Consider the following 72089-nt stretch of genomic DNA (forward strand, 5'->3'; position numbering starts at 1 on the left):
TTTAATGCGATTTTTGTCTAGCCCACTTTATATACGTTTTAAACTTTTTTATTTTTCAAAATTTCAGATCTACATTCTGTTCATTCTCTTTCATTTTCTCTCGTTGCTTTTCAAAATTTAGCCCAAATTTCTAGGTTTTGTTCGATTTTCTTCGTAATTATCTTATAATTCTTATGATTGGATCTATTAGATGAGGAAAAATTGGAGGAAGTAGTAGATCAAGAAGGAGGTTCGTTGTTGCCGAAATCGAATCGAAGAATTTGCGCTCGCCTACAAATCTTCGCAAGAATTTTTAGAGATCACATCTCGGTTTGTTGTTTTTTAAAGAATTTTAAGTCTATTTTTATTTAAAATTGAAAATATTTGTTGTTTTGAAGAAATTAATGTTTGTGTTTTACCGAAGTATCGTTTTCACTTCGAAAATTCGATCAGTGACTTCACGATTTTAAATAGTAACTATATGAGTAATACAGTAACTATATGGTTTAAAGAGGTACTATGTAATTTTAATGGTTAATATATGTGTACAATAGTTACTATATTATTTTAATGGTTACTATATGTGTACAATAGTTATTATTTTGTTGAGTGATTCGAAATGTTTGTTGTTTTGTTGAAATTAGGGTTAGTGTTTCACATAGTTAGTATATAAATGATATAATCACCTTTAATTTATGTTGCAAAATATTATTTTTAATAGTCACTGGAATGTTCGTTGTGTTTATGTTAGTAGTAGTTTTTAGAGTAACTATATTTTTTTTAAAGTTACTATAACTTTAAAACAGTAACTATGTGTTTAAAATAGTCACTATATTTTTTAGAAAGTTATTATAAGTTTAAAACAGTAACTATGTGTTTAAGATAGTTATTATGTTATGAACAGTTTATAGTGACTTTTTGATAAATAATAGTTACTATACGATTACATTATGTACTATGTTATTTAGAGTATGTATTTGTCCGCTTCTTAGATAGTGACTATATGATTATAATGGTTACTATATTTGTACAATAGTTACTATATGTTAAGCTAGTTGTTGTGTGATTATAATGGTTACTATATTATTTATATAGTTACTATATTATTTACATAGTTACTATATGTTTGAAATAGATATTCTGTTTATTTTATCATGACTTGTTACCATATGTTTATTTTCTTTAATAGTTATTGTACGTTTTATATAGTTACTATATTTTTGAAATAGGTACTATGTTAGTTTATTATGTTATGTGCATGTTTTTATGTTATTCTATATTTTTAATGATATAGTTACTGTATTATGGATAGAGTTACTATATTATTATCACATCAACTATGTCTGCAACTCTGTGACTAAATGACCATCAATAATATTTATAGGTATTGTATCTTGTATTATAGTAACTATATGTTCGGTATAGTTTTTTTATGTATATTATAATGTTCTTTTTATGTTCTTTGTTGTCTTCTATGTTATTAGTAATAAGAGTTACTATGTTATGATCACAACAACTATATGATCATAACAATAACTATATCTACAACCTTGCTCGTATATGACTATCATTAATATTAAGAGTTACTATATCATGTATAATAGTAATTATATATTTTTAATGGTTATTATCTTATCATTATGTTCTTTTTATGATATTTCTTTGTACTCCATGTTATTATTAATAAAAGTGCCTATATTATTTTGACAGTAACTATATAACTATAACAATAACAATAACTATATATGCAATTCTGCAAGTATTTTACCATCGTTAATAGTAAGAGTTATAATATGATGCATAATAGAAACTACACGTTTTACATAGTTACTATGTTATTTTTTCATATTTAAATGTTAAATTATTAACTTAGTTTAAATATTATTGATTCAGAAATACAAAGATGATGCACCCAGAATTGAAATCGTGCAAAGAATAAATTCTGCAAGGAAAACAAAAGCAGGAGGAGAAGAAGAAAATCCTGACAACAATGGAAACCAAGAACGTGGTAGAGGAAGGACATGATGTGTTGGTGGGAAAAAAGAGACGTGGTCCACGTGGACGTGTCTATTAGTATTTTTTAGTTCAAAAAACACTTGAGTTTAACATGGTTTATTTAATAGATGCAAAGAATTAGAATGTCGTAGCTAAAACAACTAACCAAGTAGTTAATGTTTTCTTTATTATTGTTCAAGAGTTATAATTACTGTTACTTTTGATATAGTTACTCTTTTATATTTCAGTAATTATGTGATATATAATAGAAAAAATTACTATATGACCTCTAAACCATGTATATCATATTGTTTATTTTTATAATATAGTAATTGTTTTACAGCTAAAGTTATTTTTCTATATAATATAGTTAATCTTTGGATAGAATAATTGTTCTCATCGAAATTACTATATTATTATTATTTATTTCATAGTTACTATTATGAAAATATAGTTACTTTACAGAACCTATAGTTTCTATAATTTACTCTTTTGTCTGCAAGAATGAATATATAGTAGTAATTGTTTTACAGTTAAAATTACTTTTCTATATGATATAGTTACTCTTTGGATAGAATAGTTATTCTTATCATTATTATGTTCATAGTTATTATTCTGGAGATATAGTTACTTTACAGAACCTACAGTTTCTATAATTTACTCACTGTTAAAATTACCTAATTACCCTGGTCCATGGTAATCTTATGGTGGACCGGGTCCATGCAAGTGGAATTGTTTTTTTTTGCACGGATTTGCATATTCCTTTTTTCCTTTAAAATTAGCAAAAGGTCTTGCGCGTACTAGGTGCACAATAATTTATTGTACACCAAGATAATTTTTACCCATTTTTTTTGTAACTTTAACCTAGTTTTGATTAACTTTTATATTAGTAAAAAAAACGTTGATAGATAAACATTCTAAAGAGTTAAATTATTAATTTTATACATTATTAGTGATTTTGAAGAAATAAGTTTTATTAAAATGAAAAAACTTATCACTAAAAAATGGATAACTTTTACATATATAAGCTTAACTTTTAAACATTTTGAGTTAATTTTTACTGTGGTGTACAATTTGTACAACCCTTATAAATAAGAATTTATGTAAAACTAGTGTGTGGCCTGGGCTTTGCTCCGGGTTTTACTTTTTGTAAAAATATGTCCATTGTTAAAAGACTGTATTTTATATTTATATTGGAAAATATAACAAATATTGTAGCTAGTTGAGATGGTAGGAAATGAAACTTTAATCCATGAGGTTTGATGTTCGATCCTTGCTACATGCTTTTTTGGTTGTCAATAACATGCCATGATTCTTATTAGTGGTGACGTGTCATATAAGGAGGGGATACACGTGACACATATACGTTTTCCTAAACGCCTTTTAATATATTAGTATAGATTAACGCTGGACTCTTATTTATCCGAGAGCGGACCGGTGGAAAGATAACCGTTCTTTTTTAAATGATACTTCGTATAATTATTTAGACATGTTTGTTAATGAATAATTTCAAACATTAATACTCCCTTTGTTCTCGTATTAGTTTGTTTGACACATAGTTTAAGACTAATTAGCTGACTTATTATTTAACTATGTCATAGTTGATATTGTGTGTTTTTTTTAAATATAGTTAGTGAGAAATGTGTCACTTTTTGAGAGTGGTGGGGTGGGGGTGATTTTTTTAATGTTTTTTTTATATGTTAGTAATACAAGTGTCACTTAGGTAAGTGGGAAAAACATATAAAATTAGAAAAAACATGACATTATAAAAACAATGCAAGTATTTCGGGACGACTTTATAAGGAAAGCGGAGCGAGTATTCCGGACAGAGAGATTATCTTTCATTAAGTATAAGAATCAATTATAAAGTTGATACTTAAAAATATTTATTGAGACTAATCTAATAAGATCACACACAACTATGTTTTTTCTTATGTTAAATCACAAAAGAAAGTCAAAAGAGCTTGTGTGAGTAGTGTCAAAAACCAATTGTGTCATGTAAATAAGAACGGAGGAAGTACTATGAATTCCCCATTTTATTAAGTGTTATATTTTGTTTATCGCTAATCGACGCCCGCATATCCTAATATTGTCCGTGATTTTTACATGAAAATACGACTTTTCCCTAAAAAAATTCTACGCCATGTAATATATATAACGGTTTTTTTCATGAAATGCCCATGAGGTTTGCAAAAACGCACCAAATACCCTCGTGTCTTTCGAATCACATAATATACCCCTATTTTTTTTCCAAGTTTGCACCAAATACCCTAAACCGACATTCCGTTAGTCCTCTGTTAAGTCGTGTTTATAATTCACAATATTCTCCTATTTATAAACTTATTGCACAATATACACCTGTTTTGAAACTAAGTTGCACCAGATACCCAAATTGCAGGAATTTGAATTTAACGGCTAGTTTTTATACCTAGGGAGAAAAATATAGCCGTTATGTTATTGCTGCCTATAAATGCTACTAGTGTTCACCTCACTTGCATACTTTCCCCTCTCCTAATTAGCCATGAGCTCTCATTCAAAAACCGAATCTTGTTCCATCCCAAATTTAGCATATATTAGAGTTCCAAATAAAAATTGCTCGTGCGGGAGAAGATTTTCCATTAGAAGCTCGGAAACGACAAAAAAATCCGCAAAAGCTTTACTACAAGTGTGATCCTTGTGACAATTTCAAGTAGTGCAAAGGTTTTCTTGAGGAGAGAATTGATGAAGTTCAGAGCAAGGGAAACAGAGCTGATGAAAACAAGGGAATGCAAGAAGAAAGTAGGGGGATGCATGAAGAGTTGAAGCGATTGAAGAAGAAGATCAAGCAACAGAAACAGCAGATCTATTTTGCAATAAAAATAGGTGCATTAATGTTTGCATTTCTGATTTGGATAGCAATGAAATAAAGTTGTAACAAATTTCATGAAATAAAGAGAGACTTTGTTCAATAAATACCTGTTCAAGCATATTAACTTTACATAAATTGATCTCTAAGTGGACAAACACCACTGAAACTGCACAAAAACAGGTGTTCTAAGCATTTCACTGTTTCCAAATAATGATCTCTAACTGCACAACTGTTTCCAAAAACTGATTCTGACTAAACTTAATTGACTAAGTTAGTTTAACTTTATGCACTACAATTCACAAAATAATGTTCTGAGGTGATTAAGAAGCTGTCTTTGACCTCTTCCTTGTGTTTGGTGCCCCCTTTGATGTACTTGCTCCTGCTGCACCCCTATTTGAAGTGCTTGGTCCAATGGCATTTGTTCCTCCACTCTTGCATGTTCTTAAGTTGTGACCAAACTCTATACACTTTCCACATTTGACATTGGTGTTCCTCTTCCCCTTCTTTGGTTCATTTGCCCCTCACTTTCTCTTCTTAGCAGGTCTGACAACTGGTCTTTTGATGATTGGAGGCTGAATGGTAGGAAGGCCAAAGTCAGGCCACTGAGTTAGATCTTCCATGGGATGAATGTGTTCTGCATAGGTGAGCTTGTATGTAGCAGCCTTGAACCATGGGGAGATAAAATCATGGGGGTTCATCCTTTGGTCATATATCAACCTCAGTGCATGCTTGCAGGGGATTCCACAGATCTGCCGCTTCCCACAGGCACAGCTTCTTGTTGCAAGCCTAATTGGGAAGTTGACATATCCATCCCTAACCTCAAATGCACCCCCTTCACAGGCTGTTGCATAACATAACCTGGACTCAACTGTTCTTTCCTCCAACTCTTTTAATGCATATGCAGTGAGCTGACCATCCTCCATGTCAACTGCCTTGTCAAATCTAGCCCCCACCCTCTGCATACACCAACTTCTGATTGATGTACACCAACAGATATAACATTAAACACAACACAACAACAAACAACACAAAACAAGGGTATATTATGCATGACTGTGATTTGAGGAGTTATACCTTCCAATAATGAGATCACAGGCATGTCTCTGAATGGCTTTGTGCATGCATTGAATGACTCCAAAATATTTGTTGTGTTGTGATCACAACAAACAGTAGAACCAAACTTATTCCTAGACCACTGATCAATGCAGTTGTTCAAGTATGCAGTAGCATTTGCATTATACTCAGTGATCTTCACCATTGCCTTACCAAACACATACTCATTGTATGCATTAGCAGCTATCCAAAAGAGCTTGTTGTAACACCCTAATAATTCCTTGCTTTTTATAAAACATTTTCCAACTTAAAACACAGGAATTACCAAGATATTACCGCCACCGTGATAACGGCTAAGGCTATTTACCAGAATTACGCAGCGGAATTAACTAACTTTCAAAACACATTAAATAAATAGTTAATGGTTATTAAAACAAGTTGGAACCGTTGAGGCCCAAATCCAAAGTATTAAATCATTTAAAAATCCATCAACTGTAGATAGTATTAGTCATGACTATAAATAAAAATGGAGTTTATAAATACGGAAGAACTAAACTCTCAACTCGAATCCCATGATAACTTCTCCCGCAAGTTATCTCTACAAACATGCTTTATTAAAAATCTACTCCTCAACAACGCAAATGCAATTGATGGATCATCATAGGGTCATTAAGGCAAAGGCCATGACCAGAAGACATGAAGCACGGAGTCAGCAAAAGCTGAGTACGAACAAGCTAGAATAACATTCTATCCTAACATGCTTCACTCGACAAATTAAATAATCCACATGCAAAAGCCATATAATGAACAAATAAACATGGAGACAAGACTCGACACTTGACACGACTCTTGACTCACAGATTAATAAAAAGTAGCTTCGAACGGGTAAAGTAAAGTATCCTCAAAAGGAAAGAAAAGGGTGATGGGAGCCAACCATACACCAAAAATAAGTCGGGCTACTACCGACAATCGGGCCATACCGACAGGAATTCCAATGCACAACGGCATAAAAGAAGAATGAAACAACGTCTTGTATCATTCTAGGAGTACAAGTTTTCCGGCAAGACTCCCCCCATTGGTCATACTCAAGGTATATACATTCCAAGAGTTTTGAAGCTCTTTTGGGTTGCACTTTACGTTAATTAGTATATTATGTTCAAGGCGACTCAAGACTCTACTCAAGACACAACATACAAACAATTAAACAATTCAACAATGACACTTCATTATTTTAATTCTTTAGGACTTGTGATCAAACATAGACTCAAGTGAAATTACTCCCATTGTTCCTTCTCAAAAACACTGTTTGAGATAACCAGACATTGCCTATTAACAAGTTGGGGTGTGCCCTTAGCACAAATTGTCCTTAATTCAATTCACATAGACTCTCTAACATATTCTACCCCTTGGTAGAATATATATTGCTCACTGGCAATATTCAACTGGCTCAATATTTATGCTAGACATCCTGTACTATAGCATAATAATAATAACAACTTGCATACGCAATACTCATACATGCAAACCAACTTGAACAACATGCTTGACATAATTCAATGATTGTAAAAGTCCATAACTTGATAGTTCAATAGAATCTATGAAGCATAATTAAATTCGTAACATGCTCGTTCACATAGATTCAATAATAATAATAACATGCTCGTTCTCAAAATCAAACATGAATTCATAATAACATATTCATTCCCAATCATCAATTATGAATTCACAACAACATATAAGTTCACATGATTCGCATTCAATACACTTCATAAAGTCCTCAAGGGATGGGTGGTCACCCTAGTCTTGTACGTACCTGGAATACCTAAGTACGGGGGCCACTGTGCGAATCACGACTCACTAGAAATCAACTCCTATAAACACAAAAAGGAGAACTAAATTATTATCCATGATTACTAAATTTCCAGAAACTATTTAAGATTCTAAAACTCTTAGTTTAATTAGAAATCATTCATTAATCGTTAATTTAATAGTCTCAAATAGTCAACTCAAGTCCTAACATAAAAACATTGACTTTTTAGCTTTAAAACCATTAAAAACCAACTTTTTAAAGCTTATAAACAATCTGAAAATTTAAGTTGATTCCCATAATTTAAATTGTCATTAAATTATGTGAATCAATCACTTAGTCAATTGGAATCAAAACCCTAATAATAGTTTATCATAAAAACATGTTTTGACTTCAAAAATCAACACTTTATGAACTCATTAAATCTGAAAATAATAGTTTCAATCATCAAAACCAATCTCTTTAATTTAAATATGACAATAAACCAATACGGTGTTCATAACCGTTCTAAACAATTTAAATAACCCAAATATTTAAATAATCATAACAATTAAAACAATTTAAAACTGAAAATTAATGTTTTTGAAAATATAATTTGATTATCCCAATTTAACAACACACACACACACAACAATTAATTGTGTTGTGTGTGTGTGCGCCGAGCAACAACGCAACAACAACAACAAACAACAAACAACGCATCGCACGCACCGCAACAACGCGCGCAAGGGGTGACGAGAGGGCGAGTGCTGCCGGGCGGGCGAGACTGATGAGCGACATTTATGTCGCTCTTAGCTTAGGATTTTAGTTCATTTTGTTAGAATTTTATTACTATTTTCGCTTAGTTTTATCATTTTTAGTTCGTTTGTTGCGTTTTTGCATTAATCGTATCATTCTCCCGTCTTGAGTATATTCTAGCCGTTTTCGCTCTAAATATGTCTTTTATGCTCAATTTTATAGCATGGGGTCATTTGGAGTGTTAACGTGCTAAATAATGTGATTTTTGGCTTGGACGATGATTTAAATGGCTTTACGATTTGCGAAAATGTCAAACGAATTAAATATGTGATTTTCCGATTCAATAATGCGTTTTCCGATGTGCTATACGATTTTCTAGCGTGCTACACGATTTTAGAATATATCTTACGTTTTTATTGATATGCTATACGATTTTGTTCGACGTGTAGCGACGAAGCAAGGCTTGAGCGTATGAGCAGCCAGCCACACACGCAGCACTACCCATAGCTGTTGACCATGGCACCCATCGCAGCATCATCGTAGCAGCACCATTACGGCAATGCACGAGCACACTTGCAGCATGTCTTGTGCTCACCTCAAAGCCCTCTTGCACTCCCTTGGCAGCAGCCCTATAGCAGCCATGTGCAAGCAGACCAGCAATACAAGCAGCAACACACGCAAGAGCCAAGCATCAAGCAGCGCGCAGCAAGAGCTGCAGTTTGTGCGGGCGCACGGCCTTCCCTGTGCGGGCGCACGAAATATCAAAAACAGATCAGGAACTCTATAGCTTTTGGTGCGAACGAATGGTGCAGCTGTGCGGTCGCACGGTTCTGGTGCGGGCGCATTGACTTTCTCGTGTGGTCGCACAGCTAGGCGCAGCAATTTAAATACGAGAAGTCGCAAATCACTTTTCACGTAGAGTTAGTTTTTAGTTTTCCTTTTCAGATTTTAGCTTAGAATTCTAGAGAGAGAAATAGATTAGGGCTTAGATTAGAGATTAGAGATTAGGATTAGGATTCTTAGCTTCAAATTCTTAATTCTTAGTTAAATTCAATCATCATTTTCAGATTTCTTTTCTCTTTCTCTTGAGTTTTGTTCTTCATTTTTGTGCTTCAAGTTTGTTGCAAATTCTTCAATTCAAGGTATAATTCTTGATTTCTTTTTGATTTGTTCTTTAATTCTTTAATTTCTTTATTAATTTCGTTTATGCTTTGATTTCATGCTTGAATTCTAGAATTAGTTTCAAATTTTGAATGCTCTTAGTTTTTCTCCAATTTTTGTGGTTTGAATTTTCTGAAATTTGTTGTTTCAATTAGCTTCATTAGTTCAATTAGTTTTATGATTAGGATTAATATTAGTTTAATGTTGATGTTAATCATGGTAATTGAGTAGTTTAGTCTAGAGGTTAGGGATGAATCCTTGGCATTGAATTTGGGGAATTTTAGGGAAAAATCATGATTGATGTTGTGATTAAATGTGATTTAGTGATAGGATTTCCATGACTAGTTAAGTAGTAGTCGCGAATGCTATTTGATTGGATTAGATTGGAATGTATGATTAGGTTTGGCAAGACATTGTGAGCCTAATTTGTACAAGTGAATGATAGTTCCTATTATATGCAAGCTTATCTAGTTTAGGATTATGCGAAAGCTTTTCCATAGGCTAGGTTGCTTCGCGTGCTCTATCCGAGAGGTGGCGAGCACGTCTTTCGGTTTCATTCCCCTATTTGCTATGTCGTTGCATATTCATGAATGTTTTGACCTCGTTATTTCTTTGATTCGATTTCCATTTCCGATTCCCAAATCCTCTAGAATCTCTTTATTTGTTAGCTTTTCGTGTTTTTAGATTAAAACTCAAACTCAAATTTGATTCAAACTAGCTTGTGAACGCATAGATTGAATAGTCAAACATATCCATTCTTATGGGACGATCCCTATACTTGCCGCTATAGTCCATATAGCCGGTTAGTTTGGTGTTTTATAAATTTTGTTTGGTGAGGTGAATTTCTATTCAACGACGGGAAAACACCCTATCAAAATGGCGCCGTTGCCGGGGAATGGCATCATTGTTTGATTTTTCATTCTAGTTCTCTAGACTAGTTCATTTTTCATTTTCTTTTTTTTGAAAACCAAAAAAATGGCAAATTCTTTTGTTTCTCAAGTTGATGAGTCGATTTCACTTGATGATCTTCTCTTTCTCCATGACAATTTCCTAAGCTCTTTGAATTTTGAATCTCCAAAATCATTATTGGAGTGGCTTGCTTTCATAGAATATCTTGAAATTCAAGAAGAGCTAAGAATAGATTCTTGTTTGAATTCATTTGAGGTCATGCCCCAACAAGTTATCAAAAGATTTTTGGGACTTTCTAACCTATTGCTAGAGTCTATTAAGGAAGTATCATGGAGAAGAGAAGAGTTTGAGGCTATATTGCCACCTATGATGCATGACATTGAGGAGTTGAGTATTGGAGAGTTTGTTCCTACTCGTTCCTCTTTGAGTGAATGCCTCGATGATGGTGATGAAAATTTATTTGCTCCATTTTGCCTTGAAGTGCTTAAATCGATTCAAATTGAGGAAAAAAGTGAATGTGCCAACCAAAAGATTTTAAAGTGAATGAAGGATCTTATGTTGAGATTTCTTGTGCTTTATGTGATGTGAGTGAAGTTGTTTGTGAATATTTTGTTCCCACTCCCTTCCCTCATTCCCCTTTCCGAAAGAGAAAACTCAACATTTATCCTTCATTTCCCATTTCTTTTCCCTTTTTGTCAAGACTCCCACCGCTTGAGGATTCCTTTTCCTCTATTGATCCTAATGATTTTCCTTTAACAAAGGAGCAAAAATAAGGGAGTATTTCTTTTGTTTTTCATTTTGATTTTTCTTATTTTTGGTTCCCTACCCCTTGTAGGCATAGAGTTGCGCTTTACTTTGTGCTTGCTTCTCATTTGACTCTTGCCTACTTGTTACTATTGGATATGTTTGCCATTGCATATGACAAACTATTGCGATCGTTGTCGGGGTAATTACTAGAGGTAAGAAGCGTCAAGCTAATGACGTAAAAAGAGCGCTTCTCGGGAGGCAACCCGTGGGTGTTGGCCACTTGCCCATGTATACTAATTTTTCTTGATTTTTGAAGTTTTTGTTGCTCAAGCTTTCTTGATGTGGACATCTTTGCATCCATCTTTTCCATGTCCGGCTATTCTTATTTGTGAGTTCGTTCGTTATTACGGTTCTTTGCGGGACTTGCTCCCACGACATTTTCGGTAATATCATTCTAACTCTCTTGCATTTTTTGGGGTCGGGCATCATATATGCGGGGCATTGGTTGGATGGGTAGCTGTGCCCCTCCTAGTTTCGTTTTAGGCCTTGAGGATATGGCCTAATTCGAGCTTGGGGGGAGATTCTATTGTTTGCTACTTTGATCTCCGTGTGATGGATTGCTTGATTTTGTGAATATTTTGGATTTTGTGCATATTTCTTGATTAGTTTAATTGATTTTGTGAATATTTTCTTTATTTTTCTTTCTTTCTTTTTCTTGTTTTCCTTTTTCATTCTTTTTTCTTTCTTTTTCCTTTTCGATCTTTGTCAAGGCAAGTTTTTCTAGCTTTTAGGCATTATTCTTGATTTGGGCAAATAAAATTGGAACTTGTAGACTAGCTAGAATGCTTTTATTCCTAATTGGTAGATGTTTGCACGGTTTTTAATGTCTTGGGTCGAGTCTAGGATTTGGTGTTAAGAAAGTTGGTTGAACTTTGGGTAGCATGTATCTTGAACCCTTGGCTTGTGGTAAGATGGTGTCGATCTCTCTAGTGACTTGAAACCGTAGAGAGTGGTATTTGCTCCCATGTGAGGTTCATGTTCAAATTAGCCCAAATACATATACATATATTGAGTGTCATGGATCCTTAGCATTGACTTTCTTATCTCCCGAATTTGACTATTTCCTTCCCGAGACCGCGACCGAACTACTTTAGGGGACGATAAAGGCATTTCTTTCGGTGACTATTTTTTCTTTTTAGTTTAGGACTTTATTTTCTATTTTTCTCATATGTTTTTGTTTGCATTTGCCCCCTTGCTATCCAATTGAACCTTGACCCTTCATTTCTTATGAGCACATTACAAGCCTAATAGCCTTTGTTTTGTTTTCACCCTTAGAAGTGATAGTGAAGCTTAGAGTTATGATGCTTGTTGGTTTTGGAATGATTATGCATATTTGAGGAATGATGTTTATCGGTATGAATGGCAAAGTTTGAGAAATGTGTTGTATATAGTGAATAAATGATGCAAAAGCAAAAATGAGAAATAAAAGTTTTGAAAAAGTCGCCAAAAATAGAGAAAAACAAGGCATGAGAAAAGTTTCAATTGAAACGCAAAAAAAGGAGAAAATCAAATCAAGAAAAGTGCAAAAAGAGTTGTAGTTTAGAATTGTTGTTGAATAAGCTTGGGGGTGCCCCAATAAGTGGTATGAGTTTGTTTTTGGTTCGAATTTCTTGAGTTGAGTTCTTATTGCGCTTCACTTTAGGTATGAGCACCAAATCCCAAATTCGTTCCACACCTTTACCCCTAGCCTACGTTACACCCTAAAAGTCCTCTTGACCCTTTTGAGTTGAGTCATTGTCGGTGGAGGGAGGATTTGGTCAAGTTTATGGAATGGGATTGTCATGCTAAGATGTCGGGTAGCCTAATCTTGATTTCTCCGGCACCTTCGCGGCGTCTCGAGACGCAATTCTCAAGGGTGGATAGGATCTAGAGATTTGACGTGGTATGCTCGGTTGAAGGGGAATTGGCTAGTGTTTTCCCTTAGTTCTCTTTGCTTGGCACTTGAATCTTTCACTCGATTTAGGACATTGGTTAGCGTGCATTTTTTTATTTAGTTAGTAATATTAGCATTCTCTTGTGCTCGTTCCATAATAAAGGCCCTTATCTTGAGTTTTGTAGTTTCGTTTTTCATTTTCTTTCATTTTCTTTTCTTTTCTTTTCCTTTCTTTTCTTTTTCTTTCTTTTTCTTCCATTTTAGTTCTTGCCTTGATTCAAATTTTTGGAAGAGTTATGGGTGTTTCTCTTTGGAAACCCTTGTGAGATCCCACTCGCCCTCATGAGCGATTGTGGGGTTCAAAGAGCTTGTTGCATGCGCTTAAATGCAACCGTGATTCCTACGAAAGTGAGTTAGTGTGCATTCTGTAAGTTTGATTTTTAATAAATAAGCTCATTCTCCTCCCCGTTCTCATTCTAGCTTTGCTTGAGGACAAGCAAAGGGTTAGCTTGGGGGAGTTTGATGAGCGACATTTATGTCGCTCTTAGCTTAGGATTTTAGTTCATTTTGTTAGCGCGCATTTTATTACTATTTTCGCTTAGTTTTATCATTTTTAGTTCGTTTGTTGCGTTTTTGCATTAATCGTATCATTCTCTCGTCTTGAGTATATTCTAGCCGTTTTCGCTCTAAATATGTCTTTTATGCTCAATTTTATAGCATGGGGTCATTTGGAGTGTTAACGTGCTAAATAATGTGATTTTTGGCTTGGACGATGATTTAAATGGATTTACGATTTGCGAAAATGTCAAACGAATTAAATATGTGATTTTCCGATTCAATAATGCGTTTTTCGATTTTAATAATGTGCTATACGATTTTCTAGCGTGCTAGACGATTTTAGAATATATCTTACGATTTTATTGATATGCTATACGATTTTGTTCGACATGCAGCGACGAAGCAAGGCATGAGCGTATGAGCAGCCAGCCACACACGCAGCACTACCCATAGCTGCTGACCATGGCACCCATCGCAACATCATCGTAGCAGCACCATTACGGCAATGCACGAGCACACTTGCAGCATGTCTTGTGCTCACCTCAAAGCCCTCTTGCACTCCCTTGGCAGCAGCCCTATAGCAGCCATGTGCAAGCAGACCAGCAATACAAGCAGCAACACACGCAAGAGCCAAGCATCAAGCAGCGCGCATCAAGAGCTGCAGTCTGTGCGGGCGCACGAAATGCCAAAAATAGATCAGGAACTCTACAGCTTTTGGTGCGAACGAATGGTGCAGCTGTGCGGTCGCACGGTTCTGGTGCGGGCGCACAGACTTTCTCGTGTGGTCGCACAGCTAGGCGCAGCAATTTAAATACGAGAAGTCGCAAATCACTTTTCACGTTGAGTTAGTTTTTAGTTTTCGTTTTCAGATTTTAGCTTAGAATTCTAGAGAGAGAAATAGATTAGGGCTTAGAGTAGAGATTAGAATTAGGATTCTTAGCTTCAAATTCTTAATTCTTAGTTAAATTCAATCATCATTTTCAAATTTCTTTTCTCTTTCTCTTGAGTTTGTTCTTCATTTTTGTGCTTCAAGTTTGTTGCAAATTCTTCAATCCAAGGTATAATTCTTGATTTCTTTTTGATTTGTTCTTTAATTCTTTAATTTCTTTATTAATTTCGTTTATGCTTTGATTTCATGCTTGAATTCTAGAATTAGTTTCAAATTTTGAATGCTCTTAGTTTTTCCCCAATTTTTGTGGTTTGAATTTTCTGAATTTTGTTGTTTCAATTAGCTTCATTAGTTCAATTAGTTTTATGATTAGGATTAATATTAGTTTAATGTTGATGTTAATCATGGTAATTGAGTAGTTTAGTCTAGAGGTTAGGGATGAAGCCTTGACATTGAATTTGGGGAATTTTTGGGAAACTTCATGATTGATGTTGTGATTAAATGTGATTTAGTGATAGGATTTCCATTACTAGTTGAGTAGTAGTCGCGAATGCTATTTGATTGGATTATATTGGAATGTATGATTAGGTTTGTCAAGACATTGTGAGCCTAATTTGTACAAGTGAATGATAGTTCCTATTATATGCAAGCTTATCTAGTTTAGGATTATGCGAAAGCTCTTCCATAGGCTAGGTTTCTTCGCGTGCTCTATCCGAGAGGTGGCGAGCACGTCATTCGGTTTCATTCCCCTATTTGCTATGTCGTTGCATATTCATGAATGTTTTGACCTCGTTATTTCTTTGATTCGATTTCCATTGCCGATTCCCAAATCCTCTAAAATCTCTTTATTTGTTAGCTTTTCGTGTTTTTAGATTAAAACTCAAACTCAAATTTGATTCGAACTAGCTTGTGAACGCATAGATTGAATAGTCAAACATATCCATTCCTATGGGACGATCCCTATAATTGCCGCTATAGTCCATATAGCCGGTTAGTTAGGTGTTTTATAAATTTTGTTTGGTGAGGTGAATTTCTATTCAACGACGGAAAAACACCATATCAGAGACACACACGCGAAAAATAGCGAGGTTGCTCTGTGATGCGGGACGAGGCAAGGAGAGGGGCAGCATGGGCGCAGGCACGCAGGCACCTTGTGTGCTACGCTGCGGCTGCGAGGCTGGGCGCACACGAGGCTGGCGCGACGCGTGAGGCTGGGCGAGCAACACACGCATGGCAGCGTGCCTTGGGCTGCAAGCAAAGACAGGCGAAGGAGAGTGTGGGGCGCCGCAAGGAGAGAGAAAGAGAGGAAAGAGAGGGAGTGCTGTATTTTCTTGGGAGGATTTAATGAGAGGGTCTATTTATACTTTTTCTCTCCCTTGTGGGCTAGGTTATGGTAGTTTGAGTTGGGCTTCTTACCGGGCTCATTTAAGTTTACTCCTTGCAAGCTTTGTTGGGTTTGATTATGGCAAAACAAGTGGGCTTTAATTAAATTAAATTAGTTTTCGAAATACGACCCAACAAATCCCGATTAAATAAATTCGTTGAATCTATTTAATAAAAATATGGTTTTCGTAATTAATTAATAATTAAATTAATTAAAAATAGAATGCATTTAATTCTCATTAAATGGAATTAATTTATAAAAATACTTTATAAATACAACGAAATGCTTTCTAAATATAATAAAATATATCTATAATTATAGAAAAATACGATGTATTACAGTCTACCCTCCTTAAATTAAGTTTCGTCCCGAAACTTGGGCACGGAACTCACTACTTTAAAACTAGACTTGAGACTATTATGAGACTTTAGTATGTTTTTTTTGCAAAAAGTTTTTAGTTGCTGTACTCTTTAAGTAATTCAACATGACAATAAATAGTGAAACTTCACTGGAAACAACGAATCAAGCATATCTTAAAGGACAAATTAGGTAAATAAGGTAAAAAGCGCGAAATTCTACCGCACTCTACCCCCCTTAAAGAAAATGAGTTACGGCCCCGTAACTCAACTAACCTCGGGAAAAAGCTCGGGATATTTCTTTCTCATTTATTCCTCAGCTTCCCAGGTAGCTTCCTCAGCTTCCTAGGTAGCTTCCTCAGATTCTTGGTTAGACCACAACACTTTAACAATCTTAACATCCTTAGTCCGTGTACTACGCACTTTACTATCAAGGATTTTGACAGGTGTTTCCTCAAATGTCAAACTTTGGTCTAACTCTATGGTCTCCGGTTGCAGTACATGAAACTTGTCCGGGACATACTTTCTCAACTGAGATACATGAAACACATTATGCACTCTATGCAAGTCCATGGGCAAGGCTAATCTATATGCTACCTTCCCTATCTGTTCTAGGATCTCATATGGGCCTATATACTTTGGGCTAAGCTTTCCTTTCTTCCCAAATCTCATCAAACCTTTCATTGGTGAAACCTTAAGCAACACTTTGTCGCCTATTTGGAACTCTTCATCCCTACGCTTTAAGTCTGCGTAGTTCTTTTGGAGATCTTGCGCGGCTTGAATTTTGGATTGAATAGTCCTAACCTGATTCATAGTGTCCTCTATCATTTGGGGACCTAGTACGACGGTTTCACTAATGTCACTCCAACATAGTGGACTTCTGCATTTTCGCCCATACAAGGCTTCGATTGGTGCCATTCCAATACTGGCATGATAGCTATTGTTGTATGAAAACTCAATTAGATCTAGGCTATCTTCCCATCCACCTTGAAAATCAATCACACAAGCTTTTACAATATCCTCTAAGGTTTGAATAGTCCTTTCGGTTTGTCCATCCGTGGCTGGGTGGAACGCTGTACTCATTTTCAATGTGGTACCAAAGTTCTTCTGCACACTTTTCCAGAAATTCGAAAGGAACCTAGAATCTCTATCTGATACGATATCCTTAGGAACTCCATGTAATCTCACTACATGTTTGATGTAAGCTTTGGCAAGTTGTTCCATTTTCCAGGTTTCTTTCATTGGTATGAACACTGCCGACTTAGTCAACCTATCCACCACTACCCAAATGGTGTCATTTCCACTTTTCGACTTGGGTAAGCAAGTGACAAAGTCCATTGAGATACATTCCCACTTCCAACTCGGAATCTCTAAAGGTTGGACTATCCCTAGAGGTCTCCTATGCTCAATCTTAACTTTCTGACAAGTCAAACATCTTGCCACGAATTCAGCCACTTCATTCTTCATCCTTGGCCACCAATAGACCTTCTTCAGATCCTTATACAACTTGTCACCTCCCGGGTGAACAGAATATGGCGTATTGTGACCTTCTCTCATCAAATTTTCCTTTAATTCACTACAATTTTGAGGCACACACCATCGTCCTTTATACCTTAAGCTTCCATCCTCGTGGATCTTAAAATCAATATCTTTTCCTTGCAAAATCTTTTCCTTGATCTGCTCTAACTTAACATCACCAGCCTGATTCTCCCTGATTTCATCAAATACCGACGGCTGGATGGTTAAGGCATTCATCATACCCTCAAGGCATTCTCCACTCACTATCTCTAAATTCAATCGCTACATGTCCTTACACAACTCGTTAGCAACTACTAACGCATTCACACTATGGCTTGATTTCCTACTCAAGGCATCTACGACTACATTGGCTTTTCCCTCATGGTATTGAATGTCCAGATCATAGTCCTTGATTAACTCTAACCACCTTCGTTGGCGCATATTTAAATCCTTCTGTGTGAAAATGTACGTCAAACTCTTATGATCCGTGAATATCCTACATTTCACACCATACAGATAATGTCCCATATCTTCAATGCAAACACTATGGCGGCTAACTCTAAATCATGGGTAGGGTAATTGGATTCATATGGCTTCAACTGCCTCGATGCATACGCAATCACCTTTCCGTTCTTAATCAATACACACCCTAAACCATTCTTAGAGGCATCACTATATACATCGTAGGTACCGCTCTCATCTGGCAAAGTTAACACCGGCGCGGTTGTCAATCGCGTCTTTAAAGCTTGGGACGCCTCCTCACACTGGTCATTCCACTCAAACTTTGCTTCCTTCTTCATCAAGGTTGTCATTGGTTTGGCGATTCTAGAAAAGTCTTGCACAAAGCGTCTATAATAACCCGCTAAACCAAGAAAACTCCGAATATCGGTTACACTCTTAGGTGTAGGCCACTCACTAACTGCTTTTATCTTTGCAGGATCCACTGCAACTCCTTCCTTGGATACAAAATGTCCTAAGAACGCAACTTTCTCCAGCCAGAATTCACACTTCGAGAATTTGGCATACAACTGGTTGTCTCTTAGGGTACTCAACACTGATCTTAAGTGTTCCACATGATCCTCTTCACTCTTAGAGTATACCAGAATATCATCTATGAAAACCAATACAAACTTGTCCAAGAATGCATGGAATACTCGGTTCATTAAGTCCATAAAGATTGCAGGTGCATTGGTTAATCCGAAAGGCATAATTGTGAACTCATAATGACCATATCTAGTCCTAAATGCAGTCTTTGGTATATCGTGCTCTGCGATTCTCAACTGATGATAACCTGATCTCAAGTCAATCTTTGAAAACATTCCCGCTCCTTTCAACTGGTCAAATAGATCATCTATCCTAGGCAAAGGATACTTATTCTTGATTGTGACCTTATTGAGCTCCCTGTAGTCTATACAGAGCCTCATACTTTCGTCCTTCTTCTTCACAAACAAGACTGCCGCTCCCCAAGGCGATGCACTTGGTCTGATATAACCTTTCCCTAGTAATTCCTCAAGTTAACCTTTTAACTCACTCATTTCCGCTGGAGCCATCCGGTATGGGGCTTTCGAGATAGGTGCAGTTCCGGGTGTTAGGTCTATGGTAAAGTCGATTGGTCGATTGGGTGGAATTCCCGGGATCTCTTTCGGAAATACGTCCAGGAATTCACTCACCACTGCAATATCCCCTGGTTGCTCTTTCATCACATGGTCTAGGTCTCTTACGTTGCATAAGAAAACAGGGTTCCCTTTGTGTACTAGCTTCACGAGCTCCATTGCCGTGATAATTCCTACACTTCTAGGTTTCCCAAACCGGCGATACGACACAACCTTTCCTAGACTAGACTTCAAGTGAATCTTTTGCTTCTCACAGTTAATCTTAGCTTTGAACATTGCCAACCAGTCCATTCCCAAAATCACATCTAAATCCCCTAACTCAAACTCAATTAGGCTAAACAAGAATATGGTCTTGGCTATGGTTAAAGGTATATTTCTATGGATCTTAGTGCATTTCACAATCTCACCGGTTGGTATCACTATGGGTACTTTAATCTCTTCAGGTTCTTCCAATCCTAACTTCTCTAAGATACCCTTTGATATAAATGAATAAGTCGCACCAGAATCAAATAGTACTTTAACTAATATGGAGTTAATATAAAAAGTACCAGCTATGACGTCAGACGAGTTTTCGGCTTCCTACCTAGTGATCACATTCAGCTTTCCTTGGGTAACTCCCTTGTTATAGCCACCTCCACTGACATTTCCATTGGCATTTCGGTTCCCATTCTGCTGATAGTTTCCTCCGGGCTTTACATTACCCTGAACATTATTGCCATTGTTACCATTCTGGTAACCCTTTTAGTTTCCACCATTGTTCCCTCCATTCCGGTTTTGGTTATTCCGATTGTTGTTCTGGCGGTTGCCTTGGTTGGGTTTCCAATTCTTGGCCCAACACTCAAATTCTCTATGGCCTAGCTTCTCAAAAAACCTACAGACAACTTGGTTTCCATTACAGTCTCGACCTGGGTGATTAGTATGGCAACGTCTATACTCATAGACTCTCGTTCCATTCCCTGCAGACTGATTCTTATCTCCATTGTTATTGTGGAAGTTTTTTCTGTTTCCACCTTGATTTCCCCTGAACTGGAAATGGTTGTTTCCCTTGTTTTTCTTAAAGTTCCCCTGGTTCTGCTGGCCACCACCTTGGTTTTGGTTACCAACATCCTTCCTCTTTTCACCAATTCCATTCTTCCTTTGCTGCAGACCATACAAATGTGCAGCTTTTCCATACAGGGTGTCAAGAGATGTAAAAGTCTCTCCAGCAAGAATTAATTGCAAATCCATAGTCAATCCACTCTCAAATCTCTGAGCTCTAAGCTCCTCCGTTGCCACCACTTCAGGTGCAAATCTAGACAGCTCTATGAACTTGGAATAGTACTCGGTTGCAGACATCCCTTCCATTTTCAACTCGATGAACTCTTGGGCTTTCTGCTTCTTCAGATATGGTGGGTAAAACTTGTTTCTCAAGGCTACCTTGAATGATTCCCATTGAAATCCAGGTGTAGCTCTCAAAGCATCCTCACACCTCTGCCACCACAAATCAGCTTCTCCCCTAAGGTAATACACAACACTATTAACCCTAAGGTTTTCTGGGCAATTGACAACTAGGATAATCTTATCGAACTCCCTTAGCCAGTTCTCAAGTACAGTTGGGTCTATTTCCCCTTGATACAAAGAGGCTTACTCTGGCCACCTTCTTAAACATCTCACCAGTTGGATCAACTCCCTGGTTATTCCTATTATGTGCTAAGTTCTGCACTACTTCAGCTAGTTGCCTAACCACATCGGCAATCCCTTGGGTAGTCATTTCCCTTCTCCTGAATAAAACAAAAGACTAACTTTAACAACTGAGTTTGGACACTACCTTACTGAAACATTGTACTAACTAGCCATACAATTAGTACACATGCACGAAAATTTCGGACCCTAAGCAAGATAGGCGCCTATTATGGGCCGCTTTCTCTCTAAGTCTGCATCACAAAGTTCAAGTGGTGAAAATCGAACCACCTTGCAAGTACAATTTCATTGAAGAAATACATTAAATTCTTTTGCGATAATCGCTCAAAGAGAACATAAACTTAGAATTAGAGGTAAAAGAAAGAATTCTAAACTTTATTACTTCAATGAGAAAATAATACATCCTTTGGATCGTACTCAATTTATTCGAAAAACCACAAAACTGAACTACTAAAACCATAAATAGTAGTTTACTACGTTATTACGTCACTAAACTTTAAGCACTAGCTATTACATTAGAAAATTCTTTAAAATGCTACTCTACTATCCAACCTCCTTCACAAACTGGGGAAGAGTGCTCATGGCCTTCAAAGTCATCAAAGTCTTCCTCTGGATCAGACTCATACTCCATATCCTCATTGTTATGTTGTAGCTCACTGTTCACTTCCTCATTGCTAGTCTCAGGCTCAATCTCTGTGTCACTGGAGATCTCAATAGTAGGCTCAGGAATGATAGGATTAGGGTTCTCAATCTCAATCTCAACAACATCATCATCACTATCGTCATCCATCCGAATTTCTGTCTCATGATCTAATCCTGTAAGGTTGATGTTTTCTACAGTTTTACCATCATCAAAACATTCCTCCGCAAGCTCTATAATCGTGGTCATAATCTCCAAATCATATCTCCATCTACCATCTGGAGTACCATACCTGTAATAGTTAGGAATACCATTTTCCAAATGCATATCACGAAATCTATTCTTAAGCTCTATGTAGGGTTCCTAGAAGGTAAGCAATGAATAACCATTTCTGCCATAACATCTTTCTTCCTTAGTTCGGGCAGGTTCTGCACTGTAGCAAAATAGTTGCAAGCAAACTCGATCTTCTTCACATAAATGTGTGGGGTTTCACAGTCTAGGTTCTCTAGGTTTCCTAGATTTGCGTACTTTGAAAGCAACATCTTAAATCCTGAAAATTAGCAACTACAAAGTCTTATAAAGTGTTCCAAAAACAAAGTAAGTTCGTTGAGCCATACAATTTCAATGCACAAGTACATGCTTAATCATGAATCGTGATGCAATTAATCACATAAAGCAAAACAAAACATGATCAAACTTTAAATAAAAGATCACATAATCAAGACACAATTGCATAAACACTTGATTAAAAATGCATATTTAACTTAAATGCATACTTAGTCTAAATATGCCCTTCTTAATCTACCCTTTCCTCACTTAGAGTAAATAAAAATTTTCGAAATTAATTTAAGTAAATAACTTCAAATATACACGAAATTATTAAAATTAAAATCGAAAATTTAAAATAAGTAACCGAATAATTTGATTATTTTCGAAAATAATTAAAAGAAATAAATAATTAAATGATAAATAAATAAGTAAATAATTAATTATTTCGATTTTTTTTTTTTTTTTTTTTTGAAATTCGGAATATCCGAATTTTTTTTTTTTGAAAAATCCGAAAATATTTCGGAAATTCGAAAAAAAAAAATTCGAATTTATTAAACTCGAATAATTAAAATAAAATTAATAATTTTCAAATACTTGAAATAATTGGTATTTGGCTTTTCAAAATTTTTGAATACTCAAAACAACATTTTGACTTTAGGAAAATAGTTTTCGAAAAATCTTAAAGTTCCGCAATCGTAGTTTAAGGATTTACCACTTTGAACTATTAGTTAATGCAAAGCAGCTCTGAAACTAGAGCTCTGCAAATATCACTTTGTAATACCCTAATAATTCCTTTCTTTTTATAAAATATTTTCCAACTTAAAACACAGGAATTACCAAGATATTACCGCCACCGTGATAACGGCTAAGGCTATTTACCAGAATTACGCAGCGGAATTAACTAACTTTCAAAACATATTAAATAAATAGTTAATGGTTATTAAAACAAGTTGGAACCGTTGAGGCCCAAATCCAAAGTATTAAATCATTTAAAAATCCATTAAATGTAGATAGTATTAGTCATGACTATAAATAAAAATGGAGTTTATAAATACGGAAGAACTAAACTCTCAACTTGAATCCCATGATAACTTCTCCCGCAAGTTATCTCTACAAACATGCTTTATTAAAAATCTACTCCCCAACAACAAAATGCAATTGATGGATCGTCATAGGGTCATTAAGGCAAAGGCCATGACCAGAAGACATGAAGCACGATGTCAGCAAAAGCTGAGTACGAACAAGCTAGAATAACATTCTATCCTAACATGTTTCACTCGACAAATTAAATAATCCACATGCAAAAGCCATATAATAAACAAATAAACATGGAGACAAGACTCGACACTTGACACGACTCTTGACTCACAGATTAATAAAAAGTAGCTTTGAACGGGTAAAGTAAAGTATCCTCAAAAGGAAAGAAAAGGGTGATGGGAGCCAACCATACACCAAAAATAAGTCGGGCCATACCGACAGGAATTACAATGCACAACGACATAAAAGAAGAATGAAACAACGTCTTGTATCATTCTAGGAGTACAAGTTTTCCGGCAAGACTCCCCCCATTGTTCATACTCAAGGTATATACGTTCCAAGAGTTTTGAAGTTCTTTTCGGTTGCACTTTACGTTAATTAGTATATTATGTTCAAGGCGACTCAAGACTCTACTCAAGACACAACAATTAAACAATTAAACAATTCAACAATGACACTTCATTATTTTAATTCTTTAGGAATTGTGATCAAACATAGACTCAACATATTAACAAATTACTCTCATTGTTCCTTCTCAAAAACACTGTTTGAGATAACCCGACATTGCCTATTAACAAGCGGGGTGTGCCCTTTGCACGATTTGTCCTTAATTAAATTCACATAGACTCTCTAACATATTCTACCCGTTGGTAGAATATATATTTCTCACTGGCAATATTCGACTGGCTCAATATTTATGCTAGACATCCTGTACTATAGCATAATAATAATAACAACTTGCATGCGCAATACTCATACATGCAAACCAACTTGAACAACATGCTTGACATAATTCAATGATTGTAAAAGTCCATAACATGATAGTTTAATAGAATCTATAAAGCATAATTCAATTCATAACATGCTCGTTCACATAGATTCAATAATAATAATAACATGCTCGTTCTCAAAATCAAACATGAAATCATAATAACATATTCATTCCCAATCATCAATCATGAATTCACAACAACATATAAGTTCACATGATTCACATTAAATACACTTCATAAAGTCCTCAAGGGATGGGGGGTCACCCTAGTCTTGTACGTACCTGGAATACCTAAGTACGGGGGCCACTGTGCGAATCACGACTCACTAGAAATCAACTCCTATAAACACAAAAAGGAGAACTAAATTATTATCCATGATTACTAAATTTCCAGCAACTATTTAAGATTCTAAAACTCAGTTTAATTAGAAATCATTCATTAATCGTTAATTTAATAGTCTCAAATAGTCAACTCAAGTCCTAACATAAAAACATTGACTTTTTAGCTTTGAAACCATTAAAAACCAACTTTTTAAAGCTTATAAACAATCTAGAAATTTAAGTTGATTCCCATAATTTAAATTGTCATTAAATTATGTGAATCAATCGCTTAGTCAATTGGAATCAAAACCCTAATAATAGTTTATCATAAAAACATGTTTTGACTTCAAAAATCAACACTTTATGAACTCATTAAATCTGAAAATAATAGTTTCAATCATCAAAACCAATCTCTTTAATTTAAATACGACAATAAACCAATACGGTGTTCATAACCGTTCTAAACAATATAAATAACCCAAATATTTAAATAATCATAACAATTAAAACAATTTAAAATTGAAAATTAATGTTTTTGAAAATATAATTTGATTATCCCATTTTAACAACACACACACACACAACAATTAATTGTGTTGTGTGTGTGTGCGCCGAGCAACACCGCAACAACAACAACAAACAACAAACAACGCACCGCACGCACCACAACAGCGCGCGCAAGGGGCGACGAGAGGGCGAGTGCTGCGGGGCGGGCGAGACACACACGCGACACACATCGAGGCTGCTCTATGATGCGGGACGAGGCAAGGAGTGGGGCAGCAAGGGCGCAGGCACGCATGCACCTTGTGTGCTACGCTGCGGCTGCGAGGCTGGGCGCGACTCGTGAGGCTAGGCGAGCAACACACGCACGGCAGCGTGCCTTGGGCTGCAAGCAAAGACGGGCGTAGGAGAGTGTGGGGCGCCGCAAGGAGAGAGAAAGAGAGGAGAGAGAGGGAGTGCTAAATTTTCTTGGGAGGGTTTAATGAGAGGGTCTATTTATACTTTTTCTCTCCATTGTGGGCTAGGTTATGGTAGTTTGAGTTGGGCTTCTTACCGGGCTCATTTAAGTTTACTCCTTGCAAGATTTTTTGGGTTTGATCATGGCAAAACAAGTGGGCTTTAATTAAATTAATTTCGTTTTCGAAATATGACCCAACAAATCCCGATTAAATAAATTCGTTGAATCTATTTAATAAAAATACGGTTTTCGTAATAATTAATAATTAAATTAATTAAAAATAAAATGCATTTAATTCTCATTAAATGGAATTAATTTATAAAAATACTTTATAAATACAACGAAATGCTTTATAAATATAATAAAATATATTTATAATTATAGAAAAATACGAGGTATTACACTTGTGGAATGCAGATCCACTGAAGCCATTGTTCTTGCAGTTCATGTATAAGGGTTGGTAACAAACTCTCCTAGTTGCTCTAGGAAAAGTTTCTCTAACTGCCAACTCAACACCCTACACAGAACACAAACAACACAAACAAGTCCATTAATGTTAGTCGGGTACGTGTTCAAGTGTTCGACTCGGGAAAAAATAAACATAAAAAAAGAGTAAAGGTCAGTGCATACCTTCATCCTATCACCGATGAAGGTCAAATCATCTCTGTTGCAAACCTCCTGCTTAAACATTTGCCTTAAGCATCTCATGAAGTAGGTCCAACTGTCATAGCTCTCAGTGTTTACTATCCCATAGGCCAGAACAAATATTTCATTGTTCCCATCAATGCCAACTACTGTCAGTAGAATTCCCTTGTAGAAACCACTTAAATGAGCCCCATCTATTCCAATTATAGGCCTACAACCCCTTAGAAACCCTCTGATTTGTGCAACAAAATAGAAGAAGCAAGCTCTAAATTTAGGGTTCACATCCCCACTCCTGCCCCCCATGTTATCAGTGCATAACTCCCTGGGTTAGTTTGCTTATTCATCTCAACATATCTAGGCAGCAACTCATATGCTTCAGCCCAACCACCATGCAGCTTCTCCTTGGCCATACTCCTAACCTTGTACAACAACCTCTTCTTCACCCTTAACTGAAACCGCTCCTGTGCATACCTCCTCAATGTCTCCACCGGAATCTCAGGATTGGCCTCTATTTCCCCCAACATGTGCTTACACAACCACTCAGAGGTCACTACTGGGTTCTCTTCAAGTCTCCCACAAGTTCTGTGGGACCCACTAATCACCTTAATTGCCCAGCTAACATTGTCAAACAACCTACTGGCATGTATCCTCCAGTCACATGACTCCACTGCACACACTTCTGTGTACCTCCTATTGTCAGCCCTCTCAACACTAAGCCCAAACCCCAACTGTATGCAGTAACTTCTCAAAACTTCAAGATATGGGGCCTTATTGTTAGGTTATGATACATATGACAAAACATAAATCATGCGGAAAAACCATAAAGCCAGGAAACATATTATTTACATATAATCATTTAGCATAGTTTAGATGCATACACTTTGTAGCGTGCCCTCCCTAGCTGCGCCCGAACCGAACAAGAACAAGTCTTTAGGACTCCAAGTGTCGTCCCTCCGTAAATAGTCCACAGCACGTCCGGATCCGCCTTAAGCTTGACCAACTAGAATCGCCCTTAAGGTTACTAGGATTTTCGGCTAATATGTTGCAAGTGTTTGGATGATTTTTGCTTCAAAATCTTACCTTTAGAATACTTCAATTGTGTCTATAAATTATGACCCTAGGCACCTATTTATAGAGATATGGAAAAGGAATTATAATCCTACTAGGATGTGGATTTATTAATTAGAATCCTATTTGAACTCTAAATAATAAATTTAATCTATTAGGATTAGGATTTAATCAATACACGAATTCCGATAGGATTAGGATTCGTTACAAACACGAGCGTCGTATGGCCACGAGCATCGCACCACCCGCGCAGGCCTTGCGGCCCACACGAGCAGTCGCTGCTCGCAGCCCACGAGCACGCTCAGCGCGCGCGCGCCAAAGGCCTTACTGGGCCTGGCGAGGTTGTGGCAGCTCCGTGTTTGGGCGCTCGGCTTGCTGGGCGCGGGCCTGGCTTGTTGCTGGGCCTTCGTCTAGCAAGCCTCGTCCGATGCTAATTCGTACGATGCGCTTCCGATTAAAATTCCCGGTTCCGGAATTTATTTCTCATACGAACAATATTTAATATTTCCGATTGTGGAATTAATTTCCGTTTCGAACAAATATAAAATATTTCTGTTTCCGGAATTATTTTCCGATTCCGATAATATTTCCGATTCTGACAATATTTCCGTTTCCGACAATATTTCTGTAACGCCCCGACCTCTAATTCAATAATTGGAGCATAATTAGCAGCGGAATTAACCTAATTTGGTCGGGACATTACCTGCCGTAATTCCCTCTTGGAAATTACAATGCAACATCATACATATGCCATAAAAACCTCCAATTTAATATAATAATCCTTTATATTCCCAAAATACAAGTACATAACTTACTAGAAGTCTTTAATTAAACTACTAAAACATTAAGCATAAACTCGGTGATTAATATTAAAGTGAAATTCCTCGCCACTACTCGTTTCCATCGTTCCCCGCAGTACCTAAATCAGAAAACAAAACGGTGAGCCGAAGACTCAGTAACGACTACCCTAGCAACATAAATTCATTTCAATTCATTTTATTTAATAACACAGGGAGAATAGAATGGGTAAAACATTTAATAAAACATCATATTTAATTCATTCATAAACTTATAATGAAAACGTCATTCATAAACTCTTAATTAACATGCTAGTTATCGGCAAGTACGAACCGTTAAGGAATTCTCCACTGGGCCTGGGCCCATAAGAGCCTGGGCTCATCGTAACATGGGGCTTGGGCCCTGAGCCTGGGCTCATAAACCATGGGAGCCTGGGCTCGTAATCCATGGGTGGACAGGTGTCCGTGGTGCATGCATGACCGGTAGATAGGAAGATGGTAGTTTATATACCGCCAGACAAACCAGGTCTTTCACTTTCATTTTATCATGTTTTATGTATTTTTACTAAGCCTTGGCTTGTATTTCAGTTCGAAATAACATAACTCATTTAGCTCATAAAACATCATTTTGATCCTGGGATCAATAAAATATCAATTCTTTCATGGCATTGCATAAACATCATTTTATGAGAAAACTCAATCAAATCATATTATAATAAACAATTCAAACAAATCATATTTCATCCCACAATTCATAAAACACATCAAAACATTTAATTCATAAATTCAATCATAACGTCATAATTTCATAATACATTTATAAGGGGATTGCGGGTACTAGCAATAGCCGTTACCTAACTTCCACGATTTTGCTAAGGATTTTCGGTGGTTCGTTCGTCCTGAGCTCCGAGTCCAATTTCTTCCAAAATAATAAATTATGGAATTAGTACTAAATCGATAAATAATTTGAAATCAATATTTTATAAATCATAAATTTTATAAGTAACGAATTTATAAATAACGAATTTTAATAAAAAGTATAATTTCGAAATCTAACGAAAAATATTATTATTAATCGAATTTTTAATCGAAATATATATATATATATATTTATATTTCATAAAATCGGTTTTCATGAAAATATTATTTAAATTCCATTTTTTTAAACAAAACTAGTAACTTATTTTCGTAAAATTAACCTGAAAAATAGTAACTATTTATTAGTAAATAATTATATCTTGAAAATTATTAAAACATGCAAATTCATATTTTGAAAATCTGAAATTTACAACTTAGGTTTAACTCACCCAAAGGCCCAAACTGAAATGGCCCAACCTTACATTGGGTTGGAAGGAAATTGGAAAACAAGGTTTCAAAATTGAAAACCAAATTTTGGTTTTTTTCTGGGAAGGAAAACACGAGCAGGCAGGGAAGAAGGAGAGGAGGGAGGAGGGAGCTGGGTTCAGGTCCTGGGTGGCGCACCAGCACCGGAGCCGCGCCAGGAGGCGCCGGTGATGATGGTGGTTGTGCGGCTGTTCACGGTGGAGCAGTTTGGCGAGAGGAGGGGGTCGAACATTGGAGGGGAACACAGGGGAGTTTGTGGGTGGTTTTCGGCCAGTTCTGGGCAGAGGAGGGGAGTTCGACCGAGGAGAGAGCAGGAGGAGTACGGTGAGGAACGGTGGGTGTGGCGGTGGTTCTGGGTGGTCGGGCGATGCGGGTGGTTGATGGTGGTGGTCGCAGGGAACAGTGATGTTCACGGCGGTTTTTGGTGGTGATTGTTTTCAGTTTTGATAACTGATTTGGTTGGAAAAATTGAGACAAATTTTGGCTTGTTTATAGTGTTAAGTGGAGTGAAGATGAAGGATGTGTCCTTGGAGAGCAAGGCATGAATATGGACTGATTTTAGGGAAGAGGGGGAGGTAGGAGTTACGTGAGGGACAAAGGAAGAGGGAGCAAGATGCCAATTTTGCTTTTAGGGGCATTATGGTAATCTCATTTAGTTAGGCAAATTTCAGAAAATAAATTTATATTTTTAGGAAATTAATTGGAATAGAATTTTTAATTAAAACTAAGTTTCGAAATAACCTTTTATAAAAATTTCGTTAACGAAAAATAAATTTAGTTTTCGAATAAAAGAAGAACGTTTCGAAGTTAAAAATTTCGAAATAAATTACGAAATAACTATTATTTAAAAAGTAGCTTAAGATCGTAAAATTTAAAATTAAATCATAGAATCTGAAAAATAATAAATCGTGTAACAATATTAAAAATTCAAGCGAAATAAAACTTCGTTAATTAAAATAAAGTTCGAATTTAGGATTTAAAACGATTTTTAGCTAAATAAAAATAATTAAGCATAATTAATCGAGTTTTAGAAATTCGGGGTATTACATTCTTACCCCCTTATAAAAAGTTTCGTCCTCGAAACTTGAAAATTAGATTTATAAAATGATTCTTGAAAATTGAAAACACTTGAATAAAGGTACGATGTTTTTTTTTAAAGCCGAGATCTCACAATTTCCAATTCTGACAATGTCCAGCCTTCATTCCGCCATCATCTTTTAGGACTCCGCTTCAACTCGAGACCTAGAATCGAAAAGTAAAGAATACAAGAGGGGCAAAAATTATGTATTGATCCTTAATCGTCATTAAGGTCAATCACATTCCGTCGTCGTCTTTCATATCTCCACTTTACTCCACAAAACAGGATCGAGGAGCAAAGAACGTAAAAGGGGCAAACTTGTTAGCATAGACTAGGCTCCCATTTAACTCTGTGAGATCCTGTTTGAAAATATTTTCCACCAAAAATAGTAGTTTTTAATGCAAAATTATAATTCTGAAAATATATGTATATATAATGAAAATAAATATTTATCTATCAATTGCAATACTCAAATAGTTTGTAAAAGTTATTTATTAACACATTCTCGTACTCTGAGCTCAGGAGAACTTCCATCGAAGACGGCATTCGCGTATAACCATTAGATTACCAGTACAATCATGTCAGCATAAACATAATCCATATCATAGAGACATAGTTCATAAATTGAAAATTTCAAATTCAACATAAGCATAACATTCATAATCATTCGATCTAACACACGAGCATGGTTGACAATAACATAATCATTCATAGAAAACATAGTCATTCATACATCATATCGTTCATGGGCGAATAATTAGAGACATTTCACTTTCATTTGCTATTGGCTCCTTTGCTGCAGAAATCTTTGTCGTTGACTTTCATTATTCGATTCTTTTTTATTTCGATCTTCGGTCTTTCGTCTATGTTGAGTGACTTCGTTAACTGCGTTCGTTGCAGGGGTTCGAATTCAATCACGTGACTAGAAATATATCGTTAGACATACGACTTGGTTACTTATCCTTAGGTCGAAAAATCTCATATTTTGCGAAGAATGCTAAGCCATCAAGCATGCCTTTATCATAAACAATCTAGCTTCTAGAAAACTTAGTTCATACTACCTGGTTTTACAAACATGTCATTTTGTCAATTTCTATTCTCAACTCCATTTCATTCCTCAATCATTCATAACTCTTTTCGAATTTCATAACATTCATTAATATCATCAACCTGATAGACAAAATTCTTGATAACTTATTTCAATGCTTTATATGCAACCTCAATTTCATGTCCTCGCCATAAATCGTACTTTTCCTCACAACATTTTTGCAAAACCTTACATTCCCTAGTTCAACTTCCTTTATGGAGATTATCAAGCATCCCTTTTTCATAAATACACAAAAATAATCCCTATTAAAGAAGCGGAAAGGTAAACCAAGAGTACCATTAACCTAACTGACATACTAATTCCTGATTACTTATTTTGGTATAATCCTCAGAACTCCATGTGTAAACTCAATTTCATCTTTCTACCATAAATCATATTCTTGCATAACTTTTAAAAGTTCTAGCTTAGCTTCCTTAACATATCTGAATGCACACTTAGGTACCTATAATCACAAAACAATCATTATGAAGGGTGCGGGAAAGTAACCCATAAATCAATCTTAACTTGAATGCTCTAAACCTTGAATAACCTTAATTTAATTGGTGATTTGCCACTTATAAAATACAAACTCATGCTCTTTCGGTACTCTATCCTTTAACCTTATCGACAGACTAATTCTTGATAGCTTATTTTGGTAAAATCCTCAAGATCTTATTCATGTGTCAACTCAATTTGGTCCTTTATCATATCTCTTGTTGGGTCCATGACTTTTCTGTATAACTTCTTAGCTTCCTTAATAGAGGCATAAGGCATACCAATCATCTCCTAGATAATAGACTTTAGTACTTATAAACATTAATACATTCACCATGGGGAGGTAACCCTAGAATCACTTTTATTCATATCTTTAACTCTTTAAACTTCGAATAATCTTAACTTAATTAGTGATCAACCACAACCTTATGCTCGTTTGGTACTCCTAACGTTTATATTATCCTTAAAGATTTCACAACCATCAAAAATTCCTCAAAACCATTCATATCCACAAAATCTTTGAGTTCGAACCATGCTTAACTTAACTCCTTCTAAGAAAATAGTAATGCTTAAACTTTTCCTAGACTGTCTAGGGTAGGAAACTCATAACATGACATGTGACGATAAACATAAAATCAAGGGAAGTTCGATTCTAAAGCGAGAGAGAGCTAAATCAAAATAATATCAGCGTTGGCGTCGTCTTCACCTTTCATTATATAAGCGCTTACATATGTTAGTGGGGGGTGATGGATTATGATTATCCTTAGCATTGTTGTTGTTTCGTTCATGATTGGTCGAGGTTGATGTTCCGGCATTCGTTGGAGGTGGTTTAGGACAATCTTTAACGAAATGATCTTTTCCTCGACATCAATAACAAGTTTTCGTTTTAGCACGATATTCGCTTCCATTCGTTAGAGCATTTCGAAAGTCTCGAGTAGTTGATCCATATGATTAATCTAGTCTTCAAATTCCATCGAATCGGCTTGCGATCATAAATTGGTGGATTCAGAGGTGAAAAATTCTTACATAGTGACGCATTTTCGTTCGCATTAGTGACTTTCGTTTTCCGAGAATCTTTGACCACTTCAGTTGACAATGTACCTGCAGTTCTTAATCGTTCCATCATCTCCTTGGGGTCTACTATAGATTGCTGGTCATAGAAATCAACATAGGAAATCATTGTGAGCGATGTCATCGTGAATGTTGCGCTTTGTTGTGAGCTTCGTCCGTGGCACCGTTGGTAAGTTCGATAATCGCTATTTTGCATAACATATTCAATCAGAAAAACATACATAACAGGAGAAATGAATCCCTTTTATCCCGTGCGTTCCTACGCTCACACTCATTTCATTTTAACTTAACATGATCTTAACATATTCTTTTTAACTCATTCCTTAAAACTCTTTGCTTAAAGCCTGCAAAACCCGTAAGGTTTAGCACTTATGGTCCGGACCCCTGGCTCTGAATACCAAACTGTAACGCCCCGACCTCTAATTCAATAATTGGAGCATAATTAGCAGCGGAATTAACCTAATTTGGTCGGGACATTACCTGCCGTAATTCCCTCTTGGAAATTACAATGCAACATCATACATATGCCATAAAAACCTCCAATTTAATATAATAATCCTTTATATTCCCAAAATACAAGTACATAACTTACTAGAAGTCTTTAATTAAACTACTAAAACATTAAGCATAAACTCGGTGATTAATATTAAAGTGAAATTCCTCGCCACTACTCGTTTCCATCGTTCCCCGCAGTACCTAAATCAGAAAACAAAACGGTGAGCCGAAGACTCAGTAACGACTACCCTAGCAACATAAATTCATTTCAATTCATTTTATTTAATAACACAGGGAGAATAGAATGGGTAAAACATTTAATAAAACATCATATTTAATTCATTCATAAACTTTTAATGAAAACGTCATTCATAAACTCTTAATTAACATGCTAGTTATCGGCAAGTACGAACCGTGAAGGAATTCTCCACTGGGCCTGGGCCCATAAGAGCCTGGGCTCATCGTAACATGGGGCCTGGGCCCTGAGCCTGGGCTAATAAATCATGGGAGCCTGGGCTCGTAATCCATGGGTGGACAGGTGTCCGTGGTGCATGCATGACCGGTAGATAGGAAGATGGTAGTTTATATACCGCCAGACAAACCAGGTCTTTCACTTTCATTTTATCATGTTTTATGTATTTTTACTAAGCCTTGGCTTGTATTTCAGTTCGAAATAACATAACTCATTTAGCTCATAAAACATCATTTTGATCCTGGGATCAATAAAATATCAATTCTTTCATGGCATTGCATAAACATCATTTTATGAGAAAACTCAATCAAATCATATTATAATAAACAATTCAAACAAATCATATTTCATCCCACAATCCATAAAACACATCAAAACATTTAATTCATAAATTCAATCATAACGTCATAATTTCATAATACATTTATAAGGGGATTGCGGGTACTTGCAATAGCCGTTACCTAACTTCCACGATTTTGCTAAGGATTTTCGGTGGTTCGTTCGTCCTGAGCTCCGAGTCCAATTTCTTCCAAAATAATAAATTATGGAATTAGTACTAAATCGATAAATAATTTGAAATCAATATTTTATAAATCATAAATTTTATAAGTAACGAATTTATAAATAACGAATTTTAATAAAAAGTATAATTTCGAAATCTAACGAAAAATATTATTATTAATCGAATTTTTAATCGAAATATATATATATATATATATATTTATAATTCATAAAATCGGTTTTCATGAAAATATTATTTAAATTCCATTTTTTTAAACAAAACTAGTAACTTATTTTCGTAAAATTAACCTGAAAAATAGTAACTATTTATTAGTAAATAATTATATCTTGAAAATTATTAAAACAGGCAAATTCATATTTTGAAAATCTGAAATTTACAACTTAGGTTTAACTCACCCAAAGGCCCAAACTGAAATGGCCCAACCTTACATTGGGTTGGAAGGAAATTGGAAAACAAGGTTTCAAAATTGAAAACCAAATTTTGGTTTTTTTCTGGGAAGGAAAACACGAGCAGGCAGGGAAGAAGGAGAGGAGGGAGGAGGGAGCTGGGTTCAGGTCCTGGGTGGCGCAGCAGCACCGGAGCCGCGCCAGGAGGCGCCGGTGATGATGGTGGTTGTGCGGCTATTCACGGTGGAGCAGTTTGGCGAGAGGAGGGGGTCGAACATCGGAGGGGAACACAGGGGAGTTTGTGGGTGGTTTTCGGCCAGTTCTGGGCAGAGGAGGGGAGTTCGACCGAGGAGAGAGCAGAAGGAGTACGGTGAGGAACGGTGGGTGTGGCGGTGGTTCTGGGTGGTCGGGCGATGCGGGTGGTTGATGGTGGTGGTCGCAGGGAACAGTGATGTTCACGGCGGTTTTTGGTGGTGATTGTTTTCAGTTTTGATAACTGATTTGGTTGGAAAAATTGAGACAAATTTTGGCTTGTTTATAGTGTTAAGTGGAGTGAAGATGAAGGATGTGTCCTTGGAGAGCAAGGCATGAATATGGACTGATTTTAGGGAAGAGGGGGAGGTAGGAGTTACGTGAGGGACAAAGGAAGAGGGAGCAAGATGCCAATTTTGCTTTTAGGGGCATTTTGGTAATCTCATTTAGTTAGGCAAATTTCAGAAAATAAATTTATATTTTTAGGAAATTAATTGGAATAGAATTTTTAATTAAAACTAAGTTTCGAAATAACCTTTTATAAAAATTTCGTTAACGAAAAATAAATTTAGTTTTCGAATAAAAGAAGAACGTTTCGAAGTTAAAAATTTCGAAATAAATTACGAAATAACTATTATTTAAAAAGTAGCTTAAGATCGTAAAATTTAAAATTAAATCATAGAATCTGAAAAATAATAAATCGTGTAACAATATTAAAAATTTAAGCGAAATAAAACTTCGTTAATTAAAATAAAGTTCGAATTTAGGATTTAAAACGATTTTTAGCTAAATAAAAATAATTAAGCATAATTAATCGAGTTTTAGAAATTCGGGGTATTACAATTTCCGATTCCGGTAATATTTCCATTTCCAATAATATTTTCCGATACGTACCATGTTTCCGTTTCCGGCAACATCTACGACTTGGATAATATTTATATTTCCGATACGATCCATATTTCCGTTTCCGGCAATATCATCGTTTCCGGAGTATTCATTTCTTGCTTGTGACGATCTCAGCTCCCACTGAAACCAAGATCCGTCGATTCCGAATATCCATAGATGGAGTATTTAATTCCATTACATACTTGATCCGTTTATGTACTATTTGTGTGACCCTACGGGTTAAGTCAAGAGTAAGCTGTGGATTAATATCATTTATTCCACTTGAACTGAAGAGGCCTCTAGCTAGGCATTCAGCTCACTTGATCTCACTGAATTATTAACTTGTTAATTAATACTGAATCGTATTTATTAGACTTAACATTAAATGCATACTTGGACCAAGGGCATTATTTCCTTCAGTCTCCCACTTGTCCTTAGGGACAAGTGTGCATTTCCTAATTCCTTTGTCGCTCTATGCTTGCTCTTGAACATAAGGTAAGAGTTGTCATCCTTATTATATCCAGAGGTGTTTCTCGGTTTCAGAGTTCAACTGATCAAATAAACAGGTAATCATAGCCTATGATTCATCCGAGCATGACCATGCATTTTACAGTTTCTAGCTCTCCGAGTGGCCTTGTACAACTTTTAAGCATCTCATCCCGATTTATGGGAGGACAATCCCAATCTTCTGATCTTGAGATTAGACTTCGTTTGATAGGTGATTACCTGAGCGTTGCCTTTATATCCTCCTTTTACGGTGTGACTGTTGGTCAACGTCAAAGCAACCAGTTCTTAAACAAGTAATCTCAAATCACTCAGGTATTGAGGATTTAGTGTCTAATAATTTTAATGAAATTTACTTATGACAGATTTTCATCTCTTACAGTAAAGTTTCATAGGTCTGTCCGATACTAGTCTTCCCAAAGTAAGTGTCTATACAAATGATTACGACATTGCCATGTCCACATAGTTCAAGAAACAGAACTACTAGTCATCTTGCATTCCAGTCGTCTAACGTTTTCTATACGTCCAATTTTATAGAAAACTACGACCAGGGACCATTTTCAACCTTTGACATTCAAGTTCACTTGATAGACATTTCTTAGTCACAGGACTGGTCCTGACAGTCTATCTTGAATATATCGTCAAATTGAAGGGACTCATCATTTAATAAACCACAAATTAAATGGAAAAATGAATTCTATTTATTTATTGTGATTGATTAACCAATAACGTTTTACAAAGAATTAAACTCTAAATCTTTAAAACATTAAACAAGGACATCAAAGCCATTCTCCAATATGCTTGATTCCCATAGCTGCAGTGTGCGAGTTGTGCTTCGCCTGCGGCAGAGGTTTAGTCAATGGATCTGATATGTTGTCATCAGTTCCAATCTTGCTTATCTCGACTTCTTTTCTTTCAACGAACTCTCGTAGAAGGTGAAATCTACGAAGTACATGCTTGACTCTTTGGTGGTGTCTAGGCTCCTTTGCCCGTGCAATAGCTCTGTTATTATCACAATATAGGGCTATTGGTCCTTTAATGGAGGGGACTACACCAAGTTCACCTATGAACTTCCTTAGCCATATAGCTTCCTTTGCTGCTTCATGTGCAGCAATGTACTCCGCTTCAGTTGTAGAATCCGCAATGGTGCTTTGCTTAGCACTTTTCCAGCTTACTGCACCTCCGTTGAGGCAAAAGACAAACCCAGACTGTGATCTGAAATCATCCTTGTCGGTTTGGAAACTTGCGTCCGTATAGCCTTTAACAATTAATTCATCATCTCCACCATAGACCAGGAAGTCATCTTTGTGCCTTTTCAGGTACTTCAGAATGTTCTTGGCAGCAGTCCAATGTGCCTCTCCTGGGTCTGACTGGTATCTGCTCGTAGCACTGAGTGCGTACGCAACATCCGAGCGTGTACATATCATAGTATACATTATTGAACCAATCAATGATGCATACGGAATCCCATTCAATGCTCTACGCTCATCAAGTGTTTTTGGGCACTGAGTCTTGCTTAGAGTCATTCCATGAGACATGGGTAGGTAACCTCGCTTGGAGTCTGCCATCTTGAACCTATCAAGTACTTTATTGATATAAGTGCTTTGACTAAGTCCAATCATCCTTTTAGATCTATCTCTGTAAATCTTGATGCCCAATATGTACTGTGCTTCTCCTAGATCTTTCATCGAAAAACATTTCCCAAGCCAAATCTTGACAGAGTTCAACATATGAATGTCATTTCCGATAAGTAATATGTCATCGACATATAATACTAGGAAATTTTTTTTTCTCCCACTGACCTTCTTGTATACACAAGATTCGTCTGCGTTCTTGATGAAACCAAAGTCACTGACTTTTTCATCAAAACGTATATTCCAGCTCCTGGATGCCTGCTTCAATCCGTAGATTGATTTCTTTAGCTTGCATACCTTTTTAGCATTCTTTGGATCCTCAAAACCTTCAGGATGTGTCATAAACACAGTTTCTGTTAAAACGCCGTTGAAGAAAGCGGTTTTGACATCCATCTGCCATACTTCTTAATCTCAATATGCAGCGATTAATAACATTATCCGAATAGACTTTAGCATTGAAACTGGTGAAAAGGTTTCATCGTAATCCACACCGTGGACTTGCCTGTAACGTTTTGCAACAAATCAGGCTTTGAAAACTTCAAGTTTCCCATCCTTGTCTTTTTTCAGTTTGAAAACCCATTTGCTTCCAATGGCTTGGTAGCCATCTGGCAAATCGACCAAATCCCATACTTGGTTTTCTGACATGGAGTCTAATTCAGATTGCATGGCTTCTTGCCATTGCTTGGAGCTAGGGCTCGTCATAGCTTGTTTGTAAGTCGCAGGTTCATCACTTTCAAGTAATAGAACGTCATAGCTCTCGTTCGTCAAAATACCTAAGTACCTTTCCGGTTGAGATCTATATCTCTGCGATCTACGCGGGGTTACATCTCTAGATTGACCATGATTCTCACCAGATACTTCTAAAGATCTCTGAGTTTCATCCTGAATGTCATCTTGAGCATTCTCTAGAGTTTGTTGTTCGACTCGACTTTCTTCGAGGTCTACTTTTCTCCCACTTGTCATTTTGGAAATGTGTTCCTTTTCCAAAAAGATACCATCTCGAGCAACAAACACCTTGTTCTCAGATGTATTGTAGAAGTAATACCCCTTTGTTTCCTTTAGATAGCCCACAAGGATACATTTGTCAGATTTTGGATGAAGTTTGTCTGAAATTAATCTTTTGACGTATACTTCACATCCCCAAATCTTAAGAAAAGACACATTTGGAGGCTTTCCAAACCATAACTCATATGGAGTCTTTTCAACAGCTTTAGACGGAGCTCTATTTATAGTGAGTGCATCTGTATTTAGTGCATGTCCCCAAAATTCTATTGGAAGTTCGGCCTGACCCATCATTGACCTAACCATGTCTAGCAAGGTTCTGTTCCTCCTTTCCGACACACCGTTCCATTGTGGTGTTCCAGGAGGAGTCAATTCTGATAGAATTCCACATTCTTTCAGATGGTCATCAAATTCATAGCTCAGATATTCACCGCCTCTATCAGTCCGCAGTGCCTTAATCTTCTTGCCTAATTGATTCTCTACTTCACTCTGAAATTCCTTGAATTTGTCAAAGGATTCAGACTTATGCTTCATTAGGTAGACATAACCATATCTAGTGAAGTCATCAGTGAAAGTGATAAAGTAGCTGAAACCACCCCTAGCATTTGTACTCATTGGTCCACATACAATATGGATTAGACCCAATAGTTCATTTGCTCTTTCTCCAACTTTAGAGAAAGGTTGCTTTGTCATTTTTCCAAGTAAACATGATTCGCACTTACCATAATCCTCTAAGTCAAATGGTTCTAGAATTCCTTCCTTTTGAAGTCTTTCTATGCGTTTCAGGTTAATATGGCCTAATCGACAATGCCACAGATAGGTGAGATCCGTATCATCCTTTTTGGCCTTTTTGGTATTTATGTTATAAACTTGTATGTCGTGATCTAATAAATAAAGTCCATTGACTAATCTAGCATATCCATAAAACATCTCTTTAAAATAAAACGAGCAACTATTGTCTTTTATTAAAAAGGAAAATCCCTTAGCATCTAAGCAAGAAACAAAAATGATGTTTTTAGTAAGACTTGGAAAATGGAAACACTCTTCCAGTTCCAAAACTAGCCCAGATGGCAACGACAAATAATAAGTTCCTACAGCTAATGCAGCAATCCGTGCTCCATTTCCCACTCGTAGGTCGACTTCACCCTTGCTTAACTTTCTACTTCTTCTTAGTCCCTGTGGATTGGAACATCAGTGTGAGCCACAACCTGTATCTAATACCCAAGAAGTTGAATTAGCAAGTATACAGTCTATAACGAAAATACCTGAAGATGGAATGACTGTTCCATTCTTCTAACCTTCCTTTAGCTTCAAGCAATCTCTCTTCCAATGCCCCTTCTTCTTGCAGTAGAAGCATTCAGATTCAGAAGTGGGTTGACTAACCTTCCTCTTTTCAAATTTGGCGCCAGCTGGTTGCTTAGTTTGGTTGGCCTTGTTGCCACCTTTCTTAGCATTCATCTTCTTTCCAGATTTCTTGAACTTGCCCCCATGCACCATAAGCACATCTTGCTTATCACTTTTGAGCGTCTTTTCAGCGGTCTTCAGCATACCGTGAAGCTCAGTGAGCGTTTTGTCCAGACTATTCATACTGTAGTTCAGCTTGAACTGATCATACCCGCTATGAAGAGAATGGAGGATGGTGTCTATAGTCATTTCCTGAGAGAATTGCTGATCCAGCCGACTCATATTCTCAATGAGTCCAATCATTTTGAGAACATGTGGACTTACGGGCTCGCCTTTCTTAAGTTTGGTCTCAAGAATTTTCCTATGAGTCTCGAATCTTTCGACTCGAGCCAGATCTTGGAACATGTTCTTTAACTCACTGATTATCGTGAAAGCATCTGAGTTGATAAACGTTTTCTGCAGATCTGCACTCATGCTGGCGAGCATTAGACATTTCACATCCTTGTTGGCATCAATCCAACGATTGAGGGCTGCCTGAGTGACCCCTTCGCCTGCGGCTTCGGGCATCGCCTCTTCCAGGACATACTCCTTTTCTTCCTGCATAAGAACTATTTGCAAGTTCCTTTGCTAGTCAGGGAAGTTTTTCCCGCTCAACTTCTCCTTTTCGAGAATTGATCGAATGTTGAATGATTGTTGTTTGCCATAATTAAAACTACAATTGAAAAAGAATAAACAAATAAATAACCATTCACAGTTTCTCTTAATAAACTTAATTTCTAGCATACATGCATAATTCAATGTTCATTAAGCATTTTATTCAAGTTATGTGTTCCGGCAGGTGTGAATAAAATGATTCCAAGATCCTAAAACCCATTGAAGAATTAAGCACATTATGTATTTAGACTCAATTTTAAAATCTTTTAGGTAATCAAAATCCTTTTGCTAATAGTCTAGAAACTACTCTTGGTTGATAGGTACGTCTAAGAACTTATTAGGTAAACCTATCGATTTTGCCACGACATAAAAGGACTCCTTACTTATATCGTTGAGTTTCACCAAAACTAACATGTACTCACAATTATTTGTGTACCTTACCCCTTTAGGACCAATAAGTAACACCTCGCTGAGCGAAAACTATTACTAGATTGATGTAAAGGATATCCAAGTAAGTGTTTATTTTGGCATGGCACCTTTTAACTCAATTTTTAAGTTTGGAACTTAAGGCTCTTACTATGTTGGTTAGATTTTAAGTGAACTAAAATCCTTAATCATGCAACATAATCAAGCCACAATCTCATGCATAATTAAGACATATTTAAAGCAATAAATAACTTAAAACATGCATAAGATAAATGTGATCTAGTATGGCCCGACTTCATCTTGAAGCTTCAACTTCAAAGTCCATCTCAAAAATGGAAACTTCGTCTTGAATTTCACCGTGGGAGGCGCCATTTTCTTCAAATAGGATAAGCTATAATTAAACTAATTACAACTATTTGATGGTACGCAGACCATATTTAAATTGAAAAACAAATTTGGTGCATTAGACCAATTACATTCAAATTAATGGTGCGCAGACCATATTTTCTATCCTATTTGGGCCATACTAGTCACTCCATAACCTGCAAAACAGTACATATACAATATATACCATTCATCCATTCATTTTCATGAATGGCCTACATAGCTGGTTAGTGCCTCACATAAATATTTGCAGCAATTAATCAAGGACACCAATAATCTACCAATTATTCAGTCCTTATTAATTTTAATCAAGTTGTTTAACCTTAAAGGATTTGTAGACCTAATCAAGAGTTTATGACTAAAAGGCTCCCACTTAAACCAATAAATTCATATGCTTTACTAATTTTAAACATAAAAATGTATTTCTAGTCTAACCGGAAACATACAATTTTAATTAAAATTTAAAGCTTATATAAATTTATAATCAAATCCATTAATTTAATTTATTTCAGTTGAATTAAATGAATTTAAATTAATTCAAGATTTAATTTTAGTAAAATAATTAGTATAAATAAAATTTATAATAATTTTAATATTCAAAATTAAAATCCGAGAAAACAATTTAAATTACGAATTTTAAAATTAATTAAAATCGTTTCCGAACTGAAAATCAAAATTAAATTCAAAGCGCATCAATCGGGTTAAGACGAGGCCATGGACTCGCGCCCATGCCCCGTCGAGTCCACGATGCAGCATCACCCCTCACGAGTGATCGCACAACAAGGCACGAGCAGCAGCCACGCGCAAACGCAGCAAGCCAAGCCACGCTTGCGCGCAGCATCGCTCGCTGGCTTCGTAGCGCAACAGCTGCTTGGCGAGGCTAGGCGAGGCAGCGCTCGTTGCTGCGAGGCACCCCTCGCTGCCCGCGCGCGCGCCTACCATTACTCGCTCGCCTTGCTTCTTCGCCCGTCCGCCCATGCATCATCGCAGCACTCGACGCAAGGCAGGGCCACTGCCTTGTGCTCGCGTGCCACACGCCTTGCTCGCTGCATTCGTACGGCATGCGCGACGAGCTCCCTTGCTCGTCGTCGCATGCCCGCACTATACAACACCCCTTAAGGGTAACACGTAGCGTCCATTTCTTTGTGCGTGCAAGTTTTATGAGCGAATTGCATAAAAATTAAAACTTTTATTTCCAAAATTAATGACAAATTAATAAATCATATTAATTTCATAATTTTAGGGCAAAAAATCGAAAATTTATTAATCAATTAATTTCCGACTAACATGGATTCAAATCTAGGTCATAAAATTTAAAATTTAACACAAATTAACAATTTTTATGGTGGTTTTTAATCATTGGTACCTAATTAAATTATTAATTAATTATGAAAATCAAATCAATTCTAAATTATTCTAATTTCAACAAATTTATCATAATTACAAATTAGGTTGTATAATTAACAAGGCTAGGCATTCAAACTTGTTAAACATATACAGTAGGTCAATCAAAGATTCAAGATTTATCAACAAGAATCGCAAATATTTAATTTCACATCTTCAATTTACAAACTTTTGCGTTCGAAAAACTAAAACCTCCGAAAAGTCTTAGTTAGGCTTCGAATTTGGGAATTCTGGAAAAACTGTGCTTAGTTCTTCAATGATTTTAGGATCTTGGAATCATTTTATTCACACCTGCCGGAACACATAACTTGAATAAAATGCTTAATGAACATTGAATTATGCATGTATGCTAGAATTTAAGTTTATTAAGAGAAACTGTGAATGGTTATTTATTTGTTTATTCTTTTCAATTGTAGTTTTAAATATGGCAAACAACAATTCATTCAACATTCGATCAATTCTCGAAAAGGAGAAGTTGAGCGGGAAAAACTTCCTTGACTGGCAAAGGAACTTGCAAATAGTTCTTATGCAGGAAGAAAAGGAGTATGTCCTAGAAGAGGCGATGCCCGAAGCCGCAGGCGACGGGGTCACTCAGGCAGCCCTCAATCGTTGGATTGATGCCAACAAGGATGTGAAATGTCTAATGCTCGCCACCATGAGGGCAGATCTGCAGAAAACGTTCATCAACTCAGATGCTTTCACGATCATCGGTGAGTTGAAGAACATGTTCCAAGATCTGGCTCGAGTCGAAAGATTCGAGACTCATAGGCAAATTCTTGAGACCAAGCTTAAGAAAGGCGAGCCCGTAAGTCCACATGTTCTCAAAATGATTGGACTCATTGAGAATATGAGTCGGCTGGATCAGCAATTTTCTCAGGAAATGGCTATAGACACCATCCTCCATTCTCTTCATAGCGGGTATGATCAGTTCAAACTGAACTACAGTATGAATAGTCTGGAAAAAACGCTCACTGAGCTTCACGGTATGCTGAAGACCGCTGAAAAGACGCTCAAAAGTGATAAGCAGGATGTGCTTATGGTGCGTGGGGGCAAGTTCAAGAAATCTGAAAGAAGAGGAATGCTAAGAAAGGTGGCAAAAAGGCCAGCCCAACTAAGCAAACTGGCGCCAAATATGTAAAGAGGAAGGTCAGTCAACCCACTTCTGAATCCGAATGCTTCTACTGCAAGAAGAAGGGGCATTGGAAGAGAGATTGCTTGAAGCTAAAGGAAGATCAGAAGAACGGAACAGTCGTTCCATCTTCAGGTATTTTCGTTATAGACTGTATACTTGCTAATTCAACTTCTTGGGTATTAGATACAGGTTGTGGCTCACACTTATGTTCCAATCCACAGGGACTAAGAAGAAGTAGAAAGTTAAGCAAGGGTGAAGTCGACCTACGAGTGGGAAATGGAGCACGGATTGCTGCATTAGCTGTAGGAACTTATTATTTGTCGTTGCCCTCCGGGCTAGTTTTGGAACTGGAAGAGTGTTTCCATGTTCCAAGTCTTACTAAAAACATCATTTCAGTTTCTTGCTTAGATGCTAAGGGATTTTCCTTTTTAATAAAAGACAATAGTTGTTCGTTTTATTTTAAAGAGATGTTTTATGGATCTGCTAGATTAGTCAATGGACTTTATTTATTAGATCACGACAAACAAGTATATAACATAAATACCAAAAAGGCCAAAAAGGATGATTCAGATCTCACCTATATGTGGCATTGTCGATTAGGCCATATAAACTTGAAACGCTTAGAAAGACTTCAAAAGGAAGGAATTCTAGAACCATTTGACTTAGAGGATTATGGTAAATGCGAATCATGTTTACTTGGCAAAATGACAAAGCAACCTTTCTCTAAAGTTGGAGAAAGAGCAAATGAACTATTGGGTTTAATCCATACAGATGTATGTGGACCAATGAGTACAAATGCTAGAGGTGGTTTCAGCTACTTTATCACTTTCACTGATGACTTCAGTAGATATGGTTATGTCTACCTAATGAAGCATAAGTCTGAATCCTTTGACAAATTCAAGGAATTTTAGAGTGAAGTAGAGAATCAATTAGGCAAGAAGATTAAAGCACTGCGGTCTGACAGAGGCGGTGAATATCTGAGCTATGAATTTGATGACCATCTGAAAGAATGTGGAATTCTATCAGAATTGACTCCTCCTGGAACACCACAATGGAACGGTGTGTCGGAACGGAGGAACAGAACCTTGCTAGACATGGTCAGGTCAATGATGGGTCAGGCCAAACTTCCATTAGAATTTTGGGGACATGCACTAAATACAGCTGCACTCACTATAAATAGAGCTCCGTCTAAAGCTGTCGAAAAGACTCCATATGAGTTATGGTTTGGTAAGCCTCCAAATGTGTCTTTTCTTAAGATTTGGGGATGTGAAGTATACGTCAAACGATTAAATTCAGACAAACTTCATCCAAAATCTGACAAATGTATCCTTGTGGGCTATCCAAAGGAAACAAAGGGGTATTACTTCTACAATACATCTGAGGACAAGGTGTTTGTTGCTCGTGATGGTGTCTTTTTGGAGAAAGATCACATTTCCAAAATGATAAGTGGGAGAAAAGTAGACCTCGAAGAAATTCGAGTCGAACAACAAACTCTAGAGAATGCTCAAGATGACATTCAGGATGAAACTCAGAGATCTTTAGAAGAATCTGGTGAGAATCATGGTCAATCTAGAAATGTTACCCCGCGTAGATCGCAAAGATATAGATCTCAACCGGAAAGGTACTTAGGTATTTTGACGAACGAGAGCTATGACGTTCTATTACTTGAAAGTGATGAACCTGCGACTTACAAACAAGCTATGACGAGCCCTAGCTCCAAGCAATGGCAAGAAGCCATGCAATCTGAATTAGACTCCATGTCTGAAAACCAAGTATGGGATTTGGTCGATTTTCCAGATGGCTACCAAGCCATTGGAAGCAAATGGGTTTTCAAACTGAAAAAGGACAAGGATGGGAAACTTGAAGTTTTCAAAGCTAGATTGGTTGCAAAAGGTTACAGGCAAGTCCACGGTGTGGATTACGATGAAACCTTTTCACCAGTTGCAATGCTAAAGTCTATTCGGATAATGTTAGCAATCGCTGCATATTGCGATTACGAAATATGGCAGATGGATGTCAAAACTGCTTTCTTAAACGACGTTTTAACAGAAACTGTGTTTTTGACACAGCCTGAAGGTTTTGAGGATCCAAAGAATGCTAAAAAGGTATGCAAGCTACAGAAGTCAATCTACGGATTGAAGCAGGCATCCAGGAGCTGGAATATACGTTTTGATGAAGCAGTCAGTGACTTTGGTTTTATCAAGAACGCAGACGAATCTTGTGTATACAAGAAGGTCAGTGGGAGCAAAATTGCTTTCCCAGTATTATATGTCGACGACATATTACTTATCGAAAATGACATTCCTATGTTGAACTCTGTCAAGATTTGGCTTGGGAAATGTTTTTCGATGAAAGATCTAGGAGAAGCACAGTACATATTGGGCATCAAGATTTACAGAGATAGATCTAAAAAGATGATTGGACTTAGTTAAAGCACTTATATCAATAAGGTGCTTGATAGGTTCAAGATGGCAGACTCCAAGCGAGGCTACCTACCCATGTCTCATGGAATAAATCTAAGCAAGACTCAGTGCCCAAAAACACTTGATGAGCGTAGACGAATGAATGGGATTCCATATGCATCATTGATTAGTTCAATAATGTATGCTATGATATGTACACGCCCGGATGTTGCGTACGCACTCAGTGCTACGAGCAGATACCAATCAGACCCAGGAGAGGCGCATTGGACTGCTGCCAAGAATATTCTGAAGTACCTGAAAAGGCACAAAGATGACTTCCTGGTCTATGGTGGAGATGATGAATTAATTGTTAAAGGCTATACGGACGCAAGTTTCCAAATCGACAAAGATGATTTGAGATCACAGTCTGGGTTTGTCTTCTGCCTCAACGGAGGTGCAGTAAGCTGGAAAAGTGCTAAGCAAAGCACCATTGCGGATTCTACAACTGAAGCGGAGTACATTGCTGCACATGAAGCAGCAAAGGAAGCTATATGGCTAAGGAAGTTCATAAGTGAACTTGGTGTAGTCCCCTCCATTAAAGGACCAATAGCCCTGTATTGTGATAATAACGGAGCTATTGCACAGGCAAAGGAGCCTAGACACCACCAGAGAGTCAAGCATGTACTTCGTAGATTTCACCTTCTACGAGAGTTCGTTGAAAGAAAAGAAGTCGAGATAAACAAAATTGGAACTGATGACAACATATCAGATTCATTGACTAAACCTCTGCCGCAGGCGAAGCACAACTCGCACACTACAGCTATGGGAATCAAGCATATTGGAGAATGGCTTTGATATCCCTGTTTAATGTTTTAAAGTTTTAGAGTTTAAATCTTTGTAAAACATTATTGGTTAATCATTCACAATAAATGAAAAGAATTCATTTTTCCATTTAATTTGTGGTTTATTAAATGATGAGTCCCTTCAATTTGACGATATATTCAAGATAGACTGTCACGACCAGTCCTGTGACTAAGAAATGTCTATCAAGGGAACTTGAATGTCAAAGGTTGAAAATGGTCCCTAGTCGGAGTTTTCTATAAAATTGGACGCATAGAAAACGTTAGACGATTAGAATGCAAGATGACTAGTAGTTCTGTTTCTTGAACTATGTGGACATGGCAATGTCATAATCATTTGCATAAATACTTACTTTGGGAAGACTAGTATCGGACAAGACCTATGAAACTTTACTGTAAGAGATGAAAATCTGTCATAAGTAAATTTGATTAAAATTATTACACACTAAATCCTCAATACCTGAGTGATTTGAGATTACTTGTTTGAGAACTGGTTGCTTTGACGTTGACCAACCGTCGCACCGTAAAAGGAGGCTATAAAGGCAACACTCAGGTAATCACCTATCAAACGAAGTCTAATCTCAAGATCGCAAGATTGGGATTGTCCTCCCATAAATCGGGATGAGATGCTTAAAAGTTGTACAAGGCCACTCGGAGAGCTAGAAACTGTGAAATGCATGGCCGTGCTCGGATGAATCATAGGCTATGATTATCTGTTTATTTGATCAGTTGAACTCTGAAACCGAGGAACACCTCTGGACATAATAAGGATGACAACTCTTACCTTATGTTCAAGAGCAAGCATCGAGCGACAAAGGAATTAGGAAATGCACACTTGTCCCTAAGGACAAGTGGGAGACTGAAGGAAATAATGCCCTTGGTCCAAGTTTGCATTCTATGTTAAGTATAATAAATGCGGATCAGTATTAATTAACAAGTTAATAATTCAGTGAGATCAAGTGAGCTAAATGCCTAGCTAGAGGCCGCTTCAGTTCAAGTGGAATTAATGATATTAATCCACAGCTTACTCTTGACTGAACCCGTAGGGTCACACAAATAGTACGTAAACGGATCAAGTATTTAATGGCATTAAATACTCCATCTATGGATATTCGGAATCGACGGATCTTGGTTTCAGTGGGAGCTGAGATCGTCACAGGCAAGAAATGAATACTCCGGAAACGATGATATTGCCGGAAACGGAAATATGGATCGTATCGGAAATATAAATATTATCCAAGTCGTAGATGTTGCCGGAAACGGAAACATGGTACGTATCGGAAAATATTATCGGAAATGGAAATATTGCCGGAATTGGAAATATTGCCGGAAACGGAAATATTGTCAGAATCGGAAATATTATCGGAATCGGAAAATAATTCCGGAAACGGAAATATTAAATATTTGTTCGAAACGGAAATTAATTCCGGAATCGGAAATATTAAATGTTGTTCGTATCGAAAATGAATTCCGGAATCGGGAATTTAATAGGAAGCGTATCGTACGAATTAGCATCGGATGAGGCCCGCTAGACGAAGGCCCAGCACGAAGCCAGGCCATCGCCCAGCGAGCCGCACGCAGCAATGCACGCCTCGACCAGGCCCAGCGCAAGGCCAGGCCCAGCCAAGGGCGCGCGCGCGCGCAGCACCGCACATGGGCTGTGCGCTTGTCGTGGGCCGCAAGGCCTGCGCGGGTGCACGGCTTGTACGATGCGTGTGCGGGAAATCCTAATCCTATTAGGATTCGTGCGAAGATTAAAATCCTAATCCTATTAGATCTGCTTTGTTATTTAGAGTCCTAATAAAGTTCTAATTAACAAATCCACATCCTAAGGGCCTAGGGTCATTATTTGTATACACGATTCAAGTATTCAAAGTGATTTTTGAGAGCAAAAATTCAGTCATATAATTGCCTACAATAGCCGAAAATTCTAAGTACCTTAAGGGCGATTCTAGTTGGTCAAGCTTAAGGCGGATCCGGACGTGCTGTGGACTATCTACGGAGGGACGACATTTGGAGTCCTAAAGACTTGTTCTTGTTCGGTTCGGGCGCAGCTAGGGAAGGCACGCAACAAAGTGTATGCATCTAAACTATGCTAAATGATTATGTGTAAATAATATGCTTTCCTGGCTTTATGGATTTTCCGCATGATTTATGAATTGTCATATGTATCATAACCTAACAAATTATGACCCTAGGCACCTATTTATAGAGATATGGAAAAGGAATTATAATCCTACTAGGATGTGGATTTATTAATTAGAATCCTATTTGAACTCTAAATAATAAATTTAATCTATTAGGATTAAGATTTAATCAATACACGAATTCCGATAGGATTAGGATTCGTTACGAACACGAGCATCGTATGGCCACGAGCATCGCACCACCCGCGCAGGCCTTGCGGCCCACACGAGTAGTCGCTGCTCGCAGCCCACGAGCACGCTCAGCGCGCGCGCGCCAAAGGCCTTGCTGGGCCTGGCGAGGCTGTGGCAGCTCCGTGTTTGGGCGCTCGGCTTGCTGGGCGCGGGCCTGGCTTCGTGCTGGGCCTTCGTCTAGCAAGCCTCGTCCGATGCTAATTCGTACGATGCGCTTCCGATTAAATTCCCGGTTCCGGAATTTATTTCCGATACGAACAATATTTAATATTTCCGATTCCGGAATTAATTTCCGTTTCGAACAAATATTTAATATTTCCGTTTCCGGAATTATTTTCCGATTCCGATAATATTTCTGATTCTGACAATATTTCCGTTTCCGGCAATATTTCCGATTCCGGCAATATTTCCATTTCCAATAATATTTTCCGATACGTACCATGTTTCCGTTTCCGGCAACATCTACGACTTGGATAATATTTATATTTCCGATACGATCCATATTTCCGTTTCCGGCAATATCATCGTTTTCGGAGCATTCATTTCTTGCTTGTGACGATCTCAGCTCCAACTGAAACCAAGATCCGTCAATTCCGAATATCCATAGATGGAGTATTTAATGCCATTAAATACTTGATCCGTTTACGTACTATTTGTGTGACCCTACGGGTTCAGTCAAGAGTAAGTTGTGGATTAATATCATTAATTCCACTTGAACTGAAGCGGCCTCTAGCTAGGCATTCAGCTCACTTGATCTCACTGAATTATTAACTTGTTAATTAATACTGAACCGTATTTGTTAGACTTAACATTAAATGCATACTTGGACCAAGGGCATTATTTCCTTCACTTATCTAGAAAGATCAACCAGGTTTCTAACTTAATGGACCCATATGGTTGATCAGTCCATATTTTACCATTCTTATAGGCCTTATCCCTCTTTAAAGAACCATCCAGACAGTCCTCAAACCCCAAATCAGGTACATCATCAGGAAGCACCTCATCATCAACATTAGAATCAATCCAATCATGAAGAACATCCTCTAGTTCAGACTCTAATTCCTCATAACCTGAATCCTCACTCTCCTCTTCTGAACTTACCTCACCAACATTAGCAAACACCCCTGGTGACTTAGACCTTCCTGTACCCTTTCTCCCTTTTACCTTCCCTTTGGAAACCCAAGTTCCAGCGTTCTTAGGAGTGACTTTATTAACCCTAAACCCCTCAGGTCTCGCTCTTCCCCCCTTCTTTTTCACTGGCTGAGCCTGATCAGGTGGTGTTTGATGGTTAGGCTCATCATTTTGGCTGTTCTGTGGTGGAGTGGGCTGTGGTGGTGGAGGGGTGTGTTGTTGTGGTAGTGAGGTGGGCTGTTGTGGTGGTGGTTTGGGTTGTTTTTGTGGTGGTGGTGGTGTGGGTTGTTTGGTGGGTTGTGGTGGTGGTGGGGTGGGTAGTTTGGTGGATTGTTTGGTCGGTTGTTTGGTGGGTTGTGGTGGTGGTTATTTGGTGGGTTGTTTCTGTGGTGGTGGGGTGGGTTGTTTCTGTGGTGGTGGGGGTTGAGTGGAGTGAGGTGGTGGAGTGGCTGGTTTAGCTGATTGCCTCCTTTTTGGGGTCAGTTTCTTAGCAGCAGGCTTATCCTTGCCTTTTGACTTAGAAGCAACATGTTTTTGCTATGGGGTGGGGATTCTTGTGTTGGTTGTGGTTCAGAGCTACCTGGAAACACCTCATCAGCATCATCTTTGCTAATGATTTCCACATATTCAACCTTCAAGTCCTCACAATCAACCACATGGACCTCCATAGCCACAGTGAACTCCATTTGTTCCTATACTTCCCTTAAAATGTCCTCCCTTTCTTGTTGTTTCCTCATTGACTCTTCCTCCTCTCTTTGACCCCTCAACAGTTCCTCTTGTCTCTCCTTAAGCTGCCTCCCTTTTTCCTTTCTATGATTCTCAATTGTTGCAACAACATTCCTAAACACTAACCCTGGATTATATGTTCCCTCAACCCAAATTTTAGCAGTACGTGTCTTTACCCCAATTCCATCCCTACAAAAGTCTTAAGGCCTTATCATCATTCAACTCAACCTTACCACAAGGACCCTCAACATAGAAGCTAAAGGTAATAGGCAAAAAAACATCTTGCTTAACTGATTCCTCAAAGCTATCCAGAAACAACTTCAACAAACGATATTTTTTCATGTCTGTCACTCTAATATCAAAACTATGTGACCCATAACGCAGTAACAACCAAATAGCAGTCATCCTAAAGGAAAAAATAATGAAACAAAACATAAATTTTCATTCCAACAACCACAATTTATAATTAACCAACATCAAATAATCAAGTTCATCAATAAACAATACATTTCCAGGAAAAAATAAACTCTAACAATCACTAACACTAACAACAGATTTGCGCAATTTCAAAAAAATAACTGACAATTTCACAAACCCTAACCCTAATCAATTTCGAGAAAAAAACAACTTTACAAGCAAAATAAAACAGAGACGAAGAGATTATTACGTGGAAGTAGATTAACCAACTTCAAAAATGACGCTTCCTCTTCGACACTAACTCGCGCTGTAAATCGGCTTAAGTTTCTCCCTTTTTTGTCGCGAATGAAGCAAAATCACAACCACGAACTCGCCTTTAAGGTGTGCATCAAAATTCACAAGAACAATGAAGATCTACCCATAATTACTGGGTTTCAAGTAGGATTTTTTTTTTTTTTTGACAAAAGCTAATCGTGCAATTAAAACAAACAAGTAGAAAATACAACACTACCACGAGCTCTTTTAGCTCTTACATTACTTTCAACACAATTAAAAATAGGTAGTGACAACTTCCTTTTGTCACCAATACCTACCTTGACTACGGAGAGACGTTTATGATTACTTCGATACTTCCTTACCCTGGATGAGGAGATATGAGATGAGGTCGACCTTGGTCTTATGGGGATTTTCCACTTTGGTGCCAGAGGTGAGTGACAGAGAGACCTGGTTGGTGAAGAGGTGATCCTTAAACAAGGCTGCAAACCCACGGTCCTGTCGAGGTCCATATCCATCTGCAGTTGTTGATCACTGGTGTTCTTCTCGGTGCTGATCATTTCCTTCATTGTTGCGGGAATATCAAGAATTTGATCCTTTCCCTCACAACTCGTTATACTTGTAACATGCTTCACCTGTTTAGAATTTGTCCATGAAGCAATACTAACTGACATCCAAGTGTAGTCCCTAGACTGGTAAACCTTGATTTGCTTACCTTGGAGTAGTTGATCATTTCCTTCACTGTTGCGGGTTTCAAGTAGGATTGAAGCTTGAATAAGAATAGGGGAGAGGAGAGATAAATAGAAGAAGATGAGAAGTTTTTTTTAATATTTTTTTTTAGTTTCTGTCACTGGGAAGGGAAGTGAATGGCGCCATAACACAATTAAGGGAAAAATAGTAAAACGCCACTAACTGCAGACTAACGCCGTTAACTGAAGGTGCATCTCATGAACAATACGGATATTTAGGGGTATATTATGTGATTCGAAAGACGCGAGGGTATTTGGTGCGTTTTTGTAAACCTCAGGGGCATTTCATGAAAAACCCGTATATATATAATTAAAGAGGGCATATTTACTGAGCTATTAGAGCGCCACATAGGAAATCTAATGGTTTCGACCAATTAATGAAAAATAAGATTTTTAATTTATTTTTGAATTAAAAAATTGAGTGCCACGTAGATAATTAATTAGGTGCCACATAGATATTATAATTAATTAATTACTATACAACTCCATCCAAAATCAAATACTCGATCTAATAATTAAAAAGTAAATCTAAAATTAAATTAAATTCAATCCAAAATCCAACACTAATCCAATATTAGAGCGCCACATAGGTAATCTAATAGTTTTGGCCAATGAAAAATAAGATTTGAAAATTAGCATGAATTAAAAGAGTCGAGTTATATCTAAAATGAAATTAAATCCAAAATCAAGAATTAATCTAATCTAATATATAAAATATACGTAGTAGCAGTTATTTATATATGAGTTTTATTTTAACTTAAAAAGTTAATTAACCATGCATCGAACAGGAACAATATAATAATAATAATAATAATAATAATAATAATAATAATAATAATAATAGTAATAATAGTAATAATAATAATAAGAATAATAATTAGTAATAATAATAATAATAATAATAATAATAATAATAATAATAATAATTGATTAAAAATAAACAATATTTTTTAGTTATGGCTAAATGGCGGTTAATATTTATTTAAATCAAACAATTTTTTATTTATAAAAAGAACAAGGGTGCCGCTCAAATATGGAGGCGCAAACCATTATCCAACAACTCAGATATAGCGGCAACGAACATGTCTCAGCCGTGCAAGACAGACGTCTAGGACATGTCGCTGTCGCTATTTTTGGGTGGCGAGACCATGGTCTGGGCCGCCATTTTTGGGCGGCACCCCTGTGCGAGCAGAATAAATAAAAATATTGACCGTGGTGTTTCTTCTTTCAACCAGTTGATTCAAGAGCTGTCTGTTGATTATGATGCTTCAAGCGTGGAGTACTCTTTTGGGGAAGAGGATGATGGATACTCATTACCTGCATCGCCTGGATCTCTTAGTTCTCGAGTTTCTTCGGTGAGCAGCGTGAGTGAGTATGACATAACAGAGAGTACACCGGTGAGTGAGTATTGTAGGGGAATACAGTTAAACATAATAACATGTGCGGAACAATCCCCAAAGCCAGGAAACATGTATGAAGCACAGATTAAGCAAACTTACATTCGAAGCGTGTTTTCCACAATAATATGTCAACGAACACGAACAAAGAACTCCACTTGTCGTTCACCTACTTGGTTCACCGACACGTTTAGATCCGTCTTGATTATCGTAGCTTAGACAATCGATCAAGATACTTTGCCTTTTGGGATGAACACACTGTGGAGGCACAGAGAGAATTAGGGTTCTCTGTTTTCTCCTAGGGTTGTGTGTAATCTGAATCGTGATTGTGGTAAGTTGGAAATTAGGTTATAAGGTTATTTACATAACCTTACTAACCGACCAAGCCTTGAGGCAAGGCCGGCTAGCAAGCCCCGTGTAAGACAAGCACAGCGAGCTGGGCCATGGGCCTCGCTGCTGTGGCTGTGTCGCTGCTTCGGCCCGCGCACACACGCACAGCTTTGCTCGGCCATGGGCCAGCGCTACCGTGTTGCCTTGGCCCTTGCTTGCTTGCCTAGCGCGCGCCCATGGGCCTCGAGTGCTTCGTGCACTCGGCTCGTGGGCCGCTCTTCGTATTCGCGTTTAATATATTTCCGATATATTATTTATCGTTTCGTATACGACGAATCACCGTCGTACGATACGATTTATTCGTGTCACCTAGCTTACGAATATTCGCGATACGATATACGATTCTGATGCAAGGTTGTATCGTATAATACGTTTCCAACTTAAATCTCGAAAAGCTATTAAATGAATTTCCGATTCATTTAATCCGGTGATCTGTTACGTGTCATTGGTGTGACCTTGTAGGTTCAGTCAAGAGTAAGTTGTGAGTTCAATATCCATTAGAACTCAATGATCGGAAGCATTGCTCCAGCTAGCTGTTCCGATCACTTGATCTCACTGAATTAATTGTTCGCAATTAATCTGAACCTTGGTATTAGACTTAATGCACCTTGGGTGAAGGACATATTTCCTTCAATCTCCCACTTGTCATTCAGACAAGTGTGCATCCACATTCCTTTGTCACTTAGTGTTACTTACTGAACATAAGGTAAGATCCAAGCCATCCTTATTAGGTCCAGAAGTGTTTCTCGGATTACAGAGTTCAACTGTCAAACTTTTGCAGAAGGTTAAGCCTAACCATTATGAGCACGGCCATGCATTTTACAGTATCTAACTCTCCGAGAGCCCTTGTTACACAACAACACCATATCTTATCAAAGATAGGAGGACAATCCATTCTTGCAATCTATGAACATTCACTTTGATGCATAGTACGCCCAATAACTGCTTTTATAGCCTCCTTTTACGGTGCGACGTTTAGCTAGTATCAAAGCGAACTAATTCTCAAACGAGCAGACATAATCGCTCATGTTCTGAGGAACGGTTTCTAATCACAATTAATGAGAAATACCTATGACATGACTTTAATCTCTTAAAGCGTTCTCATGGTCAATCCGATACAAGATCCAATAAGTATCTATGCAAAAGATTCTGACATCCAGTCACTCTAGTTCAAGAAACAGAACTAAGTAATCTACTTGCAATCTAATCTTCATTAGTCATTGGTCGTCCACCTTTCAATGATCTGGATTAGGGATCCTTTGTGACTTCAATATTCAAGTTCACTTATGGGTGTTTCTTTGTCGAAGAATCCATCTTGACAACCCATTTGAATGATATGAATCACATGGACTTATCATTTAATTCTAAACCACAATTAAATGAATATGAAATAAATAAATTTCATAAATATGAAATGGTTAAAACAATTGTTTTAAACATAGATCTAACGGATGTTCTAAAACAATACTTAGAAAATCAAAGCCATTCTCCAACATGCTTGATTCCCATGGTTGCTACATGTGCGTTGTGTTTCACTTGTGGCAACGGTTTAGTTAATGGATCCGCGACGTTGTCGTCAGTTCCAACCTTGCAAATCTCGATTTCCTTTCTTTCAACGATCTCTCGAAGTATATGAAATCGCCGCAGTACGTGCTTGGACTTCTGGTGGCTCCTAGGCTCCTTTGCCTGGGCAATGGCTCCGCTATTGTCTCAGTACAAAGCCATTGGTCCTTTAATGGAGGGGACAACACCAAGTTCTTCGATGAACTTTCGAATCCAAACAGCTTCCTTTGCTGCTTCTGAGGCAGCAATGTACTCGGCTACAGTTGTAGAATCCGCAATAGTGCTTTGCTTAGCACTTTTCCAGCTTACTGCTCCGCCGTTGAGGCAGAACACAAACCCAGACTGTATCTGAAATCATCTTTGTCGGTTTGAAAGCTTGCGTCCGTATAGCCCTTATCAATCAACTCATCTGTACCACCATAAACCAGAAACTGATCCTTAGTCCTTTCCAGGTACTTTAGGATGTTCTTGGCAGCAGTCCAATGCGCCTCACCTGGTTCTGACTGGTACCTTCTCGTTGCACTGACGGCGAACGAAACATTCGGCCTTGTACAAATCATAGCATACATGATGGATCCAATAGCCGAAGCGTATGGAATTCCACTCATCTTTATACGCTCATCAGATATTCTGGGACACCGATTCTTGCTTAGATATGTGCCATGTGACATGGGTAGATGGCCTCTCTTAGCTTCCATCATATTGAACCTAGCTAGCACTTTGTCAATGTAAGTGCTAGCGCTTAGTCCAATCATCCTCTTAGATCTATCCATATAGATCTTGATGCCCAATATGTACTGTGCCTCTCCTAAGTCCTTCATTGAGAAACACTTCCCGAGCCAAGTCTTTACAGAATCCAACATATGAATGTCGTTTCCAATAAGCAGTATGTGGTCAACATACAAGACTAAGAATGCAATTTTACTCCCACTGACCTTCTTGTATACACAAGATTCGTCCTGATTCTTGATGAAGCCAAACTTATTGACTGCTTCATCAAATCGTTTATTCCAACTACTTGATGCCTGCTTTAGCCCGTAGATGGACTTCTTAACCTTGCATACCTTTCCTTGGTTCTTTTGATCGACAAAACCCTCCGGCTGTGTCATGAACACAATCTCTTCAAGAACACCGTTCAAGAAGGCAGCTTTGACATCCATTTGCCATATTTCATAGTCATGAAAAGCGGCAATCCCAAGGATTATCCGAATAGACTTAAGCATCGCGACTGGAGAAAAGGTTTCATCGTAGTCAACGCCGTGAACTTGCCTGTAACCTTTTGCTACCAATCTAGCCTTGTATATGTATACAATTCCATCTTTGTCTTTCTTCAATTTGAAGACCCATTTGCATCCGATAGGTGTGAACCCATCCGGCAAATCAACCAAATCCCAGACTTGATTTTCAGACATGGAGTCAATTTCAGATTGCATGGCCTCTAACCATTTAATGGGATCTTGGGCTCGTCATATCTTGCTTGTAAGTCAAAGGTTCATCCTATCCAATATGAGAACGTCTAAGTTTTCAGTCAAGAGGACGCCTGTCCATCTGTCCGGCTGAAAAATAGTTCTATTTGACCTACGAGGGGCAACAACGTTTTGAGGAACTAATCCCACTGGCTCTTCTAAAGACCTTGGAGGTTCATCAACCTGAACTGCTTCTAAAGAGTCCTGAGTTCGTTGTTCGTCTCGAATCTCTTCGAGGTCTATTATTCTCCCACTTGTCAATTTGGAAATATGATTTCTTTCCAAAAAGACACCTTCACGAGCAACGAATACCTTGTTGTCTGACTTGTTGTAGAAATAATACCCCATAGTTTCCTTTGGATACCCAACGAAGAAACATTTGTCAGATTTTGGTTGTAGCTTGTCCGAAATTAATCGCTTGACATATGCTTCGCAACCCCAAATCTTCAGAAAAGACAACTTTGGAAGTTTCCCAGTCCATAATTCGTATGGAGCCTTTTCAACAGCTTTTGATGGAGCACGATTCAGTACGAGTGCTGCAGTTTGCAACGCATGTCCCCAGAACTGTAAAGGAACTTCGGCCTGACCCATCATTGACCTAACCATATCGAGTAAGGTCCTATTTCTCCGTTCCGACACTCCATTCCATTGAGGTGTCCCCGGAGCAGTCAATTCAGAAAGAATACCGCATTCTTTTAGATGGTCATCAAACTCGTGGCTAAGATATTCACCTCCTCGATCCGATCTTAGAGCTTTGATTTTCTTGCCATGTTAATTCTCTACTTCATTTTGAAATTCCCTGAATTTCTCAAATGATTCAGACTTGTGCTTCATTAAGTAAATATAGCCATATCTACTGAAGTCGTCCGTAAACGTTATGAAATAGCTGAACTCACCTCTAGCTTTCGTACTCATAGGCCCACATACATTCGTATGTATTAGCCCTTGTAGTTCGCTTGCTCTTTCTCCTACCTTTGAGAAAGGTTGCTTTGTCATTTTGCCAAGTAAACAAGATTCGCATTGATCAATCTTCTCTAAGTCGAATGATTCTAGAATTCCTTTCCGTTGAAGTAATTCCATGCGCTTTAAGTTTATATGGCCTAATCGACAATGCCACAGAAATGTGAGATCCGAATCACCAGTTTTCGCCTTTTTGGTATTTATGTTATAAATGTGTTTGCTCGTATCTAGCACATAAAGACCGTTTTCTTGTTGTGCTGAACCATAAAACATTCCATTCAAAGAAAAAGAACAATTATTGTCTTTAAATTGAAAACTAAAACCTTTAGAATCCAAACTAGAAACGGAAATAATGTTTCTGGTGATACTAGGAACGTAGTAACAGTTTTCTAGTTCCAAAACAAACCCACTAGGCAAAGAAATAAAATAAGATCCTACGGCTAATGCAGCAATCCGTGTTCCATTTCCCACGCGTAGATCCATCTCGCCTTTATTAAGATTTCTACTTCTCCTTAGTCCCTGCGAATTGGAACATAAGTGTGAGCCACAACCAGTATCTAATACCCAAGAAGTAGAATTAGCAAGATTACAATGTATAACATACATACTTGAAGGAGAAGCAACGTTTCCGTCCTTCTTCTCTTCCTTTAGTTTGGGGCAATCTCGCTTGTAATGACCAGTTTCATTACAATTGAAGCATTGCGATGTAGATGGAGAACGACCCTTCTTCATCTTCTTCTTGGATGGTGCCACTTGCCTTCCTGAAGTAGATGGAGATGCACCCTTGCTTTGGATCTTCCCCGGAACCTTTTTCTTGATTTTCTTACTCTTTACTTTTAGCGATGCTTGCTTATCACTTACAAAGTCCAATTCGTACTGATGAAGCAAGTATATTAGTTCACTAAGAGTATTCTCCCTTTTCTTGGAGAAATAGAGTAGTTTGAATTTCTTATAACCAGGGTGAAGAGAATTCAAAAGTATTCCCGCAGCCGCAGAATCAGGGAATGGATCACCAAGTAACTCAAGCCGGTTGAGAAGCCCAACCATTTTCTTTGTATGAGTTCTGATTGGCGTCCGTTCTATCATTTCAAGATCAATGACCCTTTCCCTTGCTTTTTGTCTTTCGACGTCAAAGCAACAACCCAGTGGAGCGTTAAGCTTTAGATACTCAAATGAATTTACCAATTCAAAAACATTTTGGTCGACATGTTGACCACCATGTTGGAATCTACCACGACATATATCCCTAAGATTCCTTAGGAGTGCCCATGGCTCGTATGCAACGAACCTTGCACTCCAATCATTGGGGATAGAGTCAAGAATAAGATCCATCACTAGCGACACGTGGCTCGCCCACGCACAGTGCTTTTCTGGAGCCATATCCTTTGAGTAATAGCTGGGGATGGGATGGTCAACTACATATTCAATGTTGTTCCACCTAAGGACTTGCCGAAGCTTCCTCTCCCAATCAAGAAAGTTTGATAAGTTCAATTTTACATCCAGAATTTCAGTTACTTTGAGTTTTGTTTTGATCGCGGCCATATTGATTACTACAATCGAAAAGAATTTGCAATAAATAACCATTCATACAATTCAATAACTTTGAAATAAAAGCAAAACATGCAATCATTAAAGCTATTAAAACATTTCATTCATGCAAAAAGCAAAAACATGGTCCAAAATGAATGAAACGATTCCAAGACCCCAAAAGTCCTAAATCCTTAAGCAGCTTTAGCATGTCTTAAATAGTTTAAGATTTTAGGTAAGCAAAACCTATTGCTAGTAATCTCCAAATTACTCTTGGTTAATAAATTAATGCCATAATTTATCCCATTGCCATAACTTAATGCCATTGTTGTTTGAGTTGTAACCACAATCAACGTGCTCCTTTAGGACGCCTTACCACCCAAGTCAACTAAAATAGCACCTCGCTTTAGCGTAAACCTACTATCTTAGATCCCTAGATTTTTGTAAGTGTTGATTTGGAAGGCAATTTTTAAACTCAATATTACTTGGACCTAGTTGTTTCTATGTTGGTTCGATTATTTAGTGAACTTAAAACTAATCGATTCATAGGAAACAACCTGTTCATGCAAAGCATACATACATTCATACATTCACGCATAATATATATAGAAGTGCATAAATAAATGGTGATCTAGTATGGCCCAAAACATCTTGTCTTGAAGCATCCAATCTTCATCGCCTCCTTGTTAGCTTGGCATCGTCTTGAATCTTCGTTCAAATGCTAACTTAAAGTTCTAAACTTAGAAATACTTGAAAATAATAAAATTACATCAAAATTTCCATGGTACGCAGACCATATTTAAAACTTTACATTCAAAGATAGAACGGTACGCAGACCGTATTTCACTATCCTAAATTGGCCATACTAGTCACTTGGAGTACCTGCATTGCATAAAATATATATTCTATGCATTCACCCATTCGTGTGCTAAAACGAATGGCCCATGTTAATATGCAAGTATTTACGTGAAATAATTAAAATTCACGTTCACATAAACGGGTCCTAGAAGATTAATCAATTTCCAAATTATTAATCCTTAGACTTTATTCTAATTAAAATTGAATTTAATTAAAATAATGCGACCTACGAAAATAATGAAAAATAATTATTTCATTTTAATTTCATTTAGTGGCTCCCACTCAAACCAATAATTATTCCGGATAATTAATTATGAAATATTAAATTAAAACTCGCGGCCCGGCCCAAGCAAATAAAATATTGAATTAAATATCCCGTTAGCCCAAATTAATGCAAATAAGTCAAGCCCAACAAAAAATTGTCATGTGCTTACTTGGGATAGGCTTGCGTCCAGCCCATTAGCATTGCGTGGCCTACGAGGCACACGAGCATAGCCCGCAGCCATCGCAGCCGTCGCATGGCCTACGAGGCATGCGAGCATAGCCTGCATGCCAGTGCACGCGTAACGCGTACCCGCAGCTGCCCTACGTGCCTTTCTCGACTCGTCGTAGCGCAACGCTGCACCATCGCAAGGGCTTGCGCCCTGCAATGCGCGCAACACACGTCCTTGACCTCTAGCCCAGCGCACGCGGCACGCAGCGTGCATGCTGCTGCCCGCGTCGCTGCGACTCGATTGCGCATGGTAGCTCGCATGGCTCGTCGAGCCACACGCCCACCGCACACATGTGTTCGTGCCTTTGGTTCGTTCGACGGACCAACTTAATTAAAATAAATTTAATTTCACGAACTTGCATTAATTTTTATTTTTCAAAAAGTTACGATTTTTATTTTCGAAAAACAACGATTTTTAACGATTTAATAAACTTTAACGACAATCCAATTTCGTAAAATTATTAAATCAAGGGCTAACAATATTCAAACTTTTAAGAACGATCCAATCAACATTAAAGTTTGAACTTTTAATTAATAAAATCTAAAGCTTTAAATCGTTCATAAACAATTAAATTACAGATTTTTAATAATTTGGTTTAAGTGCGATTAAAATTAACGGGAAACCATTCAAAATTTTAATCCAATAATTTTTAAAATTAGCCACTGACCCATGAAATTATATCCCCTTTCCCAATTAACCGAATTATTAAACCAAAATTAATTAAAATTCAATTAGGGTTTCAAATTTTACGAATTGGGGAAAGGAAAAATTAGGGTTTATACTTATTAGAAAAATCTGAAAAATTTACCATAGATCAAGCGTGTACCCAGAAACATTGTGTCAAAATTTCACGCAATTCCGGCTAGTTTAGGTTGACCTTTTAATTGAATTACTGTCCGACACCTTTAATTTTTAATGAAAAATTAACAAAAACGCCCAAAAAACGATACTTCGAGGCCTGTTTTCGCAATTCTTTTCTATTGAGTTGATCTTAGAAAATCGTTTTCAATCAAATTAGGGTTTTAAAACTCGAAAAAACGAACATTTTTGATTTCGGACCTGATTATTACGCAATTCATCCAATAATTCGTAAAAAATTCCGAAAAACCAACAAAAAATCCAAATTTTCGACAGATTCGAAAACAATAATAATCATGCTAATTCATTCTTTGAATACATAAGGCTCATGATACCACTGTAGGGGAATACAGTTAAACATAATAACATGTGCGGAACAATCCCCAAAGCCAGGAAACATGTATAAAGCACAGATTAAGCAAACTTACATTCGAAGCGTGTTTTCCACAATAATATGTCAACGAACACGAACAAAGAACTCCACTTGTCGTTCCTCTACTTGGTTCACCGAAACGTTCAGATCCGTCTTGATTATCGTAGCTTAGACAATCGATCAAGATACTTTGCCTTTTGGGATGAACACACTGTGGAGGCACAGAGAGAATTAGGGTTCTCTGTTTTCTCTTAGGGTTGTGTGTAATATGAATTGTGATTGTGCTAAGTTGGAAATTAGGTTATAAGGTTATTTACATAACCTTACTAACCGACCAAACCTTGAGGCAAGGCCGGCTAGCAAGCCCCGCGTGAGACAAGCACAGCGAGCTGGGCCATGGGCCTCGCTGATGTGGCTGTGTCGCTGCTTCGGCCCGCGCGCACACGCGCAGCTTCGCTCGGCCATGGGCCAGCGATGCTGTGTTGCCTTGGCCCTTGCTTGCTTGCCTAGCGCGCGCCCATGGGCCTCGAGTGCTTCGTGCACTCGGCTCGTGGGCCGCTCTTCGTATTCAAGTTTAATATATTTCCGATATATTATTTATCGTTTCGTATACGACGAATCACCGTCGTACGATACGATTTATTCGTGTCGCCTATCTTACGAATATTCGCGATACGATATACGATTCCGATGCAAGGTCGTATCGTATAATACGTTTCCAACTTAAATCCCGAAAAGATATTAAATGAATTTCCGATTCATTTAATCCGGTGATCTGTTACGTGTCATTGGTGTGACCTTGTAGGTTCAGTCAAGAGTAAGTTGTGAGTTCAATATCCATTAGAACTCACTGATCGGAAGCATTGCTCCAACTAGATGTTCCGATCACTTGATCTCACTGAATTAATTGTTCGCAATTAATCTGAACCTTGGTATTAGACTTAATGCACCTTGGGTGAAGGACATATTTCCTTCAAGTATGATAGAACATAGAGTTCTCGAGTTTCTTCCAGCACATTACATCATAATATCATATTAGTGGCACCCATTTCACTTAATCACTATTACTTAGCATTGTTCACCATGACTTGGTATGTGTGTCACTCTAATATATACTCCTTTATCAAAGTTACCCAATAGGCCAATATATAAATATATGATGTAATCGTGATTAAGTGAAGGGGATTGGGGAAAGGTAAATGTAGTTTGGATTCTTTTCGTTCGTATTTCGGATATTTGAATTTCGGATTTTGTAAATGCAAGTTTTGGGACATTGTCATGTCCCAATTAGGGCATGCCAAGAACACAAACTTGGTCAACAAAAATCAAGAAGCCCAACACTTGGTTTCGATTTGATTTTTCAATCCCACCCCAAAAGAGAAGTCGAATTCCAAGGTTGGATCTAATGATTGAATATTGAGTTTAGCATTTAGAAATAGGAAACCCAAATTAAAGGAAGTAAGATGGAAACTAACCCCTACGGTTTTCGAACATTGGGTTTCGACGGAGTCACCACCAAAAAGGTTTTCGGGTCCGGTTTGGATAGACCAAATTTGACTCGGGATAAGGCTAGGACTTGAAACCGATTGAAACTCGGGTAAGGGAACGAAACACTTATTTGAGTAGATTTTGCAAGATGGTTCATACAAGACAAGGATCATTTTCGGACATAATCTTATCATGACACTATGTTTAGGTGGGTGATCATGCATATTTAGGACATTGAAATTGCTAGTTTTGTATGGTGATTACTTTGCTTTAAGAAAAATTTAGAGAGCCTAAACCGGTTGTCCAGAGATTATTTTTGTTAAGCGTGATTTGAACGTGCAAATTGTTGCATGTTGGGTGATGAAAGCAATAAACAAGTAAAACATCATCACAATAGAAAATAAAGTGCGAAATTAGTAAAGATTATACATCACCGGCCACCTGTAGACACCTAAATCGTGTCTCCCCTAACGGGATGATGCCGATACTATTATCCTAGCTAGGTGGTTGGTACAACTCCGTGGAAGTCCCAATTGCTAAAATGCATTCCAAAATCCAACATCCAAAGTCTAATTCCCGAGCTCGTTCCCATTACGGAACTCGGTACAAAATTCAATTTCCAAAAATCAATTTCAAAATCCAAACACAATCTGACCTAATGGACCTCTCCATTGGTCTTACAAGGCCTTTTCCAATCAAAATGACATTAAGCAATCCAAATTCGGGCGCCGACCCACAAAACCGAGCATGCCGGGCCCGATCCCGTAAAACCGAGTTCAAACAAGAAATCGAAATTCCAAACGGCTTGTTTTTTGACGCAAATCAAGTAGTAATCCACAAGCGATCACTACGTGCCAATGTCGTACAAACCATACCAAGGTACAACTACACAAGACAAAGGCAAGGACGGTGACATCGTCCTTGCTTTGGCGGATTCTGGGCCACGTCACCTGTGCCAGGCGCAGGCCCTGAGCCAGGCGCAGGCCCTGAGCCAGGCGTAGCTGGCTTTTGGATTTTAGCAGATTAATCCCCTATGTAAACCCTCATTTCCTAAGAATTTGGGGCGGCAAATAAAAAACACATCGTCGTAATTCAAAATACTCTCTCAAAATCAAATACAAAAATCAAATTCTAAACTACAAATTCTTATACAATTTCAAGCATTTAGGCAATTGGGAGCACTAATCGGAAAGCTAGCCTAACCCTAAATAGGTAATTCCGAATCCCTAATCAAATCTACAATGCTTTCTACTCTTCTGCCTTTCTAAATACAAAATCCAATGATGTTATCATTAGGGTTCATACCCTTGATTAACTAGGAAAATTATGCCAAAGGTGTTATCTTTGGGAGGTTTCACTCTTGAAATCCTCTCCAAATGATTGTCCAAAACACCATTTCAAATATGTCATACAAGATTCAATCTTTAATTCAAAAAACGATTAGTAAATTTGATACTTTTGCTCTCAAAAGTGTTACTTACAACAATCACACATTTTTACAAAATCAAAACCTTTTCAAAAAGTTCAATGATGTTTAGAAAAGTGCAATCCCTTTTCTAAACTAGAACCCATGAATGTTCATCTTTCATGATTCAAGTACAAGTTACATTTCAAGACTCCATGATGTTTAAGGTTTTTTGTAATCATTTCCTTAAACTAGAATCAATTTCAAGTTATGAAACACATTAAAGGTGAGGCCTTTTAACATTAAAAGGTCTAACCTTTCAGATTCAAGACTCCTCATTTCAATGTTCAAAGTTCAATATTCAAGTTCTATTTCAAGTTCAATATTCAAGTTCTATTTCAACAACCAAAATCAAAGATGCTTTACGATGAGCAACTCATCTTAAAGTTGAGATTTTTAGATTTAAATCCGTGTCGGGCGCACTTATTCTTAAGTAGTCGTTTGGCGTTCGGATCTCAAATGCAATAATACAATTTCAATTCCGCAATTTCAATAACTCATATTGTAGGGGGTGTTTTTGTCCTCCTACAAGGGGGGCGGTTTTTTTGGAAAACCATTGAATTTTTGTACCTCGAAGGAGTCGCCACCAAACATTTTTTAAAGTCTCGTTTGGAAAGACCGCAAGTGACTCTATTTTTTATAAGTCTTTGAATCCTCGAAACGGATGGGTGAGATCTGGGCACGGGAACGAGATGCTTATTCCGCGAGCTTTAGAAATATTCACGTACGTGACATAGCATTTTTGAAAATATACCCTAGATTAGACTATGTGGGTTTGAATTTTAGAGCAAATAGAATCTCTACTTTGTATGGTGGTCACTTTGCTTTAAAGGTTAATTTAAAGGAACCTAAGGCCGGTTTGTCCAAGAAATTATATTTGTTAAGCGTGAGGTAACCTTGTATTTTGTTGTATTTTGCATGTGCGGTGATGAAAGCAATAAAGCAAGTAAAGCAACATCACAATAGTAAATAAGTGCGGAATTACTAAATACAAGACCCCCTAGAGATGGACTAGGGAGTAGGTCCACATTGCCTAGAAGGACTAGGCAAGTAAAGATGCGGAATTGAAATGCGTTATTGAAAGTGCGGAATTGAAATTGCGGAATTGAAATTGCGGAATTGAAAGGTGCGGAATTGAAATTGCGGAATTGCAAGGTGCATAATTGAAATTGCAATATTGAAAGGTGCATAATTGAAAATGCAATATTGAAAGGTGCATAATTGAAAGTGCGATATTGAAATTTGTACTTGGGCACATGAGATTCGAACGCCAAGCGGCTCCTTAAAAATAAGTGCGCCCGACACGAATTCAAAGCCAAAAATTTCAACTTAGGAGAGGTTGCTCAACCCAAGTATCCTAGACTTTCTATATTGAACTTGAACTTGAAAGCTTGAATATTGAAATATTGAACTTGAAAGCTTGAAATATTGAAACATTGAACTTGAAATATTTGAATTTAAGAGACTTGAATCTCAAAGATCGGGCCTTTTAATGTTGAAAAGGTTAGATCTTTGATGTGCTCTTACTTTGAAAGGATCCTAGTTTAGGGAAGTAGTCATGAGAAACCCTAAACATCGTGGGATCTTGAAATTTGAAAACTTGAACTTGTATATTGAAAAATAGAGTTTTGAATCTCAAAACACTAAACCTTTAAAAGTTAAAAAGGTGTCATCTTTGATTACTCCATGCTTGAAAGTGATTCTAGTTCAAAGAGGTGAATGCAAGAAACTTTGAACATCCTTGAATCTTGAAAGTTATCATTTTTGTATTTTGAAAAGTTTGGATTTTGAAAAGATGTATGATTGTTGCAAGTGACATTTTTAGTAATAAAAATGCCAACTTGCTAATCATTTTGAAATCAAAGAAACATGATTGAATATGGTGGGATTCGGAATTACCTATTTAGGTTTAGGCAAGAATTCCTTTTAGAGCTCCCAATTGCTTAGAACTTGAAATTTGTATGTGTTTTTGAAAGGTTTTTGATTTGTATTTTGAGGCGTAATTTTGGTATTACGACGTTCTATTTGCAATCTGCCTCCCCTAATGCTGAAAATGAGGGGTTTTTTATAGGAAAAATGGGTTTAAGATGCCAGCACATGCCAGCGCAGCACGCCAAAGCAGCGCAGGGCGCTGGTGACGTGGTTGTGAATGCCGCCAAATCAAGGACGCGGGCTTCGTCCTTGATTCGTCTTGTAGTGTTGTACCTTCGTACGAATAGTACGAGGCTTGGCGTTTTGTGTTTGCTTGTAGGTTAAGACTCTATTTTCTTCTAAAAACAAGCCTTTCTCGGGTTTTGAAATTCGGTTTTACGGGACGAGGCCCGGCCTGCTCGGTTTTGTGGCTCAGCGCCCGAATTTGACTTGCCTGATATGATTTTGATTGGAAAAGGCTTAGTAAAACCAATGGGATGGTCTACTAGATGAGATTGTACTTGGATTTTGAAATTGGTTTTTTGAAGATTGTATTTTGTACCGAGTTCCGGGAGGGGAACGACCTCGGGGATTGGATTTTGGATTTTGTATTTTGGAGATGTTCTTAGCAATTGAGATTTCCGCACGGAGTTGCTCCAACCGCCTAGTAAGGATAATGGTATCGTCATCATCCCAGAGGGGAGACACATTTCCTTGAATTTCTTCGCTTTTCTCTCTCAAAGGTCGGTTTAGCTCTTCCCTTGGTCTTGTTCTTGCCTTGTCCATGTAAGTTTTTCATGTTTTTCTTATGAAACAACTCTAGGATTGCATGTTGTTTTGATTTTCTCGTACTTTGAAATGATGCTTGTATGCTTAAGCTTCTCGAATCTTGTAGAAAATTGTTTGGATATCCATTTGAACTGGAACTCTTGGAACTTGTAGATTTGAACCTTTGAAAATTTTCTCGAAACTTGTACCTTGAATTTGTAGATGGTAGTCTCACTGGTGACCTCGCGGGGTCTCAGGTAGAGAATAGGCTAGGATGCCTTGATGTTGTTTGTAGAGTTTGAAGGAAATAATGCCCTTGGTCCAAGTATGCATATAATGTTAAGTCTAATAAATGCGGTTCAGTATTAATTAACAAGTTAATAATTCAGTGAGATCAAGTGAGCTGAATGCCTAGCTAGAGGCCGCTTCAGTTCAAGTGGAACTAATGATATTAATCCACATCTTACTCTTGACTGAACCCGTAGGGTCACACAAACATGGTACGTATCGGAAAATATTAATGGAAATGGAAATATTGCCGGAATCGGAAATATTGCCGGAAACGAAAATATTGTCAGAATCGAAAATATTATCGGAATCGGAAAATAATTCCGGAAACGGAAATATTAAATATTTGTTCGAAACGGAAATTAATTCCGGAATCGAAAATATTAAATATTGTTCGTATCGGAAATGAATTCCGGAACCGGGAATTTAATCGGAAGCGCATCGTACGAATTAACATCGGACGAGGCTTGCTAGACGAAGGCCCAGCACGAAGCCAGGCCCGCGCCCAGCAAGCCAAGCGCCCAAACACGGAGCTGCCACAGCCTCGCCAGGCCCAGCGCAAGGCCAGGCCCAGCAAGGCCATAGGCGCGCGCGGGCTTATGCTCGTGGGCTGCGAGGCAGCGCCTGCTCGTGTGGGCCGCAAGGCCTGCGCGGGTGCGTGCATTCCCCGTGGTCGTGCAACACTCGTGTTCGTAACGAATCCTAATCCTATTGGAATTCGTGCATTGATTAAATCCTAATCCTTAAAGATTAAATTTATTAATTAGAGTTCTAATAGGATTCTAATTAATAAATCCATATCCTAGTAGGATTATAATTCCTTTCCATAAACTCTATAAATAGGTGCCTAGGGTCACATATTTACATCGAGATTTGAAGTATTCAAAAGGTAAGATTTTCAAGCAAAAATCAGCCAAACACTTGCAACCCAAATAGCCGAAAATCCTAGTAACCTTAAGGGCGATTCTAGTTGGTCAAGCTTAAGGCAGATCCGGACGTGCTGTGGACTATCTACGGAAGGACGACACTTGGAGTCCTAAAGACTTGTTCTTGTTCGGTTCGGGCGCAGCTAGGGAGGGCACACAACAAAGTGTATGCATCTGAATTATGCTAAATGATTATGTGTAAATAATATGTTTCCTGGCTTTATAGTTTTTCCGCATGATTTATGTTTATTCATATGTATCATAACCTAACAGAGTTTTGGAATGCTGGCTTTGGCATGGGTAGCCTAGGCGTTGGTGTTGAATTTGTATACCTGCTTTGGCGTGGATAGCCTAGGCATTGGTTTAGAACTTATATACCTGCTTCGGCATGGATAGCCTAGGCGTTGGTGTAAAACTTGTATACCTGCATCAGCATGGATAGCCTAGGCGTTGGTGTAGAACTTCTATTTTGAACTAGAGGTCCCTGGCTGAATTTGTACTGCCACTGGGGATTTTTGAATTTTTGACTTGTACATGCTAGTATTGGATAGTCTCTAAATTTCGATCTTGGCATAGGCTAGTGAAGGATAGCCCCCAGTTTAGAATTTTGACTCTTGTACTCTGCTTGATTTAGTATGCCTCGTCACACTCGGAGGAAGCTCGCTGAATCTTCGGTGGTTCGAGCTGCGGAAAAGGATGCTTTGGATGATGAAGCGGCGGCGGTAAATGCACCGGACGGGGTATGATTCCCCGGAGAGCGCCCACTCTCGCTGAAACTGGCTGGAGTCCTTCCGATTTGGTGTTTCGACCGGAGTTTCACTTGTCTCAGCGGCCTCGCGCTAGCTTGGTGAGTCTCGTACTTTGAATTTGTATTTTGTACTTGTATAGGTTTTGAGCTGACTCATTCATTTGTAGGCTGACGGAGAGCCATTTCGCACCTTCTGGTCCTTGACGGAGCTTCAGAAGGCCTTTAAAGCCATCCGTGCTGACGAGGAGGCTATGGAGATCTGGTTGCAGACCGGCCTGGTTGACTTCTAGAGTGCCATGGGAGGTACTTCGAGAAGAACAGGGATTAAACCCCGACTATGGGCTTTGCAAGAGCGGTGGTGGGATACCACCAATACTTTTCATATGGCATGGGGTAAGAGCACCATTACCCCTTTTGAGTTTGCCATGATCACGGGTCTTCCTTTTTCTGAGAGGAATGTGACCTTTGAGTCGGAGCTGACGTGGCGCTCGGCCGCTTCCAGGGACTTGCTTGGCCCCGTTGTCGACTTGTTAGAGGACGACACCCATGCTTCCGTGACGGTGATTGTGGATGCTATCCGCGGTGTGGGTGTGTCTCTAGAGCAGAGGGTTAGGCTATTCCTCTTAGCTTTTGTTAGTAGGGTGATGGCCCCGAGTAGGAACAGTCGGGTGCACATTAGATTCCTGTCAGCTTTGCGGGACTTGAGGGCTATTTCGAGCTACAGCTGGGGGAGTCTGGCATATAGCCATCTCTTGTATGAGATGAAGGGAGCATCCTGGACTGCGCCGGAGAGTGAGCCGAGCATGGCCGCTCTTTGGAGTGTGCTGGAGGTATTTAAGAGTCCTTGTACTTTGTGCCTTGTACTT

General features: G+C 37.8%; 1 protein-coding gene across 1 annotated transcript; it reads right to left on the minus strand.

The window, feature by feature from the left end:
- Positions 1 to 5343: 5343 nt before the first annotated feature.
- On the minus strand, positions 5344 to 33374 carry LOC130471687 (uncharacterized). The gene is made up of 6 exons (XM_056841952.1): positions 33281 to 33374; positions 26593 to 27061; positions 26296 to 26542; positions 26068 to 26182; positions 5877 to 6118; positions 5344 to 5778 (listed from the first exon to the last, which is right to left on the minus strand). Exons 1-6 carry the CDS (start codon positions 33372 to 33374, stop codon positions 5344 to 5346), a joined length of 1602 nt encoding a protein of 533 aa, XP_056697930.1.
- Positions 33375 to 72089: the final 38715 nt, after the last annotated feature.

The sequence above is a fragment of the Spinacia oleracea genome, chromosome 4, assembly GCF_020520425.1.
Source record: "Spinacia oleracea cultivar Varoflay chromosome 4, BTI_SOV_V1, whole genome shotgun sequence".
NCBI classification, from domain to species: domain Eukaryota; kingdom Viridiplantae; phylum Streptophyta; class Magnoliopsida; order Caryophyllales; family Amaranthaceae; genus Spinacia; species Spinacia oleracea.

Coding starts and splice junctions, on each gene's coding strand:
- LOC130471687 (XM_056841952.1), bottom strand. CDS start 33,374: ATGACATCGCTCACAATGATTTCCTATGTTGATTTCTATGACCAGCAA. Junction 27,062..33,280: donor GGAACGATTAAGAACTGCAG/GTACATTGTCAA, acceptor CATATCTTGAAG/TTTTGAGAAGTTACTGCATA. Junction 5,779..5,876: donor GTATAACTCCTCAAATCACA/GTCATGCATAAT, acceptor TGGTGTATGCAG/AGGGTGGGGGCTAGATTTGA.